This window comes from Ceratotherium simum, chromosome 10, assembly GCF_057802395.1.
Source record: "Ceratotherium simum simum isolate JZ-2026a chromosome 10, ASM5780239v1, whole genome shotgun sequence".
Lineage (NCBI taxonomy): Eukaryota > Metazoa > Chordata > Mammalia > Perissodactyla > Rhinocerotidae > Ceratotherium > Ceratotherium simum.
The window spans coordinates 34,744,719-34,816,807 of record NC_141909.1 but is presented as its reverse complement, the minus strand read 5'-3'; positions in this window follow the sequence as shown (position 1 = coordinate 34,816,807).

The window sequence follows — 72,089 nt, the reverse complement described above, 5'->3', positions numbered from 1 at the left end:
TCTGAAACTCTAAATTATATTAATAGGACTAGGCAGTCAAGGATGAATTTCTCATCTTGTATAGATAGACTCAAACTTAACATCATTCTTCACTTTGATAACCAGAGAAATATATATTGTAAAATATATATATATTTTAAATTGAAATGTAATCAATATAAGAACTAAAACATTGGATAAATACCTTCTAAACAAAACCCTAGAAAAGGTAAAAATAAAACACAGTTCAAATATTATAAAATAAAAACATTCAAGAAGCAACAAGGAAGCATAAAAAGTATTTACAAACAAGATTTAAAATGATTATATTCATTTGCTATATCAGCAAATATAAATGATTTAAAGACTCCGTTAGGTGTCCAAGATACTCAGTTAACTAAAGTAGAAAATAATGGTGGTTAGGGCCAGCCCCAGTGGCCTAGTGGTTAAGTTCAGCACGCTCCACTTTGGCAGCCTGGGTTCGGTTCCTGGGTGTGGACCTACACCACTCGTCTATCAGTGGCCATGATGTGGCGGCAACCCATGTACAAAGACAGAAGAAGATTGGCACAGACATTAGCTCAGGGCGAATCTTCCTCAGCAAAAATAATAATAATAATAATAATAATAACGATGGTAAAAGGTTTATCAACAAATATGACAAAAAAGGAAACAGGGATAATATTTTGTATGACAAAATCATTAATAAGATTAAATTTATATTGCTGAATAACAATGGAGAAAAGTATATGGAAAGAAATTTTACAAATAAGAGGAGAAATTGACAGAAATCAACATCAATAACTTAATCTCTCAGCCTCCCCAGAACCTCCTTCCTGTCCCCTCCTCCCAAATAATGGCATACAGAACCTGAACAATGTAATTAATGAGGATGAATTGATAATTATATAGTAAATAAAATAAACTATACTTATTCTCAGGGGTTCATGGAATATTTCTAAAACTTGGGTTATATATTCATTCATATGCATACACAAAAAGCCCTAACAAATAAATCACATTCTCTGACCGTAAGATAAGAAACCAGAAATAAATGGTAAAATTTAAAATAAAACTAAACCCTTTAAAAAAATTTAAAAATCAAGACATACTTCTCAAATCACTATTCACTCAAATTATTATAATTAGTTAAATATAATAAAAGTTAAAAATAATGAATATTAACCTACTCGGAAAAAAAAGGATGGTGCCAAATTCCTACTCTGAAGCAAATCCATAGTCCTACAGCACAAGAATAGAATAGAAGGGAATCAAGTAATTAAATATTCAACTTAAGGTGGGAAAGAAAGAACTACGAACAAAAGCTAAAGGAACAAATAAAATCAAAATACTCTAAAGAAGATTATTATTCTAACACTGAAAATAATAGAGCTGTGAAAATAATTCCAGGCAAACATGTCTAGTTACTAAAAATAATTATGAGTCTAAAACTAAGGCAGTGGGATTGACAAGCAATTTTATTCACTGTTCTTTATTCTACTACTATTTTATAAGATTCTGTTGTGTGAACTCTGAGGGTATATTCACCTAGTAAGAAAATGGGTGTTGGAGCAATTGAATGAAAACCACTAACTTGAGACAGGGCAAATGAAGAAACATGTAAAGCAGTAAATGTGGGACGGCCAATGCAAATTATGGATAAAAGAATAGTTTAGGCCTTACTGACGTTAAAAAAAGTCTTTGCAGGTGACAAACCCTGCACATAAAAAAAAAAAAAAAAGGTAGCCACCTTTCTGGGATAGATACAGTGGTTTGTGGGGTAGATACCGATATTTCTGGTGGTTAATCTAGTCAGCATCTACAGTAGGATACTTGATCCAGGAATTTATTGCATTGCTGAAAGGTGTACTTTTTTCCTCCCCAGTTTTATTAAGGTATAATTGACAAATAAAATTGTAATATTTAAAGTGTATGTCATGACGATTTGATACATGTATACATTGAAAAATATTTACTACAATCAAGTTAACACATCCATCACCACACATTGTCAGTCACCTTTTTGTTGTTGTGAGAACACAAGATTTACTGTCTTGGCAAATTTCAAGCATATCATAAAGTATTGTTGACTATAATCCTTACACTAGATAATAGACTAGAAACTTTCAAATATGCAATACAGTATTTTTAACTATGGCCACCATGCTGTACAGTAAATCTTCAGAACTAATTTATCTTATAATTTGTATTTATACAATTTATCTTATCTAATTTATCTTAACATTTGTATCCTTTAACCAGCATTTCTCCATTTCTCCCAACCACCAGCCTTTGACAACCACCATTCTACTCTCTGTTTCTATAAGTTCAACATTTTTTTTAGATTCCACATATAAGTGATACTATACGGTACTAGTTTTTCTCTGTTTGGCATATTTTACATAGCATAATGCCCTCCAGCTTCATCCATGTTGTCACCAACAGCAGGATTTCTTTCTTTTTTATGGCTGAATAATATTCCTGTGTGTGTGTGTGTGTGTGCGCGCACGCGCGCATGTGTGTACCACATTTTCTTTATCCATTCATTCATCAATGGACATTTAGGTTGTTTCCTTACCTTGGTTATTGTGAATAATGCTGCAACAAACACGAGAGTGTGGATATCTCTTTGAGATACTGATTTCGTTTCCTTCAGCTATATACCCAGAAGTGGAATTGCTGGATCATATGGTAGTTCTATTTTTAATTTTTTGAGAAACCTCCATCCTGTTTTCCATACTGGCTGCCCCAATTTACATTCTCACCAACAGTGCACAAAGGTTCTCTGTTCTCCATATCATTACCAACGTTTATTAACTCTTGTCTTTTTGATAATAGCCATTCTGACAGGTGTGAGGTGATATCTCATTGTGGTTTTGATTTGCATTTCCCTGATGATTATGATGTTGAGCACCTTGAAAAGGTGTCCTTTAAATATTGAAAATATGCTTTATTGGAATTCTAAAATCAAAAAGACTGAGAGAACTTGAGGGCAAGGGCAATTATCCTTTTTTATATTTATATTCTTAGTGATTAGCACTCTGAATTTGTGCTAATAATTAATTACTGAATGAAGACCTCTTCAGTATACATTTATTCATTTATTTCTCAAATAATAAATGAAAAATATGGAGAAAAGCCAAGTTACATTATAGAACTATGAAGAACTTTGACTGGGAAGGGACATGAACGATTTTCTGAGGTGATGAAAATTTTCCGTATCTTGATCTGGCTGGTGGTTACTGGGTGCACACATAGGTGAAAATTGCTTAAGCTGCACATTAGTTTTTACACTCTACTGTGTATAAATTATACTTCAAAAACCAACACTAAAATCAAACAAATGAGCAAAGCTGAGCATCTGAGAAAAAGTTTATTCTTTGGGATGTTTCACCAAATTTTCCTCCTTGTTTCTTTTCTCTAGTAAGCAACAACACTTAGATTTGATTCAGTTTTGCTGTAGAACGTATACAGTACTCATGTGAAATTTGTTAGTACAAATTTGTTAGTACTGTTGCCTATTTCCAAATAGCACACAATTGTTAGCACTGGCCGTTTTGATAATAAGTGAAGGGTAAATATTCAAAACCAAGCTCACTTTTTCAACTTTACAAATTTTTCCCTGCATAAGGAACAATCAAACTATGTGTTGAAAATAGAAAGTTCATTTAATCAATTTTCTAGATACTTGTTTTAGTTATATTTCTGTAATTCCCTTAATACTACTTATCTTCTTGAGTCATATTTGTGAGCAAAGTATAAAGAGCACAGATTAAGGCTATTCAAGGGATTTGAACAGGGTGATCATTTTTCCCCTAGAGATGGCTACTTTAGTCTCTCAAGTGTGGGTACAACAAAACTTAAATCCATTTCCTGAAAATGATGTAATAGATCCACAGTTTATTTACAGATGGCTCAGATTTTTTACCTATTTCTAGCATCTAAGGTCTAGTGATTATTTGGTAGCATTAGTCTAATCTCATAAGCATTTTTCCCGTGGTCAAGTTGGGTTTCAAAGATCGTATTTATCAAGTCTTGGACATTGACAAGCGTTTTGGCTGTGGGACGTGTGTAACTGTCTGTGCCCTTGACTCAGCCCTTTGGTATGATGTTTTCATTTGAACACAGGGGCCCGATTGAGTTGTCTCAGCACAGAATGTCCATTGAGGTTGTTTTTTAACTATGGATCTGATCCTTCTGAAAGGTAAATTTTCTAATTTTTGAATGGGTTTGTTAGGTAGAGCAGGACAGAATTGTTACAAAATAATTTCTTAAAGATTAAATAACAATCTTTGAACATTTAGTCAAGTCTTTCCATATTTGGAACTCATTTATTCAGTAAGTATAAAAAGAAAATCTACAAGTTTATTACCTCAAATTGTGAACAAAAAATTTGCCAGGACAGTTAAACACGTAGGAATTTAATTGTGGCATTATTGTGCTACTTTGCAATTGTAAAAGCATTTTTCCTGAGAAATTTAATGCATTTCATGCACTAGGTGGTCCCCCTTTAACACTTCACTAACTCATTTATTCTACACTGCTCAAAACTCATCTATACTTTACTTCTTGCCATATGAGTCCATTTGAATAACCTCACTTGATAGTTTTCTAATTAATTAATTCTCCAAATAGATGAATATTAATTAATTCATCAATTTTGCTTTACAGATTCAATAGCGGGCCCAGGTTGTCTCTCAAAGTGTTCAAATGGTATCTATCAAGGATGTTAGAGAAGATATTTCTACATTGAGAAAGCTGTTGGAATAGACCTCCAAAATGCCTTCAAACTCTAAGATTTTAGACCTGGGTCCTGGTTAGGGCTAAAATAACCAACCAATAATGACAGGGCTCTTGCCCGAGTATCTTCCAGGCATTTCACTTCCTTTATCTGTAATCCTCAAAACAATGTGGTAAGATTGGTATTATTATCCTTGTTCTACAAATGAGGTCATGGAAACCCAGAGAGGTGCATCTAACTTGTGAATTGTTTATCTGAAATGCAAAACTAGGTCAGCCTGATTCCAGAGTTTATAGTCTTTTTATTGTACTTGCCCTGGGTGTTAGAAGGATTCTGGGAAACCACAATGGCGTGGAAGGACATATTGTTCCATTATTTTGTTATTCTCTTTTATGACATGGTTTATCACATGGTTACAGCAAAAAGCAAGAACAGCCTGTGTTTAAGGACTTCTCTTCTCACCCAGAGGGTGCTCCCATGTATCCTCTCATGGCCTGCGATGGGATATCCTAGTTTCTAGTGTCATTGGCTTTCTGAGCAGCAACAAAGTTCAGGAAACTTTCGATGTACGGTGAAATGTCTGCATATGAGTGGGTTCTGAGGTGTACAAACTGACTATGGTACCTTCGGAGAAGAATCCAGGCAGTACCATTCTGTACCTTCTCTCACGGGCTTGACCCACATCTTCTTAGTCAATGTATGTCCAAATGTCTGATCGGCCTGCATGTGTCTTAGTTGGGACTGCCTTGTCTTCTGCCTCACAAATGGGAGCAATTGGGCTCAAGAGATGACTGATTACGATAACCTAACCTTTAGGTGGAAGTGATACTGGGCTTGAGGGCACCACAGTTCCAAGGTTCTAATTCTCTCTCTTCTTGTGGCAAATCAGATAACACAGAACTTATACAAATAAACCCCAACAATGAACCAACAAGCAAACAAACAAAAAACCCCATAGACCACAGAAAAAATCTATGATATCTTTGCAGTGAAAAAGTATTAATCTTTGAACAGTACGGAAAGAACACATAGCCTTTGAGTCAGTTAGACCAGTATATATCTGAATCCATCCTCTCCATTAATTATTTTATAATCCCGGGCAAGTCATTTAACCTCTCTGAACCTTCATTCTTTGTCTAAGTGCAAATAATAATCATGACCTCATTAGGTTGTTCTGAGGAAAAATGAGATCTATATGTAAAGCACGTAACACAAGGTGTGTCAGTGAACCCTTGGTACGTGCTGGTTTCTCCTTCTCTCTCTCGTGGGTCTGCTGGCTTTTCTAGGAAATGTCGTTTTACAGGGTGAAAGTACCCCTTCTTCCCATTCAGTTAGGGGCATCAAATAGCCTTTGGTTTTTAAGAATCTTGAATCGTTTATTTTGTATGAGCTTTTAAAAATAGCTTAGTTAGCAATTCAAGAAACACAATTACAAAAGGATAATCTAGACTCCACAATGACTGCAGTGGAAAAAAGAATGGAATGAAAAAACAAAAGAGAAAGAGACAAGGAGAACGCTGTATACATTATTTACAAATAGGAACACTGTCTCCGCACAAGCTCCAGGCACTTCATTACTTTGTAAACTGTATATTCTTCTCCAGTATGGGGCAGTTTAAGTTAATGATGTGATCCATTCACTCTGCCATGTTTTATTTACGTTTTTTTCTACAGTGAAATGAATAGTCAAAAACAATGCCCTGCTTATTCTGTGAACAAGAAGAGGAAAGGGAAGTGTGTGTGTGTGAATTCTCTCCATGATTTTAGGAGTCAGGGTGATTTTACCCAATCCAAGCACAGGTTTATTTTTAAAACCTCCTAACGATGTTTAGAAACAAAGCGTAATGCTAAGGATAGCAAATGGCAAAACTCTGTGGCCCTCTCTGTGGAAGGCCGACCCTGTTCCTCTCCTCCTTCAGTCTGATTACCTCTGGGGAATGTGCTGTTCCTTGGAACGCATCAGCCCTGCAGAAAATAAGAGAGGTTGAAAAGTTTAGGACGTGGAAAATATGTGGAATTTGCTCTTGAATAATGATCTGTATTTTTCTTTTGCAATAAATATGACCAATGACCCAAATACGAGGATGGCAATTACTTAATGAATCAAGCTTCAGAAATGTAAAAACACTTCATAATAAAAATGAAAGCAATAATAGTAGGAAGCCAAGTTAAGTAAACAAGTATAACAGCTCCTAGTATCTGTAGATGTACATTTACAAATTCCAAAGCTGTGACTGTAAAAGCGCTTATTCTAATGATACCAATGTTCTTGGTTTCCATTGCTCACTGAATTGGTTCTTCCAAATTGGTGAACAGATAATGTTCTATGCTGACTTTCCTCACCTGTCTGGGAGTCAGTTAGCTGGGACAATGTGTCACTCGAGGAGGACTGCGATTTTGCAGCCCCATGGCTCTGACAATCATTTACCTGTATGCAGGGCACTTTTGCCCTAACAGTCTTGGGTCTTTCAAAGTAAATCATTTCCAAATCTGTTACAGCCCATGTAGAAATCTCTTTTTTGCTCAGTTATATATTTAAAATCTGCTGTCCATGTGAAGCTGTCTTTGACCACCGACCAGTCCCTTGATTTGTGAAGTGGGATGTGTTTCCAAACTTTAGAGAGGAGGAGAAGAAATTGCGTTTATAAAAGTGTTGGGGAGGGAGAGGCGGCAAAGCTGTGTATGCACAAATTCTGGCCAGCGTAGCGTTGGTGCCACCAACGTAAACATTTTTGCCTTTTAAAGGAAGAGTTGGCAGCTATTTACCTTAAGGTATATGGTGCCACCAAGTTGGTGACTTTGGGAAAGTCACAGCCTTTCTTATAAAACAAGAGATTGAATTAGATGATGTTCAAGAGCCCTTCCAGCCCTAAGACACTGTGCAAAGCTAAAAAAAAAAAAAAAGAAAAAAATATTTTCAAGGTCAAGAACATCTTTTAGAAAGCAGAGACCTATTTAGATATTAAAAAAAGCTTCAGCCGCATTACCTTCTTTCTTGGTCTCTGAGTAAATCGAAGTAGGTAGGAGATTAACCTGAATTATTTGATGACTGAATCTACAGTTGTCATTTTCTCCCTGCCAACATTTCTCAAATGTTAGCATGCCTAAGAATCACCTGAGAAGCTGTTAAAAATGACAGTTGCAAAGGTCACACCTCCAGAGAGTGGTTCAGTAGGTTGAGCGTGGGACCCAGGAATCTGCATTTTGAAGACATTCCAGGAGATTCTGATGCTGGAATCACTAAAAGATAGGGTATTCTCAAGGGAGACGAGAAATGTTTCTGGGGATTATCGGGGGGTTATCCAGCCAGTGGGAAGGGAGGAAAGTCTTTTAATAGCCTGTCTCTGCTTAGGGAAGCTCTGGTACTAATGTTAGAGGTGGGGAAATATATAATATTCCTCGTGTGGGTTGAGGTTGAATCACTCCCAAAAGCTACTGATCTGTTCAAAGCAACAAATAAATAAACCTACTGAAAAGACTATTTGAGAAGAAAACAGTTCTAGTATCCAATCAGTTGGTAGAAAGTAAAGGAATAAATTGAAGGAGCATGAGAATAGGAAAGAATTCTTATCAAATTTCCACAATGTGCCGGATTTTTTTTGCTTCATAAGCATTGTCTCCTTTAATCCTTACAACAGTCTAAAAGCAAGGAATTAGTCCTATTTTGCAAATAAAGAACCTGAGGCTGATGGACCCAGTGATTCTCAGCCTGACTGCACGTTATATCACCTTGGATGGCAGGAGGAGGGGAGAACTTTGAAAAATTACCTATGCCTGGCAGGCACCCCCAGAGAATCTGATGTCACTGGCTGGGCATTGATACCTTTATAAGTGCCCTGGAAATGCTACTGTGCAGCCAGGGGTCAGCACCACTGATTTTAGCCGAAGTTCATAGGATTAAAATGATTCCCAAATGAGCACTCACAATGCACCTCCTTCGACCTGTTCTGGGAACAACCCTCCGTTCTAGCCCCAACCTCCCAGGTAAGATTGTTGCATGAAGATACGACTGTTAAAAAATGTGCTCAGGTCATAGAAACAAAAATTTAGAGGGAAATTTTGCATAATACAACCTATGTTATTTAGTTATTACTATGATCCTGAGAGGTCAGTATTATTGTTATGATCCTTCTTATAGATGAGGAAACTGGGGTCTGGGTTGTTTGTAACTTTCTTGGACCTGCAGGGACAAAAGTTAGAATTAAACTCAGGATATCAGAGTATATTTGGAGTATATAAAATTCTTTGGAGTATACCCCTTTTCTTACCTCAGAAGTTATCTTGACTGATCTTCATCTTCTAAGTAACTTCAGTGTTACTATCCCAGGTGTTGAGAATTATCTATTTTCAAAGACTTTCTGAAAAAAAACCCCAAATCTTCAATATATTTATCAAGCCCATTGCAAGGTCATTTTACTTCCTGAAAGTCTTAGCTTTCATGATTATTACATAGAAGCAACGGCGTCAAACTATTTTGAGATGCCGTGGTGATAAATAAATACATATCAAATACTTTTGGAAAAAAGATTCAGTTCTACAAAAGGAAGAAAAACAAGTCTTTCCTTCCAGATAGATCACTAATATTAATATTGTAGCAATATATTAATATTAATATTAAAATAAGTAATTAATACCATTTTCTCAACACTTTTAAAAATTAATGAAATAATAACATCAGCATTCATTTATGCAGCATTATACAGTTTTTTTCATAAGTTTCTAGTGTCTTCTTAACACATTTAATTCTATCATAATTGTGTCAGTTTAGGGAAGGGGTAAGTAAAGTTTTCAGGTGAGATGAGGGCATTCCAAGTAGAAGGAACAACATATTCAAGGAATGAAGCTGGTACAGTGTGACTAGAATGTCAAGTGTCTATGGTTGAGAGGTGGAACATGAAGCTAGAAAAGTAAGCAAGGAAGGTCAGAAAGGGAGTCATATGCCAAAGAAAGAATTTTGAGCTTTTTCCTCTAGATCTCCACTGTCCCATATGGTAGCCAGTAGCCACATGTAGCTATTGAGCGCTGGAAATGTGGTTAGTCCAAATTAAAATGTGCTGTAAGTGTAAAACACAGCTTGATTTTCAGACTTACTCTGAAAAAACATCAGGGCTGTCCCGGTGGCGTAGAAGTTAAGTGCGTGTGCTCTGCTTCGGTGGCCCAGGGTTTGCAGGTTCGGATCCCAGGCGCACACCGACACACCGCTTGTCAAGCCATGCTGTGGCAGCGTCCCAGATAAAGTAGAGGAAGATGGGCACAGAGCTTAGCCCAGGGCCAATCTTCCTCAGCAAAAAGAGGAGGATTGGCATTAGATGTTAGCTCAGGGCTGATTTTCCTCACACACACAAAAAAGTAACATATCAAGTTGATAATTTTTGTATTGATTATATGTTGAAAAATAATATTTTGGATTAAATGACATCATTGAAATTAATTTCACCTGTTTCTTTTTGCTTTTTTAAAAATATAGCTACTTGAAAATTTAAAATTACATATGTGGCTTGTACTATATTTCTATTGGCCAGGGCTGCTCTAGATCAGTGTCAGCAAACTACAGCCTGTAGGCCAGTGCCCGGTTTTGTAAGGTCAATGAGCTAAGAAAGAGTCTTACATTTTCAAAAAATTGCTTTAGAAGAAGGAGGAAGAGGAGGAGGAGGAGGAAGAAAAGAGACAAAAACCGCATGTGGCTTAAAAGCCTCAAATATTTACTATTTGGCTCTTTACAAAAAATCTTTGCTGCCCTCTGCTCTAGATTCTTGCCACTCTAACTGTGTTCCATGAAACAGGAGCACTGGCGTCACCCAGGAGCTTGTTAGAAATGCAGAACCTCAGGCTCTACCCCAGACTTACCTAATCAGAATCTGCATTTCAATGAGATCCCAAGGTGATTCACATGCATGTTAAAACGTAAAGGCACAAGGGGAAGAAGATAGAGAATCATTGGAAGATACTAAAGGAAGAGATTGATGGGTTTATTCTCCTACCTAAAAACTGTTTCTTTTACGCTTAGAATAAGTCAAATTATCCAAGTACTTTGCAATATTTTTGTTAAGAGGATGGATGAATATTTGGTTTTTAAAATATTAATCTTGGGGGCTGGCCTGGTGGTGAGGTGGTTAAGTTCATGCACTCTGCTTCGGCAGCCTGGGGTTTGCACGTTCTGATCCCGGGCGTGGACGTACACGCCGCTCATCAAGCCATGCTGTGGTGACGTCCCACATATAAAATGGAGGAAGGTGGGCACAGATGTTAGCTCAGGGCCAATCTTCCTCACAAAAATAAATAAATAAATAAATAAAATATTAATTTTGAAAAACATCTTCTGAATTACCACTGTGTCTGAGATGAATTCAACTCTATATTAAAGAAATCAAGGTCATGGGTTTTGATCTGATTCAGTGATTTTCAAAAAAATTTTTTGACTATGAACCACAGTAAGAAATATTTTTTACTTTGATATCTAGTACACATATAGATATATTTAACTGAAATCAAAGTTTGATCAAACAGTACAGTATTTACCTTTACTAGAGACTTGCTGCCATAGAGTCTCTTCTATTCTATTCTATTCTATTCTATTCTATTCTATTCTATTCTATTCTATTCTACTCTATTCTATTTATTCCAATCTATTCCAATCTATAATATTCTATTCCATTAATTCAGTGCTATTTCTAGCCATGATGGAGTACTTGGTACTGAACTAGCCTTCCCGCTATCAACAACTATAAGATTGAGTGAAACATATGAGACAACTCTTTTTAGGCAGTCAACTCTCAGGGAAGAAAATTTATGAGATGTACCTCACAATTATACCCTTCTTCTCGGTGATAATTTTCTTGTCTTGTGGCAGAGAGTTGGAGTCTGAGCTAAGTGTGACGATTCCATTGAATCAGCTGAGGGGATGGGGATCAGAGTTTGGAATAGCTAAAATGGTTGGAATCTATGAGTCAGGGCAACAGAAATGAGAGAGAAAGGGGGCCCCAGGAGTCCATGTTGGGGTCACCCATGAGTTTGCGCTGAGGGCTAGGCTATTCATCATGTGAAGGGTGAGACCACCTGAAACTCACTAAACAGCAGCTACTAGAAGATTGAGAGCAGAATAGACTAGTTAAGCATGCTGAGGGAAGGGTATACAGAGAGATATTGGAGTTCCAGCCCTGCCAGGAGGCGAGATCATATTACCACCCCTGGAACCCAGAAAAGACAGTACCTAGATGAAGACCAACTCTAGACTTGCCCTAACATTCCCCTCAAATCTCCAGGGGAGACAAAGTTTGTAAGACACTGGTCTAGTTAGCTTTTGTCACGAATTGCATCCCAGTTCTCTCTGGTCAATTTGACAAGCACAACTTTGACAGCAGAGTAGAGGTGAAACTGACTAAATCAACTATTATATCTGAGGTTGAAATAGGACATCAAAGTGTATATTCTATTCCTACTGCAGCATTTTCATCTGTGAAAGATATTATTTTAGTTGACTCCCAGTCATTCATTCACTTATTACTTTGTTCCTTAAATAATTTCTGAGGAGCTAGTATGTGTCTGATATTGAGCTGGCACTAGGGATGCAAAGATTTTAAAAGATCATTCCAACTCTCTTGATGCATACAGTTAGCGGGAGGGATAATGTTCATCTATGAAACTATTCCAGTTGATAAGTACTTTGACATTTTGTAATTCCTTATATTTCCAAAAAACATTTTCAGAGTCATATTCTTTTCTTAGCGTTATAAATAGAATAATGTGATTTTTCCCTCGCATAATTTTAACAGTTTTATTGAAACAATAATTTATCAAATAGCAGAAAATCTGTTCTACTGCTCAAAATTTATTGATTTATTATTTTGGTAATATCCTAAGATAAGTATGCAAGTTAGTTTCCAAAGTATCCTCATTAAATTTTTATTCAGCATTACTATATATTAATTTACATTTTAGATTCAACTGGAGCATAATCTAACATTTTATCAGAACACAGAAATTAAGACTTTTGTTATTGTTGTTTTTTGATGTTGAAGATCTTTTATTAAGTTTTTTTTATAGTGATTCAATGTAAGAAGGATTCATCTTGTATTCCTACACAAGGGTGATAATTTTCTTAACTAAGAAAGTAACTCAAGGGCCGGCCAGGTGGCACAAGCAGTTAAGTGCGCTCGCTCTGCTGCGGCGGCCTGGGGTTCGCCGGTTCGGATCCCGGGCGCGCACCGACACACTGCTTGGCAAGCCATGCTGTGGTGGCGTCCCATATAAAGTGGAGGAAGATGGGCACTGATGTTAGCCCAGGGCCAGTCTTCCTCAAGCAAAAAGAGGAGGATTGGCAGATGTTAGCTCAGGGCTGATCTCCCTCACCAAAAAAAAAAAAAAAAAAAGGTATTTTCTTTAAAAAAAAAAGAAAGTAACTCAAAATAAAAGAGCCTCATTGAGGTGTTGTTCCTGTGACATATAGCTGCAGGCTGTATGGTAGGAAAGCCCAAGTTTATTATTATTAAAGCTCTGCTGTATACAAAGTGTATTGGGAGTTGTGGTCTACGTAAAAATAACAGATACAAGCTCTGCTCTCTCTGATCTCTTATTTTAAGGTGTATACAAAATAGATAAACATTTAGGCTATAAGAAGTATTGGAAACAAACTCTTTAGCAATAGCATCACTTTAGTTCACTTTATATCTTTCAGACAGAACTAGTTTAATCTTACAGTCATTTGTCTTACAATGATTTGTCTTAATATGCCTGAACTGTGGGCCAAGTCTACAAGCCAACTTTTGTAAGGAGGCAGAGTATAAAACTAAAAAAAAAAAAAACGTACATGGTCTGCTGAAAAATCTCAAATAAAGGCCTCTTCTATGGCCTCCTTGAATTCTTTCACGTTATTAATTTTTTTCTCTCCACCATGTTCTTAATTTTGGTTGGAAGGATAACTTAGAATAAAATGCTAAGGAGAAAGATTACGATTGTTTTTAAAACTCAGCGTGGTTGGTTTCTGCCTACTTCTGTCTTAGTGTACAGTGGGATCGCTTGCCACAAATGGTCATGGTTATGGAAATAATATGATGTCCTCAGGTCCCACTACTTTGGTATGAAAAACTCAAACGGAATATAAATCACCTAAATGATGAATCCCAATCCTTTTTACAGCTTTCACACTTATGAAAAGGCTGTGGATTTGTAGTATGTAAGAGAGAAGATGATTTTATTTTGTTGGAATAATTCAAACATCTGCTCCTTACTTTGAATAGATTCTGATTTATGTGCCTGTACAAACTTGATATCTATAAAACCGACTAGCAATGTAATATTTTGAAATTTTATTCTCTTTGCTTTAGGGAGCTCCAGAGCCTAGGAAGTGACTAATGGTATTGCACGAGATAGATTAACTTAATTCTTTCATCATCAATTTTGTTTGTGACTACATGGTAACAACCATAAAAATAGAGACTAAGTGTTCATTGCTTGGAGCAGTTCTACTTTCCTGTTGTACGGCAGCAAGATGTAGCTATGTTCCATAACTTAAAGAATGCCTATATCCTCCAGGAGCATCATGATGATTCAGCAATTTAACCTTATGCAATGAAAGCAAAAAGAAAAGTAGAATATACAGATTCTGACTTAGTATGGTGTGGATGGAGGGACTCCAAGCAAATTGAAGCTTTAAACTCAACGGAGGGGCCAGCCCGGTGGCGCAAGCAGTTGAGTGTGCGCACTCCGCTGCGGCGGCCTGGGGTTCGCCGGTTCGGATCCCGGGCGCGCACCGAAGCACTGCTTGTCAAGCCATGCTGTGGCGGCGTCCCATGTAAAGTGGAGGAAGATGGGCATGGATGTTAGCCCAGGGCTGGTCTTCCTAGGCAAAAAGTGGAGGATTGGCAGATGTTAGCTCAGGGCCGATCTTCCTCACACACAAAAAAATAAAAAACTCAACAGAGCACCTTAATAAAGAGCTATAGAATATAGGAAGAATGTATTTTGGCATGATCAGTACTGTTTTATCTTGACAGTTTAAATCTTAAAAGAGAAATTCTTCATTCTTTCTTCTTTCCTGATATACTTATACTCTTTCCCCTTATACTCTTTCCCCTAGGAAAAGGATATTGTTTAATTTTTCCCCATGTTGATGACTCCAATAATCTGTGCTGAAGCTTTGCAGTATGTCATTCCCACTTTAGATCTATTTCCCCTATTATTTTTCAAATCTAATGTTTTGTAATATCTCAAGAAACAGTGTTTGCAAGTCATTGTTTTTTTTTCACTAAAAAAGTACTGTTTCTCCCAACTGTCTCTCTAACCACTGTTTCTCCTGTTTATCACTCTTTCTCCCCTTCTTTGCTTTCTCATTCTGAGGAGCCTCATATGAACCTTCTTTAGTTAGGGTATAATTTGTGTGATTTCGTAAACCAATTACTGTGGGACCAGATGACAGAAGAACCTCCTGAAAGAGCACAGTTAATGCAGGAAGTGAGGTTAATGATTCAGTAGGCGAAATGCTTACTTCTGACTCACCATACCACTTAATAAAATGGTATATTCACAATGGAGATTTAGTAAATGTTTGTTGACTGATTACTATACCACTGACAAATCCTGAGTATAAGGAAAACGTCATGTAGAAATCATCAATTTCACTTCTAAAGATTAGGAAATAGAAGCGCCAAGAAATCAAGTGACATGTCTGATGTAATATGTGAAGGAGTTTGTGGTAGAAACATTTCTGTCATTGACTCCATTTTATGTCCCTGCATGTTTTCCCTTAGCCTCTGTCTTTCTCATCTTTTAAAAATTTACATTATGTCACTATATGTACTTATCTTTGAAAGCCTTCTTAGATGGTTTTTGGAACAAGGCAGGAAAAAAAATAAGTACTAAGCAGGTACCAAGACTTTAGATTCAGAAATGTGCCTTTGCCATCTGACCAAATTGAGTATAACACACATTGGAAGCTAAGTTTCATGTAGTTGATCAGAAACCACGTGGTGATTGGTAACAACCAGTCCTGTCTGTTAAGGACACAGTACCAAATCTGCTATTGTGCTGTGCTTTTCAATTATATGGCAGCCTCAGAGAAGCAGTCCATTCTTGAGAACATACTCTCTGAATTGCCTTGCATGGTTGAGCAGTGGATGTTAAATTTTCAAGAAGTCCAGGACATCATGAGAATGTACCTACATACACACCCACAATATTTTACATACAATTTCAGCAAATTTATAAACCCCTAAGTCTATTTGAGGACCTTCCATGCACCATAACCTGCAGAATAAGAATCTCTGGTTTGGACAACCAGTCTGTGTATCTCCTTTTGTGTTTTCATTTGACAATTTTTTGAGGGGGACGGAGGGACCAAGTTGTCTAATCTGTAAATCTGTTTTATGAGATCTTAGTGGTAAAATTATTTCCTTTCAAAGTAGAGAGTAAATTTTAAAATATTTGTGACTGCTACTGCACAGACTTAATTTTCCTATGAGAACATAGAGATTCTGTGTCACATTGGATGTGATTCCTAAAGTTAGACTCTACTATCAAAGAGTCATCATGATAATTGGAATTCTTTCAATTCCAGAAATAAGAATTAGAGCAATCTTTAAGGGGAGAAATGACCTATATCAGGAGCCGGCAAACTAAGGCAGGAGGGCCAACTGCGTCCTGCTGCCCATTTGTGTAAATAAAATTTTATTGGAGCAGAGCTGCGCCCACTCGTTATTGCCTTTGGCTGCTTTTGTGCTACAGGAGCAGAGCTGGATAGTTGCGACAGAGACCGTAAAGGTGACAAAGCCTAAAATATTTATTATCTGGCCCTTTACAGAAAAAGTTTACCTACTCCTATCCTATATCATGCTAACTGACAATTTCTCAACCTCAGTACTATTGACATTTGGGGCTGGATGCTCTTTCTTGTGGGGGGCTGTCTTGTGCGTTATAGGATGTTGAGCAGCATCCCCGTCCTCCTCTACCTGCTAGAGCCAGGAGACCTCTCGCCGGTCCCACAGTGGTGACAATCAAAAAGGCCTCCAGATATTCCCAAGCGTCCTGGTTGAGAACCAGTATTCCAACCAGATGGATTCCATCTTCGTGGCTAGAAGAAGAGGAGCCTATACCTACTCCAAGACTTAAGAATCTCCCCCATTAGGAAGTTTCCACTAGAGCATTCTTTTTTTCAAAGAGGAGAATCTCTTCTGCCGTTTAATCAGTTCATCTCTCTTCCTTCAGTTTTTAAAACAGGCAGAATACTACTGATCTCCATCTCTTTACAAAAAATACCTTCAAAAACCTTTCGCTTGTTAAGTCACCCCTTCTCTCATTATTTTTGTTAAGTAGCAGTTGTGTAAATGCAAGATATTATCCCTATTACTAGTTTCCTTATTAGTTTCTCCTCTGATGTAGCTTGAGGCCACTGTGCAGAACTATCTCCATTAAGAAATTTAGTGGATGAGAAAAAGTTATAGCAAGTATCCCAGTTAGAGCATCATCTTTTAGAATGCGAACCTGCTTCCCTTTTAAACTCTTCGGTTAGCTGATTGTATTTCTCTTTAAGTATTGCCTTAACAATAGAATTATATTGCAAGTATTTTTCTTTTCATGTCTTCATTCTTTTTAATGGCGAAGCCTTATATATATATGAAATCCTGAATGTTTCTTCTATCTTCTTTTAAAACAAAAGAGTGGCTTAAAAGAGAAAACTAACTTTAAGAATTTTCTCTTAAAAGCTAACATCTAAAAATAAATGAAAATACTTATTTTTAGATAGGTAGACAGGATTATAATTTTAGTCATCTAAATAATGTTGTTGAACCTGAAGGTATGTGTACCTTCTAATTGAAGTAGATATTATCTTTTAATATTTATCTTGAGCAGATATGGGTGAATTGGTTTTGTGAAAAACTCTTGTAGAAATCAGGCAAGAAATATTTATTTCCTCCACAGAGTCTAATCTAAGGTAGATGACATTTACACAGGAAAAATGAAGCTATTTCATCACTTCAGAATGAACCACCATGATACATCACTGCAAATATATTTTAAAAAACCCACACACAGATTGTAGAGAAAATGTAATTTAGTGGTCAGGACTAAATTAATTATTTAGAGGAGTGAGAAGTAAGTTAAAAATAAATTCATTAACTCCTATACTATAATGATCCACAGTTATCCTTTCTGACTTTTACCTGATGAGGTAAACATGACCTAATGTTCTGGAGGTTTGTTCTATACCTGTGACGACTGTGACATTGCCATGGAAACGAGCAAAATATTGTTTCTTTGGCACAGCCCATGTTGTCATTATCGTTATGCAACCTTAATTTTCATATAGTTTAAAGAGAACCATCAGAGTTTAGTCAAGTTACCGTAAAACAATCCAACAGATCATTTATCTTTGTATTAAATTTTTTTGTCAGAGGAGATATGTTCCTTTCTTATTTGGAGATAAGAAATAATTTTTAAAGTGTCAGGAAAACAAACATTAACATAACTTTTTCTCCAACACCGATACCAAAGCGATCAAAATTCCTTATGACATGCAGGTTGGAAATATGTAATGTTTTCTTTATTTTGTCTTCAGTGATACAAGGTGGTCTTTTTTTTTCTTTTGTTCAAATTTCCGGAGCCGGAAACTGTTACACTTTCATACTTGGGTTGATAGTCACTCTGACCTTTTTACACAAAGAGTGAAAAAAAAAATCAATCCAAACCCACAAACCAGTGTTTTTATTTTGAAGAAAAACAAACTCTTTTTTTCCATGAAAGGGACAAAAAAAGAAAAAGAAAGAAAGAAACCATGGCAAACAAATGTTTTATGATTCACAACTGCATGGTATTCACAGTTGTGGTGGTGATTATCCAATTATATGTGGTTTCTCCTGCACCATCTTGTCTGTGTATTTTACGGGTGTCATTTTGTTTATTTTTGCTTTGATTATTTTAGAATTAGTACAACATATAGTATGTCTGAGTGCATCAGTTAATTTCAGGCCCAATCTTGTAAATCTCCACACCCATTTTGCATAAAAGCTTCCACAGATCCGATGAAATCATGTGTTGATGACTTGCATGAATATGGTTGTTTGAAGAAAGTTCTAACATTATTCTTCCCCTATTTTCTCCCAGTTGCTTCACTTTATTTACTCATTCATGTAATCAGAAAATATTTGGATCCTCATAATGTGCCAGAGGTGGTGCTTTCAGATGACCCCATTTCCTTCTTGGGTCGATTCTGTGGTGTCAGTGTATTTATTCCCATTTTACAGATTGGGAAACCAAGGCTCTAGGGATATGGATTTATCCAAGATTACATAGCTATTAAGTACGGCTCTACGATCTGGTAATTTTCTGCAAAATACATTTGTATATCAGTTTAGGTGGTTGTATTTGTACATTTATATGATGAAAATCAAATAATTTACCAAGTGAATTATCGCATTCCCTAACTGGATTACTGTGAAGGAAAAACCACAAGGTGAAATAATTTGTTCTGACTCAGAGTGAGGGTATAAATGTCTTAATTCTTAGGCTGTCTATTCAAGGCAATGCAACAATTGCCTGGAAAGTGAAATATTTGATCAATCAAAAAAAATTTTTTTTCTATGTGACATTGTTGTGGCTTTGACTGTCTTCTGAGGAGATGCTTTGGTCTTCCACAGGCCCTGGCCTTAGGCTACCCTGTCTCTAGCGTGGAAGTTCTCCAGCTTCCTGCTCGAGTCCTTTTTCCGTGCAGCAGATGGAGGTTAACTATGCATGTGGCATCTTACTTAATTCTGAATAAACGGCATTGCATTTCTTTAAAATTTTAATAGCCATTTAATTTTTTAAATTGTGGTAAAAGATACATAAAATAAAATTTACCATTTTAACCGTTTTTAAGTGTGTAATTCAGTAGCAGTAAATACATTCACAATGTTGTGCAACCTTCACCACTATCTGGTTCCCAAATTTTTTATCATCTCAAACAGAAACTCTGTACAATAGCTGCTCCTCATTTCCACCCCCACCCCCCCGCCCTCCCAGCATTTGGTATCTTCTATTTTCTGTCTCTGTGAATTTGGCTCTTCTAGGCACCTTATATAAGTGCAATCACAGAATATTTGTCCTTTTGTGTCAGGCTTATTTCACTTAGCATAATGTTTTCAAGATTCACTCATGTTGTAGCAAGTATCAGAATTCCATTCCTTTTTAAGGCTGAATCATATTTTATTGTATGTAGATACATTTTGTTTATTCATTCCTCTATTGATGGACATTTTCATTGTTTCCACCTTTCGGCTACAGTTCATGAATAATGCTGCTATGAACATTGGTGTATAAGTATCTGTTTGAGTCTCTGCTTTTAATTCTTTTGAGTATATACACAGAAGTGGAATTGCTGGATCACATGATAACTCTATTTTTAACTTTTTGAGGAACCACCAAACCGTTTTCCACAGCAGCTGCACCATTTTATATTCTTACTAACAATGGACAAGTGTTCTAATTTTTCCACGTCCTTGCCAACACTTCTTATTTTCTGTTGTTCTTTTTTTAATAATAGCCATCCTCATGGGTGTGTCTTTAAACTTTTAATAAAACATTTTCCATGAATTATAGTTAAAATATACCCATAGATTTCTAAACCCATTTATTTTATTCACTCTCTCAAATTACATCTTTTGTTTCTGAGTACAGTAGTCTCCCCTTATCCGCGAGGGATACGTTCCAAGACCCCTAGTGGATGCCTGAAACCGTAGATAGTACCAAACCCTATATATACTATGTTTTTTCCTATACATATATACCGATGATAAAGTTTAATTTATAAATTAGTAAGAGATTAACAACCATAACTTCTCTTTGGCATATCAGAATTGCCAGTATCACTACTCTTGTGATTCAGGGCGATTACTGAATAAAGTAAAGGTTACTTTAACACAAGCCCTGCAATACCTCCACAGCCGATCTGATAATCCAGATGGCTACTAAGTGACTAATGGGCAGTAGCGTATACGGTGTGGATAGGCTAGACAAAGAGATGATTTACGTCCCAGGAGGGATGGAGCTGGATGGGAGAGATTTCATCATGCTACTCAGAACGGTGTGCAATTTAAAACTTATGAATTGTTTCTGTCTGGAATTTTTCATTTAATATTTTTGGACCACAGTTGCCCACGGGTGACTAAAACCTTGGAAATTGAAACTGTGGCTAAGGGGTGACAACTGTATGTGCTAAAAGTTTATTGTTGGGAGAATTTTCTGGGGGGTACATGTTTTGAAGCACCGAGCGTATCCCATAGGACTCTTTCTAATGAAATATAACCCTGAGCTCCCTGAAATTAATTTATATAGTTTACGACAATCTAATCTTTGTCTGGGTATTAGGCATAAACTATATACATTGTTAGAACACATTCTGGGAAACAAAAACAGCTTTTGCAGTGTAAAATTCTTGGTTGAATCAAAGACACACAAACTTGATTTTTTCAGGTGAATCAAATCTTCCTGTCCTTCTGCTTAAAATACAAACCAGATATGGAAGATCGTAAAAACAATTAGCCACAGCCTTTATAATTATGCAGAAACGTAATGCAAAGAATGTCACCCATCCTCACCCAGGGGCAGGCATGAAATCAGATAAATGCTGGAGGAATTGCTACTTGGCCTCCCTCGCTTCCCCTTCCTTCCATCTAATTTGCAAATGGGGAACAGAAAACAAGACTTCGTAAAATGTCCAAAGAAAACCAAACCTAATAATGATCTATTTCTCATTACACTTGGGTTTTAGGAACTCGTGCTAAGAAAAATGTTCTAGGGCCTAACTACAATGATGTTGTTTTCATCATACTGTATGTTTTGAGAAAATGGAGTTTTTAGCGAAAACTGTTTATGGCCTTTTATCTCATTCATCTAAATTGCATTGAAAAGCACTTATTTAAAAGCATCAAAAAGTTGGAGTGAAAATAAATTCTTGTTTGACTTATCTGCAAGAAGATATTAAAGCTAAAACCTGGAGTTTGCTTGAATTCCTAAGTGGATGGCCACATGTTAGATGCTGGGCCAAGGTTATTTTATATTAGAGACTTTCTAATCTGTTTATGACTCATAATGGTTTTGAAACATCTGAAATACTATTTTTTCCACCTTAGCAAGAAATCTGCAATAGGGACAGAACTTTAAGTTGTAAGACATATTATTTGCTTTCTCCGGTAATTGAAATTTCAGTATTGATTTGTCTGGGCATTGTGTATAAATCTCAAGTTAGTCCTTAGGATTTTATCATAATCTCAGCTAACACAGCCTGGTGTGTGGTAATAGTATATGTGGGAGTGAGAACTTCCTAATTTAGGTCTAGAAGCCTAGAGAGGGAAAACAATGTTTTCCAGGTTGTAAAGATAGGCAGAGGATAGTATTTGAGGAGCTTCTGGGATTGGGGGGTGACTCCTTCAAGACTGACTAGAAGGGCAGGCATTAATAGGAGCTGTTTGTGGGGTCAGGATTGAAGTTGATAGCTTTGGCAAGAATTTTTCCTCATCATTTTTTCCTGACCCATCCCCACCACACACGCTTCCTCTAGTCTGATGTATGTTCTCCCCTCTTTGCTCCTCTGTCATACCTGTGTATTCTCCATCACAGCGCTCAGCCTACTGTCCTCTAGATGAGAGTCTTGGTAGGGCAAATATAACCTCTTGGAGTGGTGATGTCTTTCCTCCAGAGCATTCTATGACACCACTCTTCAGTGGCTAAAGTGATTGATTTTGAAGTGGGTGGAGATGTTAAATACTTCTAAGAATAGATCAGTCATTATGCACTTGAGATATCAAAGATCATGGCTGGCTATAGGCATTTCAGTGTAGTCACTGACCACCAAATACTTGCTGATTTCTTTGGGTTGGGATGGAATATTAAAAAAAGTCCATCTCTAAAGTGATTAAAAAATAGACACATAGAAATTTAGGGAGCCATGTGTGAGAATGAAAACTTTTCAAATTGCAGTTTAGGGATTTGCTTTGGTAAGATAGTCTATTGGTAGATGGAAGGCCTGATTCTTGAGACTCTTTCAAAACTTTCAGGCATTTTGAGTTTTCTCTCTCTATATATAATATATATTTATATTTATAATCAGTCTCCAATCCCTGCCCTCCTGATTTCTTACTTCCAGCAGGGTCAGAACTGGGCTGAATTCCCATGTTTAGTCTTTAGGAGGAGTTCTCTGCCACAGCACCACCTACCCCCGCCCCACCCCACCCCTCCTCAAACACACACAAAGTCTTGGGGCTAGTCCTTCTTCTGGAGAGGTGTGTGCGGTGGTGAGAGGGTGTGGGGGAGAAGGTGCTTCCGCATGAGATGTTTTCTCCAGTATAGGAAGGAAGGAATTCTTCTTGAATTACGGTTACCTCTACAGCTTGTTAGCTTTATCATCTCCATTTCTTCATATATATTTTGCTCTCGCTAAAATTTTATTTTGAATTTCTTTGCAGTTTTGTACTGTATCTGTCAAGGTTGTCAGACGAGAAGCATTTTATTTCCCGTATTTTTGTATCCATGTAAATTTCCTAACTGACCTGGGCAATGGTGACCCAGGAGGCAGCCTCAGCAGAAGGATGCTGACTTGGGAACAGCAGGTGTCAAATAGCCTCCTCCTCAAATTATCACCAGTAAACTAGGTTTACTAAGAATTTTACCTCTTTATAATAAAAAGTCTTTGAAGAAAGAATATCATGAAACATATTACACAGTTGGAATGCATAGTACTTAAAGTATATCCATATGGCCTTTTAATCAAATATGGTCAATGATACCACACATATTTCATCTAGAATATTAGAGATGCAGCTACTCAGGTATAACGCGTTTCTGTGGTACCCACCACGTGACCATCTGCTAGGTCCAGACTGCTTTACAAGATGATTCTGATGATAATGATAATAATGGCAGATATTTATTGAACGCTCATCATATTATACACTATGCTAAAAGAGTTACATGTCTATGCCATTTGGTCCTTCCAATACTTTATGTAGTAGGTTCTGTTGTTATCTTCATTTTCCACATGGGGAAGCAGAGGCCTAGCAAGGTTAAGGAGCTTGGCCCTTGTCAAGCATCAAGCACTGAGCCCTGATTCCAGATCATGTCTTGATATGATACTGTGTTTCAAAATGCACCTATACAGTGGCCTCCATCTCTCTTTATTCCACCTGCCTCCACGCTGTGTTCACTTAATCTACAAACTGAGCTAAATCCGATCTTGTTTATATCAGAAACTCTTCTGACCATGAAGCCCCCATGACTACAAGCTGCAAACTTTCATCTGAAAGGAAGAAGGTTAGATGTTTGCCAAGGTGAATGTGTATAAACTTGTAAAATAAATTCATTAAGTGAAAGACTCTGTTTAAACCCGTTGTCTTTTTTCTTCAATTTTCAATATTTAAAGTTTATTAGAGTTTTGACAAAAGGCTTAATCATGTATTTTTTTTTAATGAATAATGTGTTTTTAACCTAATAAAAAGTTAACCAAACGACTTCACAATACTTTGTTCAGAAGGAAATATAGTTTAAACAGTGACCTATTTTTCCAGCAATGAGTAGTTGTAAACCGAGCTATAATTTTAACTACTTCCATTGGAATAGAATCATATTAATTATAAATTCATTTTGGCTTAAGAGTATAGTTGCCAAACAAGAAAAAAACGAAGAAAAAAATTGACAGAAAAGACTAAAACAAATCTCACTCATTATCTCTCTATCTCCAATTCCATCTGTATCTGTAAGTCTGCAGGTAGAATAATGGCCATCATTGTAACATTGCCACCTCATCTCTCTGATGACTCTTAAGAGAAGGGCAAGTTTTCCTTTGGTTTTCTTGTTGGCAGCTATGACATTGATGAGATAGAGAAAGGTGAATTTGCTCTTGACAATAAAGTTACTAACTGTGGGAAGTTACTAACATTGACCATTGCTGTGATCTGTAGGAATTCCACTCAAATTTGTTTGAAGGGACATCTGATGCTTTGGTCTTTGGTTCTCTGATTATGTAAGTGGTGAACACAAACTGTCATCTTCTCACAGGGCATTTGAAGGAGGAAGTAGTATCTCAAGCACCTCTGCTCCCCAGCTGCATTTGGGATCCTTTAGAATTAAAATGATCATAATATTTTCTCATAAGTTATTTAAAAACTTCCTACTTCATCTTTAATAATGTTCCTCTTCTGTTTCTCATATTGCTTATTTACACCTCTCTTTTTCAAACTCAATCTCTGAGATTGTTAATTTTATTTGTTTTGTTTAAAGAATCAATTTTGGTTTTGTTGATCCTTTCTGTTAACTTTTAAATTATTTAATATTTATTATTTAATTTATTACTTATTGTAATCCTTAATTTTTTATTATTTCCTAAATTTTACCTTCTTTGGGTTTATTTTACTGCTATTTTTATAATTTCTTGTGTTGGATATTTAGCTCTTTAATTTTTAACTCTTCTTTCTAGTATAAGCATTTAAAGTTATAGATTTTTTCTAGTGTTATTTTAGCTGCATCTAATGAGTTTTCATATATACTATTTTATTAATCTTTGAGTTCTAAATGTTTTCTAATTTCCATCGTAGTTTCTTTCTGAACCCATGCCATATTTAAAAACTGTTTTTAAATTCTTTTTTTTTTTTAAAGATTTTATTTATTTTCTTTTTCCCCCAAAAGCCCCAGTAGATAGTTGTATGTCACAGCTGCACATCCTTCTAGTTGCTGCATGTGGGACTCGGCCTCAGGATGGACGGAGAAGTGGTGCCTCGATGCACACCCGGGATCCGAACCCGGGCCACCAGCATTACAGCGCGCGCACTTAACCACCAAGCCACAGGGCCGGCCCTGTTTTTAAATTCTTAAGTGTATGTTTGTTTTTTCTCGTGAGGAAGATCAGCCCTGAGCTAACATTCATGCCAATCCTCCTCTTTTTGCTGAGGAAGACTGGCCCTGGCCTAACATCTGTGCCCATCTTCCTCCACTTTGTATGGGACACTACCACAGCATGGCTTGACAAGCTGTGTGTTGGTGTGCACCTGGGATCTGAACCCTGGGCCGCTGCAGCAGAGCGCATGTACTTAACCGCTACGCCACTGGGCTGGCTCTTAGACATACAAAATTTTGACATTCTAGACTCAGTTTTCTTTTCCAGAGTCATCGTTTACCATTCTAATTCATACCTCCACTCAGCTGCCTGATGATTCCATGATTCCACCTTCTATACCTTGGAAAATCCTACTAATCCATAAATAACCCAATTTTACTTTCCTTGCCAAGTTTTATAAAATCTTCTCATTATATATAAAATTTTCCAATATATAAAATTTTCCCATGTTGCATGTCTTTCCCTTCTCTGCATCCCTATTACAGTTTCTTCAAATTCATATAATAATAATTTCTAACATCTAAACTGGACCAGATTTACTCTCTTGCATGACACAACCAAAAAATGGACAAAATATATGAAGCAACAATTTTCAAGACACTAGACATTGGTCAAGAAAGGATAGTGATTCCTGAGAGACAGGAAACAAATGAGATGAGCCCTCTGATGGTCCCACCTTACTGCTGTGAGAGTGTTTCCAGGCTGTTGAATAGGGAGGGAGAACCAATGTGGAGAAAGTGGGACTTCCAGAGTTGAGGATACAGAAGATACAGCTAAGAGTCAGGGACACCAAGGCGGCCAGAGTTCTCAGAATAGAGGAGTAACCAGGGAGAGGGAGCTGCATAGACAGAGAATTCTGGAGACCTGCAAAGGATCTCCCTTGAGTACACAACTGAGTACTGATCAGGAAATGGCTTGAGGCTGGGGAACGAACCACCTGACAGGGTTAGAGGCAACAGTGAGTGGAGCTTACACAGAGCTGAGAATAGTGCCTGTTCCTACTAGCGAGACTGGGAGACCTCATGATTCATGGAAGATTAGGTGGAGTATGCAGAAAGTCTACCATTGTATTAGGGAATAATTCGCCCTGAACTGAGCACCTCTCCAAGCCCACCTAATAAATCTTAAAAGAAAATCTGAAAGGAGAAAACTGTGTCCCAGAAGAAAGCTTGATAATATTTATAGGAAAACAAAAATATCAAACAAGATAAAATTCACACTATCTACCCACATCAATAACAGAAAGGTCTCTGGAAAACACCCAAATTTTTGGAAACTAAATAACATGCTTGTAAACATGGGTCAAAGGAGAAATCAAAAGGGAAATTAGAAAGTGGTTTGAATGAAAATGCAAACACAACAAATCAAAATTCATAGGATGACATTAAAGCAGTATTTTAGGGGAAATTATAGCACTAAATGCCTATTTTAGAAAAGAAGAAAGGTCTCAAATCAATGATCTCAGCTTCCACATTGTGAAACTAGAAAAATAAGAGCAAACTATACTCAAAGTAAGTGGAAGAAAGGAAATAGTAAAGATCAGAGTGGAAACAAATGATCTAGAAAACAGAAAAACAACAGAGAAAATCAATGAAACCCAAAGCTGATTTTTTGAGATCAAAAAAACTAATAAATCTCTAGTCATGCTGAGAGATGACCTAAATTACCAACATCAAGAATAAGAAAGATAACATCAGTAGAGATTTCACAGATATTAGTGGGAATACAATAAGTTTATGCCAATTAATTTGACAATTTAAATGGAATATATAAATTCCTCAAAAGACACAAACTACAAAAGCTTACTTAAGAAGAAATAGTTAAGATGAATAACTTTATATTAATTTTTAAAAATTGAATTTGTAGTTAAAAACTTCTCTACAAAGAAAACCAGGCCCAGATGGCTTCACTGGTATATTCCACTGAATATTTAAGCAAGAATACCAATCCTACCCAAGCACTTTCAGAAAACTGCAAAGGAGTGAATATTTCCCAACTCATTTTATGAGGCCAGCCTATCCTGATTCCAAACGCCAGACAGACATTATATGAAAATGAAACTACAGACCATGATCTCTCATGAATATAGATGCCAAAATTCTAAACAAAATTTTAACAAATCAAATCTAACGGTATATAAAAAACATAATACTTCATAACCCTGTGAGGTTTATTCCAGGAATGCAAGGTTGGCTTAACATTCAAAAATCAATCAACATAATTCACTGTACTAATAAACTAAAAAAGAAAAGGCATATGATTGCTAAAATATGTGAAGAAAAAACATTTGACAAAATCCAACATCCATTCATGACAAACTCTCAACAAATTAAAAATGAAAAGAGAACTTCCTCAACCTAATAAAAAGCATCTACAAAAACCCTACAGCTAACATATCATGGTGAAAGATTGAATGCTTTCCTTCTAAGACCAGGAACAAGACATAAGGATGTCTGCTCTTATGACTTCTATTCAGCATTGTATTGGAGGTTCTCAGCAGTATAATAAAGTAAAGGAAAAATAATAAAAAACATCCTGATTGGAAAGGAAGAAGTAAAACTGTTTTGATTCAGAGACGACATGATTGCCTGTGTACAAGTTCCACTGGATCCTATGAATAAGCTGCTGGAACTAAGCGAGTTTAGCAAGATTAAAGGATATAAGATTGACATATAAATATCAATTTTATTTCTATGTAATAGCAACAAGCAATCAGAAATTGATACAGAAAGGATACTATTTAAAATGGTGCAATGGACTGAATGTTTGTGTCCCTCTGAAATTCCTATGTAGAAACCCTAATCCCAATGTGATATTTGCACGTGGGGCCTTTGGGAGGTAATCAGACCATAAGGGTGGAACCCACATGAGTGAGAATAATGCCCTTATAAGAAGAGGCCAGAGAACTATCTAGCTTTTTTCCCACCAGGCGAAGACACAGCAGGAAGATGGCTCTCTGTAAACTAGAGGGAGGTCACTCACCAAGAGCTAAATTATGACATAAGGCTGGAGAGTTGATATACCCCTGAAGTAGGACAGTGAGGGTGTATTGTTGGTCTTGCCAGCTGAAAGTAAACTGCTTCTGGTGGTCTTCACTAACAGGTATTGAGAAAAAAGCATTTGTCAGAGTATACTAGGGAATGTGTTAACTTGCTCAAGCAGTGAAACCACATCTGGTACAGTAGTTGTAATTGGAGTCACCACATTTATGATAACTCCTTGTCATTCTCCAAGATCCTTCTGTCTTCTGCACAGGGCAAATAGGTGAGTTGAATGGGGATGGGGTGGAAATCACCACCCCTGCATCTTTCAAGTCCTGGATGGTGTTACTAATCTCTATCGTCTCTCCAGGAATGTGGCATTGCTTTTGGTTTACTATTTTCCTGGGTAGAGGCAGTTCTATTGGCTTCCACTTGGCCTTTGCCACCATAATAACCCTCACTCCACAGGTCAGGGAACCAATGTGGGGATTCTGGCAGCTGCTGAGTATATCTATTCCAAATATGCATTCTGGAACTGGGAAAATAACCACAGGGTGGGTTCAGAGACCCACTGGGCCCACTGTGAGACAGACCTGAACTAAAACTCCCTTGATTTTCTGACCTCCATGAGCTTCTTCTCTGACAGTAGGCCACAGTGATGTTTTGGGTCTTTTGGATTTAGTGTCAGTTCAGAGCCACTGTCCAGTAGCTTCTGAAAGGCATAGTTTACCCTAGTAAAAGGCTGGAGGTCCCTTTGGGGAAAGTTGGGAGAAAAATTAATGGTATATTTTTTGGTAGTGTACCAGGCTCCTTCCTCAAGGGGTTCTGGGTCTGTAAACTGGATCAAGTCTGGGAATTGGCTGAGAGGCACTGACTCTCTGTTTTTATTGTCGAAGCAAAATAACCAACAACCATTCTATAGATAAGAGAAATAAGGTGAGTTTACTTGAGCCAGAGTGAGGATTATAACCCGGGAAGGCCTTAGAAAGTCTTCTAAAGAGCATGGTTTTCACTACAGTCTTATATCTTTTTAGAACAAAGAACATACATTAAACACACCCAGGATACATTTTTATCAAAATTTCAAGGAGGTATTCAATTGCAAATTAGCAGGTCAACATGACCATGATGTCAGGAAAGGGACTAATCCGGGCATTACCAATAGGGCGTTACCGATAGGGCTAGGCGGGGAAGTATGCATTCTTATCTTAGGAGAGTGTATTCTTTACTTTAATGGTCAAGCAGATATACAATGTATATTTGATAGACCATAAGTCAGACTTTTTAGTTCAAGTTGAATCAGTTTTGAACCCGAATAGTTACCCCATATACCTCAATATGTGAGAATCTCTTGTCATTATTATGAATCAGATTAGACTTTTGTTCATTGACTTGGCCTAGACTTTTCCTGCTTGTGCAGATAGAGGAAGAATGTAATAGAGGCTTCCTATCTATTTCACTTCTATGAACACCATGATCAACTAGCCAATGCCATAGATCTACATAAATCAGACTATTCTGATTGCTTCTTTGATTCTGCTGTCCGTTACAGTAACCACACCTACTTTGCCTCAGGTGTTTGAATGCTGCCACTTGGCCCTGGCCACCCTGGGATCCAATCACTCCCACTGAGTTTAGGTTTCCCAGTTCCATGACTGCAGTCCCTACAAGATCTGGCCTACGGAAAAGAGTGATCACAGAGCTCTTCAAGGATGCCAGGGCCCCTTACAAATTTATTTCTCACAGTTGTGGTTAAAGGTATGTTTTCTAGACCTTCCCAGTGTGCGAGAGTAGGCTTTAAATGACAAATCCACCCTAACATTCCATCCTCCCCATGTCTTTGAATCCCTTCCTCTACGTTAAACCAAGGTAGATCTGGCATTTCTGAATCTCGCATGGTGGGCCACCATTTTGTTCCATGTTTCAGCCAACCAACCACATTGTTAGAACTCTTCGTAACTCCCTGAGATATAACATTAAATGTGGAATCTAAGCTTAGTGAGCCAATATCAATAAATTTAACCTGATCCGACTTTATCTTCCTTCTACCATTATCCCACAACCTCAATATCCATTCCCACGTATGTCTGTATAAATTAGATAACTCAAGAAGTTTTTTTGGATTGTAGCATATCTCATGGGTCACACTTTGTAGCTCACCTTTAAGGGCCTTCTGTGACTTGAGTCTAGTTTCAGGGCTAGAAGCAAAGATGAATGGTGGGGGTGGGTTCTGGTGAGAATCAGGATTGTCTTTTATGGCAACTGCCTCAGGGGAGTCCATTACAGTTTCCTCAGGCAATGCAGGGTTAATACCCTCAGCGAGGGGTGGAAAGGCCACTACCAGTGGGGACCAGAAAGGCCCTACCACTGAGGGTGGGGAAGCTGCTTCCCCTGGGTGTGGAGAGGCTGCTTCCACTAGCAAAGGAAACTCATCAGAATTTAGTGGCTCAATGTCCTCAGCTCATCAGGGTCTGCCTACACACCCCCATTCCCACTTACAGGATCTCATTCTTTCCCAATCAATGCCCTCACTTTAACAGTAGACACTGCGTGAGGCTGGGAGTTCAACTTGCATTGTAATTCAGCCAGTCACAGGATTAAGATTCTGTGTTTGACTTTCAGCAATCTCAGCCCTGCGACTATAAGAGACAAAATTTTCTTTAGGGCACACATAGAAGCTTTCAGGTCATTTGCCTGAGCTGGGAATTCGAATCCCTGAGCTCATCCTTTTCTTTTATCACTTTGTCCAGTGACAACCAGCCAATCTCATTATATTTCTTAGTTTTCCAAAAATGTTAGAAAGTATCATATACACAGTCTTGCTTCTTATAGGTAATGGATTAGGAGTATCCAATAGAGATATTTTGCATATCTCAGTCCAGCTCAGTCCATGGATTATTAGTGCTGTCTTTACTATTAGAAATAGAGTAATTAACATCTTTAAAGCTAATCAGTTTAGAGAATCAATTCCAGAAATGCCAGAAACAATTCAGAAAACTCATCCTTAAAATTCTGTTTCTCTAGAATAATTCTTGGCACCAAAATCTATATTAGTCTGTGTTCTCCAGAGAAACAGAACCAAAAGGATGTGTGTGTGTGTGTGTGTGTGTGTGTGTGTGTAGAGAGAGATTTATTATAAGGAATTGGTTCACATAGTCATGGAGGCTGAGATGTTCCAAGATCTGCAGTTGGCAAGCTGGAGACCCAGGAGAGCCGACGGTATAGTTCCAGTCTGAGTCTGAAGGCAGGAGAAGACCAATGTCCCAGTTTGGAGATCTTCAGGTGGAGAAGAATTCTTTCTTATTCATGGGAGGTTAAACTTTTTATTCTATTCAGGCCTTCAACCTATTGGGTGAGCGTCACTCACATTGGGGAGGACAATCTGCTTTACTCAGTCTACTGATTCAAATGTTAATCTCATCCAAAAACACCCTCACAATCACACCCAGAATAATGTTTGACCAAAAATCTGGGCACCTTGTGACCCAGTCAAATTGACACACAAAAATAACCATCACAGATGATAACAGTTAAAGTTCTGTTGGACCAAAAGACGGAAGCTGCTGGCTGAAGTTGGCAGAGTCAGTAGATGAAAAATCCTGGATTCTCAGTATTCTGGAGCAGCCATGCAAGTCCTAGAAGATTCCATGGGGACTCTTACGTGAGGAAACTAAACTGATAGCTTGTTGAAGACATTCTTATTTTGGTTTATGTTAGAGCCTTTTAACTAACATCATAATTGTATTTTGTCTTTTTGGTTCTTCGATATATATGGGATTTGGAGGAATTCAGAGTGAAGGAAAAATATTAAGTTCTTTTGGAAATGTTGTAGATTTTTTTCCTATATGAATGACAGCATTGGGGTTGAAGATGTGGATAAAAAAAGAGATTTGTTGGGGAAAAAAGGCCTGTGTTTTCTTTATGGTATTTAAGACAGTCTAGAAGGATATTTTGCCAAATATATAGTAGAATGTGATATAGGGGCAAAATTCTGTCTATAATTCCTAGACCTTTCCTTCTTAAACTGGTGAAAAGGCAGTGACGGGGGCACCATGTTGTGTTCCTTGAGCCAACCCTGGCTCTGCCTTGGAGATGAAATATTTATCTTGAGTAATCTTACCTAACAGTGGTGAGGTTTACATGTGTGTTTACTTTTTATTAGGCATGTACCGATCTGACTTGTTTCAGTTTTATTGGCACTTAAAACTATGAGAAGATCACTGATTCACGACAGCAGAATTTTAGGTGATTCATTCAATTCATTAATCAAAATGACTACTTCAGCAATGATTTACATTAGAGAATCAGTAACTAACTTATCCTCCCTTATATAAAGGTACCTGAATCACTTGATATCAAGCCACTGAAATATTTGCATTTATTGAAGTATAATTTAGGTAAAATAGAATACACGTATCTTGGGTATTTCAGTGCCACGAGCTTTGCAAATTGTGTAAATCCATGTAACCTCCGTCTATGTTATGGAGAATAGATTGGAAGGAAGTGAGACCGGAGATATGTTAGAGGCCATTGCATAAATCAGGATGGTAGAGCTTGTGAGAAGGGACTTGAATTAAGAGGTACTTTAGAAGTAAGCACATCAGGCTTTGGTGAATGGGTGTCAGTGGTGAGGAAGAAAAATAACTCAAAGATTTCTCCCGGATTTCTTGTTTAAGTAACTGGCCACATGGTAGTACTATTTTCTGAGATTATGAGTACTCAGGAGAAGGCTGTATGTGAATGTGAATGTGTGTGTGTGCGTGTGGGGTGGAAAGAAGCATAGATGGAAATGTTGATTTCAATTTTTGACATATAGATTTCTTCCAGTGCTTGTAGGACATTCAAATGGTGATGTCCATAAGATGAATGTCCAGAGCTCAAGAGAGAAAGAACTCAACTAGAAATATAAATTTGCTCATTATCAGCAAATAAATGGTTTATTGAAAAATGGCAGCGGGTGAAATTGCCTATAAAGAGGTATGTAGCTCTTAGAGATAATTAGTATATTGTTCCCTAAAGTAGGTTCTATGGTGAACTGGCTCTGTTAGGTACTTTGAATAAAATTACTTTATGGTCAAATAAGTTTAGAAAATGTGTCAAACAGTAACCTTTTCTTGAAAATGTACCAGATACACTATTGGATTAAAGACTGGGAAGTCCAGCAGTATCAAAATATATTTCCCTTTTCATAATGCTGTGTTTCCCAAACGCCCTCAATTGTCATACACTGGGAGAAGGAAACCAAATCCCACCCGTCTTCTGCCTTGTGGTTTCACCTTGTGGATGACCCACACCCAACCAACTTGGCCCTGGGTAATTGAAGTTCTGCTTCATTTTCCAATAAGAGTAGGATGCACAAGTTTTTGTGCATAGAGTTACAATACAATCAAGTATTTTTGTTTGTTTCTGTTTGCTGAATGCTTAACAACATATTTAAAGCAAATTCTAGATGTCATGCCCCATATATACACACATTTTACTTTTTTAACTCAGTTTAAAATTTGATCTTGGTATTATTGCTTGACTACTAAGATAACTGTAATTTTGTTTTATTGTAGTATTATAGCAGAAGACACTAAATCATTTAAATATTTTTTTGAATATAGTTAATATCCTTTTTTCTTTCCATCCTACCTAATATATTTATGGCTTCAAAAGGCTGTAGCCGCAGGGTGATTGCTAAATCTTTCTAATGGGACAAAGAACCCAGGCTGTGAAGATATGCAGTGCCTGTTCAGTTAAACAGGATTATTTTACAGTTTAACAAAGGAAAATGCATCCAGGTATGGTATTTTAAAATAAAATTAACTGGAATACTCTAATCCACTCTGTGGGTTCATTGAGTGCCTCTGTGTGACTGACCTTCAAGGTCATCAGGGTCTCTCAGCTATACGCTGGGCCTATATTCCAAAATGCCATATTGGACCACTCTACCCAGATGTCTGCAGGCACCTCCAGCCTGACCTATTTAAAATAGAGCCTGTTGTCTTATTCTCACTGAAAGGTGATATGGAAAGCTCCAATCATTTCTATCAAAGCTGCTTTTCCTCTTGGCTTTCTATCTTGCTTCATGGCGTTCATTGATTTACTCATTCAGCAAATACTTACTGAGTGTATACTAAGAGTCAGTCATTGTTTTACATCCTGGAGTAGAGCAATAAAAGACTTAGACCAGGAGATTTCCTCCAAAGAACTCATGTTCGGATAATAACTTTCTCCATTCAAAAATTCAGTCAAGGGCCGGCCCCGTGGCTTAGTGGTTAAGTGAGCGCGCTCCACTGCTGGCGACCCGGGTTCGGATCCCGGGCTCGCACCGACGCGCTGCTTCTCCGGCCATGCTGAGGCCGCGTCCCACATACAGCAACTAGAAGGATGTGCAGCTATGACATACAACTATCTACTGGGGCTTTGGGGGGAAAAATAAATAAATAAAATCTTAAAAAAAAAAAAACAAAAAAAAAACACAAAAATTCAGTCAATATCATGTCACCTTGACACTTTTCTCTTTTTTCAAATCCAGTGATCACCAATTCAGTTGGTCTGAAATGCTTTTGCACCACTGGACTCCACCACACCCTCCTATGATAGACTATTTTGAGTCAGATCATCATCTCTAACCTGGGTTGTTGTAATGTCCCTTATCTGGTTTCTCTGCCTTTATTCTCTCCTTCTTTTCATCCCCCTCCTGCCTTCAACCTTCTGCTAGAGTTATCTTCCCAAAACACAGATGTGATCAAGTACTTCTGCTTTAAAATCTTTAATGACCGTCTACAGGAGACATCTAATCTTTGAAGGGGTTAGAACTCCTAATCTGATTTTACGTACTTTCTTAATCTCATCTCCCACTTTCAACACACCTTACAGAACTTGTCCCAGATACAATAAGGGTTTGTTATTCTCTGTCTCTTTGCTATCCTCCCATTCTCCATGTCCTTGCTTAGAATCCCAATTATCACCTTTGTTGCCTTCATTCTCATTAAGTACACTCATTAAATTCAGACATCTACAGATAGAAGGAATAACTTTTCCCACCATTAATATTCCTCAATTACAGCACTAATCACGTTATGAAAACTAAGTGCATATGTGTACCTGTATCCCACTATAGATGTGAGCTTCTCAAGCAGGAGTTGGCAAACCTTATCTGTAGAGAGCTTTGCAGGCCAAATGGTCTCTGTATCATGTACTCAACTCAGCCATCTTAGTGTGAAAGCATCCACAGATAAAACATAAAGGAATGAGTGAGGGTGTATTCCCATAAAACTTTATTTATTGACAGAAATTTGAATTTAATATAATTTTCACATGTCACAAAATATTTTTCTTCTTTTGATTTTTTTCCCCAATCATTAAAAAATGTAAAAGCTAGGTCCTGAGAGGGAAACTCAAAGTGATACAAGCCCACCTTAACAAACAAGAAAAAGCCCAAATAAGCAACCTTAAATTACACCTAACAGAATTGGAAAAAGAAGAACAAACAAAGCCCAAAGTCAGCAGAAGGAGAGAAATAATAAAAATCAGAGCAGAAATAAATGAAAATGAGACCAAAAAAACAGTAGAAAGGATTTAATGAAACAAAGAGTTGGTTCTTTGAGAAGATAAATAAAATTGACAAACCCTTAGTCAGACTTACTAAGAAAAAAAGAGAAAAGGCTCAAGTAAATAAAATTAGAAATGAAAGAGGAGAAATTACAACAGATACCACAGAAATACAGAGGATTATAAGAGAATACTATGAGAAATTATATGCCAACAAATTGGACAATCTAGAAGAAATGGATAAATTCTTAGACTCATACAACATCCCAAAACTGAACCAAGAAGAAATGGAGAATCTGAATAGACCAATCACAAGTAAAGAGATTGAAATAGTAATCAAAAACCTCCCCAAAAATAAAAGTCCAGGACCAGATGGCTTCTCCGGTGAATTTTACCACACATTCAAAGAAGATTTAATACCCATCCTTCTCAAACTATTCCAAAAAACAGAGGAAGATGGAACACTTCCTAAATCATTCTATGAGGTCAACATCACCCTGATACCAAAGCCAGACAAAGACAATACAAAGAAGGAAAATTACAGGCCAATATCGCTGATGAACATAGATGCAAAAATCCTCAACAAAATATTGGCAAATCGAATACAGCAATACATTAAAAAGATCATACACCATGATCAAGTGGGATTTATACCAGGGACGCAGGGATGGTTCAACATCCCCAAATCAATCAACGTGATACACCATATCAACAAAACAAAGAATAAAAACCACATGGTCATCTCAACAGATGCAGAAAAGGCATTTGACAAGATACAACATCCATTTATGATAAAAACTCTCAACAAAATAGGAATAGGAGGAAAGTACCTCAACATAATAAAGGCTATTTATGACAAACCCACAGCCAACATCATACTCAATAGGGAAAGACTGAGAGCCATTCCTCTGAGAACAGGAATGAGGCAGGGCTGCCCACTCTCACCACTCCTATTCAACACAGTACTGGAGGTTTTGGCCAGAGCAATTAGGCAAGAAAAAGGAATAAAAGGAATCCAAATAGGCAACGAAGAAGTGAAACTCTCACTATTTGCAGATGACATGATTTTATATATAGAAAACCCTAAAGAATCCGTTGGAAAACTATTAGAAATAATCCACAACTACAGCAAAGTTGCAGGGTACAAAATCAATCTACATAAATCAGTTGCATTTCTGTATGCTAATAATGAACTAACAGAAAGAGAGCTCAAAATATAATATCATTTACAATTACATCAAAAAGAATAAAATATCTAGGAATAAATCTTACCAAGGAGGTGAAAGACCTATACAATGAAAACTACAAGACATTATTGAAAGAAATCGATGATGACATAAAGAAATGGAAAGACATCCCATGCACATGGATTGGAAGAATAAACATAGTTACAATGTCTATATTACCTAAAGCAATCTACAGAGTCAATGCAATCCCAATGACAATCCCAATGACATTCTTCAAGGAAATAGAAAAAAGAATACTAAAATTCATATGGGGCAACAAAAGACCCGAATAGCTAAAGCAATCCTAAGAAAAAAGAACAAAGCTGGAGGCATCACAATCCCTGACTTTAAAACATACTACAAAGCAATAGTAATCAAAACAGCATGGTACTGGTACAAAAACAGACACACAGATCAATGGAACAGAACTGAAAGCCCAGAAATAAAACCACAAACATATGGACAGCTAATTTTTGACAAAGGAGCTAAGAACATACAATGGAGAAAGGAAAGTGTCTTCAATAAATGCTGTTGGGAAAACTGGACAGCCACATGCAAAAGGGTGAAAGTGGACCATCTGCTATTGCCATTCACAAAAATTAACTCCAAATGGATCAAAGACCTGAAGGTGAGACCTGAAACTATAAAACTCATAGAAGAAAATATAGGCAACACACGATTTGACATTGGTCATAAAGGAATCTTTGCAGATGACATGCCTACCAATACTAGGGAAACTAAAGAAAAAATAAACAAGTAGGACTTTATCAGATTAAAGAGCTTCTACAAGACAAAAAAAACCAGAATCAAGATGAACAGACAACCCACCAGCTGGGAGAGAATACTTGCAAAACATATACCTGACAAGGGGTTGATCTCCATAATATATAAAGAACTCACACAACTGAACAACAAAAAAAAAACAACCCGATCAAAAAATGGGCAGAGGAAATGAACAGACACTTCTCCAAAGAAGATATACAGATGGCCAATAGACACATGAAAAGATGTTCAACATCACTAATCATCAGGGAAATGCAAATCAAAACAACACTAAGATATCACCTCACGCCCGTTAGAAGGGCTATAATCACCAAGACAAAAAACAACAACAAATGTTGGAGAGGATGTGAAGAAACAGGAACCCTCATACACAGCTGGTGGGAATGCAAACTGGTGCCGCCTCTATGGAAAATGGTATGGAGATTCCTCAAAGAATTAAAAATAGAGATGCCCTATGATCCAGCCATCCCACTACTGGGAATCTATCCAATGAACCTGAAACCAACAATCCAAAGAGGCTTATGCACCCCTATGTTCATTGCAGCATTATTCACCATAGCCAAGAAGTGGAAGCAACCTAAGTGTCCCTTGACTGACGATTGGATCAAGAAAATGTGGTATATATATATACAATGGAATACTACTCAGCCATAAAAAAAGACAAAGTCGTCCCATTTGCAACAACATGGATGGGCCTGGAGGGTATTAAGTGAAGTGAAGTAAGCTAGAAAGAGAAAGACAAACACTGTATGATGTCACTCATATGTGGAGTATAACCAACACATGGACAGAGAAAACTGTATTGTGGTTACCAGGGGCAATGGGGGTGGGGAGTGGGCACAAGGGGTGAAGGGAGACATATATATGGTGATGGACAAACAAAAATGTACAACCCAAAATTTCACAATGTTATAAACTATTAAAACATCAATAAAAAAAAAAATGTGAAAGCTATTCATAGACCATACAAACAGACTTGGCCCAGGGGCCCTAGTTTGCTAACCCTGTTCTAAATGGTAGGGCTATTTTGTACTTATTTTCATACACTGCTGGCAACTAACAAAATACTTGACATTGAATGAATGTTTGTTAAAATGAATTATATGGACACTAATGCTTTTCATTTTATGTTACGTTTCATCACAAACTGCCGTGGTGTGATAGAGTAAAATTTTCTAAATTAATTGAAGATTAACTAGGAAACCATTTTTAAATTTCGACCTTTGTTAAAAAAGATCTTTCTGAAGTATGCTATACCAATTTTCTGCCCTAGTAAGTACAGTTTAGTGAATGCATCTAATGATTATCTTGCAGTACCCCAGGTCATGATTAAAGATAAGAATTCTCATTATGCAGCCAACTAAATGTAGATATGGAAGGTATAGCTGATTGAACCCTGAATGCATATAGACTGGGATTTACTCTAGAAATTTCCTTTTTGATGCAAATGTTAAATCTCTGACATACACTTGTTTTCTAGTGACCTTTTTTCTCTCTCAAGTGGGGCATAAGAACCAAAACCAAATTAATTACTAAAATGTTCTTATTAGTTGGATGCTCATTCTATTGCTGCCTATAAAGGGAACTTTGAATATTGGTATTGTTGATTTCTTCTGTCTTTCTTCTTTACCCCCCTCACACAAGGGACTTAAAAGTGCAATGCTGGTTAAAGAGAAAACATTGAAAACAAGCAAGTTTGTAACATTGACCTAATGAAAAAAGTCATAGGTATCTATAGCATGAATACCTGGTTTTAATGATCCAGTTGAAGTTTTCCTTTAAAGGAGAGTGTCAAAATGGAGACTCAGAATAGTATAATACTAGTATAATAATAGTATAATTAGAATATAATAAGTCTAGGAGTCCTTCCAGGTGGCAAAAGCACAGAGCTCATGGTTTTTTCACCTGAAGTTCACCTGAGCACTTCTCTCTCCTACTCATAGTAGAATCTCTACCTTATTTTCCAGCATGGTGCAATGGAAAAAGCACTCATTTGGATCAGAAATACTGGATCCCTATCCTTGTTCTATAAATTCTTAAATATAGGCTAATATTAATACTCACTCCATAAAATTACAATGAGATTTAATACTATTACAATGGATAGTGCTTCATATACAGAGTGCTCAGTAGGCATGTGCTCCCTCTACCTGCCCGGTTAACCATATAATATAGAACAATAAATATAATACTGAGTTATATTTCTCATCCTTTTTTTGCCTATTAAGAAAAGACCGCAAGAAACGGTCTTGTTCAGCCATGGCATTCTAGTAGAAGTGGTATCATCTTTATTTTTACAAATACAATCACTGAGGTAAAAAAGGATTAATTAACTTGTCCAAGGTCAATCATGTTCTTCTATTCTATTCTTCTATTCTTAGTAGTCAAGTGCCATTCTTGAGAACATTGTCATCGTGAGAGATTGTTTTGGCCCATGAACCCCGAGAAGATAAACGCAGTGAGAGAAAGTTCTTGACAAGGGCCTGCCTGAGCTCTGTTGTAGCCCAACCCCACTCAAGACAGAGTGTGAAGATCGACACCAAGATGGTCACCCAGGTAGTAAGCTTCTACTGCCAGGACCCTCTGGCAAAATCTATCTTTTATCCTGTCATTGTGTTTGGAATTTCATCAGAATTCAATCTTTAGGGTTAAACAGGCCCTTAATTTTTTTTATCTTCTTTTCTCTCTGCATTCAAGAATCATTTGTTGAGCATTAATGATGTACTAATATAGTATTAGGAACTAGAATAAAAGAAAACAAAACTGTCTCAGCTATCAATATGTTCATAGTCTATTGAAGGAGACAGAAAAATAATGACAATAATAGCTAATATTTTCCATGTACCAGACACTGCAAAATACTTTAAAGGTATTGTCTCACCTAATTCTCATATCAAACATAATTTAGAAGCTATTTTAAACTCTTTTCCATATGAAAACTGAATCTCAGAGGGTAGACCATATTTTAAGGAAATTGGTCTAGATTAAGGCCACAGGAGTAAAGAGGGAGAGGAGAGGATAAAGAATCAGTCAAGAGGGTTTCCTGATACTTTCCTAGTTGCTATTTCTTAAAATCTTTTGCAAGTTTCTCCTTTTCTTACCAACTTTCTGATGTTGGAATGTCCCAGGGCTTGGTCTTTATTCTTCGTTTTCCATCTTTACTTTCTTCTTTGGTGAACTAATTTAAACTTATAGCTATAAAAACCATCCATAGGCTGACAATTCCTAAATTTATTTCTCTAGCCTAACCTCTTTCTCAAACTCCAAATTTATTTATCCAACTGCCTACTTGAAACCTCCACCTGGATATCCAGTAGACACCTCAAACTTAACATTTTCAAAGCTGGACACCATCTTCCCCTAAACCTGCTCCATCTATCCCAGTTCATGACACTATCCTTCTAGTTGTTCAGAACAACAATCTTGGAGCCATGCTTGGCTCCTCTCATTCTCTTATTCCCCATATTTCAATCTGTCAAGAAATCTCATTGAAGATTTACACCACCAGTTAATAAGACACATTGACATCATGTATATTCTGATATGATGCTTGGAGATCGACACATGTCATTTCTGTAATATTCTTGCCCAAAATGCAATCCAATCATGAGAAAATATCACACAAACCTAAGTTGGGGGCATTCTACAAAATAACTGATCATTACTCCTCAAAAGTGCCAAGGTCATGAAACAAGGAAATTCTGAAGAACTGTGTGTCACACATTGGAGGAAGCTAAGGAGACAGAACAACTAAATGCAATGTGGGCTTCTGGAACAGGCGCTGGAACAGAAAAAGGATGTTGGGAGAAAACTGGAAACGTCGAATGAAGTTTGTAATTCCATTAATGGTATTGTATCGTTGTTCATTTCCTGGGTTTAAACATTTCACAACAGTTATGTAAGCTGGTAACATTTGGGGAAGCTGAGTGAAGGATACGTGGGGACTCTCTCTATATTTTTTGCAACATTTCTGTAAGTTTAAAATTATTTGAAACCAAAAAGAAAAAGAAGAACAAGACCAAAAGGAAAAAGAAATCTTGTTGGACCTTCCATCAAAATTTATGTAGAATCTGGTCACTTCTTATAACCTCTATTGAAATTACTTTGATTCAAGATATTATTTTTTACTTGGATTATTGTAATAACCTCCTAATTGGTCTTTTTGCTTCTAATTTTGTTCCTTCAAAGTCAGTTTTCAATGCAGTAGCCAGAATAATTCTTTGATAAGTAAAAGATAAAATCCTACAATTCTCCCCCATTAGATTTAGGGTAAAGGCCAAAGTTCTTACGTTGGTGCAAAAGACCTTTCACCATCTGGTCCTCGGTTCCCCCTCTGGTCTCCACTTGCACCACTCTCCCCACTCTTTCACTTGCTCCAGCCACATTGGCATCCTTGCTCTTCCCTGAACATATCAGGATCATTCCCATTATAGAGCTTGTGCACTGGCTGTTCCCTTTGCCAGGAACACTCTTCCCCCAGAAAACGTTAGAGCTAATGCCCTCATGCTTGAATATCATGTCTCAAGGAGTCTTACTTGCCCTCTTTGTTTAAAATTTCACCCTCTCCCCCATTGCCCACTGCTCATCCTCGCTGGCAGTCCTAATTCTCTTAGCTCTGTGCTACTTAAAAAACTTTCTTTCCATTGTGCTTCTCATCTTCTAAGAAACTGTTTAAGTTACTTACTCATCATCATCATTATCACCATTATTATTAATAATCTGGTCTCCTAAAACTTGAATGTAAACTCCACGAGGGCAGGGATCTTTTCCTATTTTGCTTGCCGATATATCCCAAGAGCCTAGAAAAATTCCTAGCACAGAGCAGGCCCTCCATAAATTCTTGTTGGTGAATTGAATTAAAGGTAGAATAGAAAGAAATTGAAGATTACTTTAGTGATGAAGGAAAGGTTAGGGTGTGGCGCAACTCTATGGTTAGTGATTTGGATAATGGAAGGAAGACTGCTCCACTAGTCAATACAGAAGGATAAGTTTATAAGGGAAGATATCTATTGGATATTCCTGTGAAAATGTCCAATAAACAGTTTAATATGTAGCTCTGCAACTCAGAGTAAAGATCTGGGGTGGAGAGAGAAGTTTGGAAGTTTCCTCTTATAATTGCAGGCATGAGAAGAATGAGAAAAGGAAGGTCTCTTGTAGTTTAAAATATACTTGTTTATCATATCCATATGATATGGATACGATATCAGGAGATATCAGGAGAAAGCCTGAATTGCATGGAGCTCTGGAAGGCTGGGTGTGGATGGAGATGGAGAAGAACTTACAAATGAAGATGACTGGGTGCCAGAGACATATGTTACCTACTTCATGGTTTGGCATAGGGCTAAACCATTTAGGGTTGAGGGAGGAGGATTAGAGAATGCAGACAGACAGTTCTTTGTCATTTAAAGTGAAGCAGAACCAAAGGATGATGGAGCAGAGCTCCTAGTGCTCTATGCAAAATGAATCAAATCAGCCTTAACATATATGCAATTTTTCTATTGTAACTGGGCTGGAGTTGGGGCAGGTTGAGGGACAGTGATGGGGTGTGGAGGGAAGATCATGGCCTAGCTCTAAATTTTCTAAAATCAAATAATTGAAGGAACACTCAGTGGTGTTTCTCTTAGTCTTTTAGACTATCACCTTGTCCTTTCTTTGGAGCATAGCTTTGTCATTAAAGCTTTCACTTGGCAAGAATCCGATTCATCAAGGAAGACAGAACTCTGTTTGCATGCTTCAAGGCAGAGTTAAAGTCTACTTTGGCAAGCCTTACAAGGAAAGAGAGAAAAGAAAATAACAGCCATAAATCATCTGGAGGCCAGAATATAGGATTAAAGATACTCGATCCATTTCAGAAAGGACTTCTGCTAGCGTGTGTTTACCTAATGACTCTATTCTCCTTTCGGCCTTTAGATCCTCCCACTTTGAGCTGGGGAAGTGACATCTTACATTAGAGGTTGCTGTGGGGAAAGAGGAGACTCCATGAAGACTGGTGTAAGGCTTACTCGGTGACGCTTCTGAGGGTCCTTGTTCTTAGGCAACGTCCACTTTGAGAATTTCATGTTTGTGTCTGTGTGATAGTACATCTTCAGAAATAACAAACACTTGTAACTCAACCCCTGTTGGTCTATGGTACACAGGAGAATGGCATGATTCCCATCTTGTAACTAATCTGCTCCCCTTCACATGACTATTTTAAGTTGTACATTCACAAAGTCTTAGTGAGAATCAGACTTTAAGGGAACATATGCTCCACGAAATTGGGCAATTTTTAAAAACCTAGGCTTTCAGATTTGTGTTCTGTACACCTGAACTTTAATGAACTTTTCTTCCTTTTTAGATAGGTTCAGAACAGCTCTACACCTCATCATGAGTCACCTAGGTAATTATTACCTGTTGATTTTGTAATAAAATGCTCCTGATCAAATTTATCATGTCACTCTTAACATTATGAAGAAAAAACAATTTATATGTGCCAAAGAGAAAAATATTTGATGTAATTTGTTTTTAAATTTAATGACACTCTGCGTCAAGAAATACTGTAAGGAAACTTCAGACAGTACGATGAGCTTCACTACTCACATATGGAAAGCCGTCCTACCTTAATTCTGGTTATCAGCAGCCACTTGGAATGGAAGTATTTTGGAAAAGAAATCAGCACTTTGGAGCCTCCTGTAACCCTTCATGTTATAGCTTGAATTTAGTTAAAGGCAGTCCTCAAAGGATCGCTAGTCAGTGCGTTGTTTTCAATTAGAACATATTTACCCAGAGAGAAGAAAGAAGAAACTAGCATTCATGTAGCTAGGGTTTCCTGCTTTAGTGTGTTTCCAGTGTAATGATGCATGCACCCAAGAACTTAGTATCCCGTGAATAAATATTTGTTGAATGAATAAATAAGTAATTAGCCAATGACAGAGTGTTCTCTTTGATTCCAGGGACAAGGGGAGCCTTTCAGGCGCATTCACCTATTGTTCCCAGGAGTTGAGGTAATATTAATAGAGGAAGTACTCATGGACTTCTATTGGTGGCTTCTCTGCCTCAGAACTAGCACTAGAAAAATGCCCTCACATTTTCCTGCATGCTGTGGAGAACTAATCATCACCTACCTGGGAATAGAAGGTCAAGGGTTGTAACTGTGTAATCTTTCTGGGATACTCAATTTCCTGCACTGGTCCCTTGGCCACACCCAGAGATGCTCAACAACTTCACAGTGGGAGAGTCTCCATTTCCTCCTCTTCCTCTCCGATACTTCCACTAATCAACTAGATGTTTGATCTCAGAGTTGTGCTTTAGAGCATTTGGCTTAGTTTTGACATAAATGTAGCAATAACTATTTCATATCCATTTTTTTCACAGCTTTATATGATCAGAACAGCCTAGGTCAGAACCATTAAGTAGCCAAATAGTCTTCACATCACATGAATGGAACTCTTGGATTTTAGTCACCTTCTTTATTTGTATAAACCACAAAAAACAAAAGCTAATCCTGTTGCATAGCCATGGTTCAATTCATCCATGATAGGCCCTGAGAAGTTAGCCTTGGTTTCAGATATGTCTAATTAAGCCATGGTGATTTGGAGTGGGGGAAAATAAGATGTGGTTGATGGCGTTTACTGTGGATCCGTTGAGTAAGCAGTAGACTCATGTTTCTAAGGTGCATTCGGTTACTTCAGGTCAAAGAGATTTGCATGAGAAATTTTTGCACCTGGAAATATAAATTGCACGCTTAATAATTGGATGTGCGGTAAAGAAAGTTTTATTAAGGCATCGGGGATGGTTGGACTTCTAGGCCGTAAGTGAGGAGCCAGCACAAGAGCTAGTTGAAAGGGATTACAATCTGAGTTTAGAGCAGGTGGGCACTCAGAGAGCAATACTTTTTATGGTGGAACCAGGAGTTAGAGCTGGGAAATGCTTCTGAGCTAAATGGGCAGCAGCAGAAATCTAGTGCTTTCCTCTTTTATACGAAATACTCAAGTTTTGTGGGGAAGATTAAGCCTGAGAAATCTAAGAGTTTGAATAGTTACTCTGGAAATCTGGCAAGATGAAAGGTGAGTGATTAAGGTGGTTTCGGTGTAAACCGTAGTGAGTGATCAGCACTCCTTTTGGCACAGCTCAGTTTGACAGAATCGTTCCACCCTCCCCAGGAGAGAAGCTTGGGGCTGAAAAATTAAGGGCATTATAGGTCAAAGGTTAACTGTGTTAATGTATTTATTTGGGAAAGTATACTAAAGCCCTGATTAACCTTGGCTTTTGAAGACTGGGATGTCAGGCCCTCACTTTTATGATCACAATTTCATCTAAAAATGTTTTTAAGCAGTCCAGTATCAAAACAGAATCTATGTACCTCAGGTAGAAACATGTTGAACTGCACGGTACCTGTAATGCTATGTACACTGCCAGCTTCAGTGGTTAGATACCTATCATGTGAGCTATTCTTTTGTTCCTATAAATTTAGTTACTATTTCAGGAGAGAAGGTAATTTATCAAAAAAAAAAAAAAAATGGGATGGAGGGAATGTTCTCTCTTATTAAAAAAAAATCTTTAGAAATTAAGCTTTCAGCTCCCTAATCTTTTAGGGGAATACTTACTACCTGAAAAAAATGCTAGGTGTCTTTTAGTCTTAGGAGATTTAGCAACAAACCATTATTGTTTGCAGACTGATTCTTCTGTGAGAAGGCAAGCTGCCTTAATGACAGCTTATGCAATAACAATCCATGATATAGTACTTACTTGGATGTAGCAACAACTGTGCTCTAAGCCAAGAAGAAGGAGGAAAAAAAGTCAGTATCTTGTGCGTGAGAAGCTTGTAGATACCCTGAGGTGACTTCATATAATTCTAAAATAGCAGGTAGCTTCTTGCATAGCTAATCAAGGCATCAGCGCCCGGAGCAAGTGGAGGTGGCTGACAGCGTGCTTTGGTTTCAGATGCATTCAGCTCTTTTTGAGTGATATGAGCTCAATTCATATTCTAGTTTCTATACTAAAAGTTTATGTGTTCTAATTTGGCAAATATCCCCCCACATGGCCTGACAGCTCTGTGCTTTGATAAAGCTGCTGATCTTAACGTCTTATTTGTATTTGTTCAGCATAGGTGGTGAGAAAGTTAGTACAGCTGAATAAAGAGAAGAGCTGGTTTTTTGTTTTAAGCATTTGAGTTACACCCCCACCCTCCACTTCCATTCACTGCTTAGCAAAGGACAGAGGTGGCTCACCTGGAAAACTTGAAAGACACACTCTGGGTAAGTGGAAAGAGCTTACAGAGAAAGGGGTCATCCTGACTTTGTAAAGTAGGTAGGTCATTTCTGGAAAGAGAGTCCCTACATCAGAGTGAAGGTCACAGAGTGACATGCTTAAATAATTTTAATTGCCAATGTCTTGAGGTTTTCCAAAGAAGGTCTCACATCAGCGAGTGGCTTTGGTTTGTCCTTATGTCCATCTAAGATCTGAGCCAACTTTTTCGTTCTATGCATCCCTCTGGTTTGGGACATAGAGGAAATAGTTTCTTGTAGGAACCGTTGGCCACTTGCTAGGCAATCACTGGCAGGAAGCAGATCTGCCTTACAAAACGGAGGGCTCTGAATCACACTTGTTGCTCCTGTACTCAGGAAGCTACGAGTGGAAACTCCACATGCAAAGAGCCCATAATTTTACTTTAATAGATATTTAGCAGCTTAAATGAAATAACAAGGAATACATTCACCCAGGCGCCATCCAGGAGGATTTGGTGGGTATTTTACATTCCACTCTTTGAAAGGAAAAACATAATTTTTTATACTTTCCCAAGATATATGAATATTTTGGTATGCAAAGCGATAATACATAGCATAACTTTAAAGTTGAACCAAGTTCTGTTTGTCCAAAGGGATTTACTGCTATCAGTATAATTCAGGCCTGTCAATCAAGTTGAAATTTTCTTCCAAATCAGTTCATTAGAGCTCACCCAGGCAGCCACTTGCTTTTTTGGCCTTGTTTGTTCACATGCTGCTTTATTTTCTTATGTATGGTATCAACAAATATGAATGCCGTAACTTGCCAATCTGAGCCTGTTTCCCTTAATCCCTGGACCCCAGCTCTCAGGGATGGTTTGTGGTCCCAATAGTTTTCCTATCTAGCCACTCAAAACTCCATGGGCCTAAGCAGTCTCATACTCCTCCAAGTCACGGTCCTGAGTCTTTGTTTGATCCCTCTCTGGCGCATCCCTTCAATGCCCTCCCTCCATGGCGCTTGCCCTCAGGCAGTTCCTCAGTGTCTCTAGGCTGGACTACTGCCGCATCGATAGGACTATAATGGAATGGTCACTGTGGTAGAGCACTCAGGCTCTGCAGTTAGAGCAGACTGGGGTCAAATCCTGCCTTTGCACTTAGTGTATGACTTCTGTCATTACCCAGCTGTAATATGAGAATAATAATAGGATTTTCCTCTTAATCAGGAGCATGCAAACAAAATACTTAGCCTGGTGCTTGGAAAGATACTGTTCAATAAATGTTAGTTATTATGAGTGTCCACTGGTCTTCCTGCCTCTCTACCTCACCTTCCCGCAATCAGCAGATTTGTCTTCCTTCCACCTGGAATCAATCTAGTTGCTCCACTTCTCAGAAATCCCAGGTCACTGCTAGTCTCTACAGGTCAGGTTTGCATGCACTCAAAGCCATTCCCGCCATACCTACTTCACGCCCCAGTCTCCTTCTCTGCGTTTCTCAACCCAGCCCCACCAGACATCTGCAGCTGTCTGTTCCACTCTTGCGCCTCTGTGCCTTTGCCGATGCTCGGCTGGAATATCCCCTTTCTTTCTCTGCCACGTGTTAAAATTCTACTCATCCCTCGAGGCCCTCTTCAAGGGCTACCTCCCCCAGGAAACCTTTTTATCTAAATAGGTTTCGAAGTCTTCCTCGCCAATCTAGGTAGATTTGATGACTCTTCTGGCCACCGTCTCAGAGCACTTTCTTGTACCTCCAGTTAGACTTGCCCAATTGTGTTTTGTAATAGCATTAGTTGCTCACATTTGTCTCCTTCAGGGGAGGCTAAACTACTTCAGGGCAGGAACTGTAGCTTTTAAAAATCTCCATATCTATGTTGTGCTTTGCTCATAATATATGATAGATAAATGTTCTAGAATTGAATTAAAATTAGATATTACATGGATAGCCTCTAAATATCCATAAGCGGGCTGGCTAAATTTGATACAAAACTTAGTAGGTAAGTGTGGCTCTGGTGACATAAGAGTAAAGTGAAAGGCACAGGACTTTCCAATCTCTTTGACAGTCGGCAGCAGGGGGAGTCCTCATTTGTCCCAGACTCTTAATGCGACAGCAGATGGGACGTGAGCTGGTGGGCAGGAGTCATCTTTCGCTTGGGCTCACAATGGAGAGGTTAGGGGATGGGGCTTCCTCCTCTTCTCAGAGGGTAGAGAGAGGGAGAGCTACTTTGGCTTGGTGCATAGTCCCAAAATGTGGTTCTTTGCCACTTTGTGGTGAGATCTGGCCAGGCAGAGTTGAGATTCATCCCTGGATTACATGAGGCTGACATTTCACAGAAAGCCGGGTTCCAGTATGGAGAAGGACTCTGTCATTAGATTAAAAAGTTCACTAGCTTTGCAGATGGGAATGGTGCTCAGAGTGTCTGTGTCGAGGATGCTTCTCATCCATGGAAACCTCTTCTCCACTTCTTCCCTGATAACAGAGTGGCAGCTGGGACATCGCTGCCTAGCTCAGGACTGCAGTTCCCAGCTCCCCCTGCAGCTGGGTTTTAGGCAAAGAAATGTGCTCAAAATTTATGTATACAACTTCTCGCTCATTTCCTGAGGGAAAATCTCTGGCACTGGTTCTCCACTTTTTCCTTTCTTCCTGCTGGCTGGGTGGAAGCCGTTAAACTGAACTTGGAAGCCATTTATTGACGATGGTAGAGCTACATCAGCCCAGCTCACTGAAGCCTGTGTCAGGGAGAGCCTCCTGCTGGAACTAGGACAGTGTCCGCCATCACATTGCATTTGTTAGAGCAGCTGTCAGCTCCCTAGTACAGGGTCTTGTCTTTTTCTGTCTACACAAAGCTATCAACAAACATTTATTGAACACTGACTATAAGTTAGGCCCTCACTATGTGAGGGAGTAAAAACAAGAATGAATGATTCTTAGTCCCCACCTTTAACGAGTCTATAGTCAAGTTGGACAGATAAAACACGTAATAATAAAATTAACTGTACAGATATGCTATCACTCAGGCCACAATGTACACTAGAGGTTACGGGAGGAAAGAGAAGTTCCTTTAGGTTGTAGTGAGCTAGAAAGTCTCATGAAGGAGATGAGACTTGAGAAATTTCTTGAGGATAGATCAGACTTGGAAAGATAGAGAGGTACAAGAAAGACATTCCAGGTGGGCAGGTGCAGTATGTGTCTCAAGATTGAGGGAGGTGACAGTGAACCCATTAGTTTGGACAGTTGAAGGAATTTGTTTGCATCAGAGAGTACAGGTAGTTATCTTTGGAAAAGTTGTTAGGGTGTGATTGGGGAAAGTCTTGAATATCAGACTGCCTTGGGCATTGGTTTCTCCCTGGCAGCCAATGGGGAACTGTCTAAGGCAGCATCATTACATGCAGGTGGGAATCTTCCAGTTTGCATGTAGTAACCCAAGCAACCTTTTGTTTGTTCACAGATCTGTTGTCCTGACACTTTGGAAGCTGTGAGAAATCTAGTTCAGTCTCCAAAGTACAGTTTTTCTACAAATAGCTGGTTTGTGTACCAAGGGCCTAAGGCCATTCCACAAAACACACTGTAGAGGAACAAATATATGGATGGTTGTGCCGCTGGTTCAGCTCTTTCCTTTTAACCCCACATTTAAAACAAACTTCCTCTCATCTTCCTAGTCTCCCATTTTCTACACCAGCGACTTCTCACTGCACCTGTCTTTGTGTAATTACTTCTTTAAAAAAAATGCAGGTAAACTTTGCATGTTTAATCTCATTCTTCTTACCTCATTAACTGGCATTTTATTGATTTCCCTGTCCAAGAAGTCATGTTCAGACTCAGCTCCTCCGCAGTTAACCTTGTTTGTTTTTATTTATCAACCACCTAGCAACACAGTCTTTAAGGGAGCCCTCCTTAACAATTGGTATCCTACATGATTGCTACAGTATGGTGTAGGTTTTTCCAGCTACACATAAACTTCTCGTCTTTTCGAACCCGTGGCAATTATCTCAAAACTTGAGAAAGTCAGGCTCATGGAAAATTTACTTCTAGATGTTTTTCCTTGTCTTATCTCCAAAGAGTTAGACTTCTGTGGTCTTGAAAGGTGCAAAAGTTTAGATGAAGGAGAGTTTGATTGCAGCTGGCAAAATTTGAGTCATAGCTTTCAACTTGGGCGGGCTAACATTAACTTCAACATGTTTCCTAAACATGTGAAGGTGGAAGGCCAGGATGCCGGAACAGTATTCTGTGACCCTTTGTCCAAGAGTGACCTTTCTTAAATTATTGAATCAGATGTGGGAGAAGATGGTGTAAAAATAAGAAGTCTTCTCAGATGTTTGAATTGTACAAGATGTTATTCTTGCCAATATGATGGAAAATGTTATATAATTCATTTTAACATTGCAGAAAATCAGGAATGGAGACTCCTTTGGGGCTGTAGAAAAAAATTTTCGTCTTGTAAATTTTTCCATCTTAGTAACTTCTTAAGTTACGAAATATCCTATGGCTTTAATCAACAAAATTGTGGTCCACTGTCTAGTAATTTACCCTCATTTTTATCATATTCTGGCAAGCTGTGTTTAAACAGGTCGTAATATTGCATTCTTTAACTACTATCTCTGTGTTTCCCCTCCTTACAACAGTAGGACCATCGGTTAGGGAAGTGAGCCCATATTGGTGCTAGCATCACTAGGATGCTTGCTGGAATATGGACTTTGAGTGAATGGCGTGACCATTTGTTTATCTCCATCCACGTATGGCTTTGCTTGTGTTTTCTTACCCCTCTCTGGTAGTTACTGTTTCTTCCTTTAGTTTCTATCTTTTGTTCATCTACATTACTTAGTTTCTATATACCATGGTTTTTGTTTTTAAATTTTATGGTTGAGGATGGAGAAAGAATGGAGAATGACTGTTAGGTATGGGATTTCTTTTGGGGGTGATGAAAATGTTTTAAAATTGATTATGGTGATCCTTACATGACTGTGAATACACACAAAAAATCATTGAATTGTGTACTTTAAATATGTGAATTTCTTAAGCAGCACTTGGTGAGCCAGATTCTGCTCAGGCCCTGGGATCTGTGGTAAATAAAATCAATCAGTTCCCTGTCCTCAAGAGATTGACATTCTAGTGATGGAAATAAATACTAAATAATTTAGAAATTATTTCATTGGGCCAGCCCTGTGGTGTAGTGTTTAAGTTCGCATGCTCTGCTTTGGCGGCCTGGGGTTCGTGGGTTTGAATCTCAGGTGCGGACTGATGCACCGCATATCAAGCCATGCTGTGGCACCATCCTACATACAAAATGGAGGAAGATTGGCACAGCTGTTAGCTCAGAGCCAATCTTCCTCAGCAAAAAAAGGAAGATTGGCAATAAATGTTGGCTCAGGGCCAATCTTCCTCACCAAAAAATAAAATAAAATAAAAAATAAAAATTATTTCAGATACTAATAAATACTTGAAAGAATATTTAAAGAGGAAAATATTGTAAAGGGCTTTTTTTTTTTTTAAGGTGGAATCTTCAGAAGGAGTTTCTCTGGGAAGGTGGCATTTCAGGTGAACCTGAATGATGGGGGAGAAGCCCAGACATGTGAAGATTTGAGGCAAGAGCCCTCCAGGCAAAGGGAACATGTGGGTCAATTTCCCGTGGGGCTGGAGCACACCAGGGCTTGCCTCATGCAGGTTTTGTAGGGCAAAGGAAAGCCCTCAATTTTTGTTGTAATTGCAACAAAATTACAATTTGTCATTGGAAGAGCTTAAGTAGGGGCGTCCTATAGTTTGATTTCCACTTTCAAAAGATTTCAGAGACCAGTCAGAAGGCTGTTGCAGTGTTCCAGGTGGGAGATGTTGTTTGTTTATATTATGGTGAGAGCAGTAGAGATGTAAGAAGTGGTGGTTAGGGAGGTATAGCCCAGTATGTGTGTCTTATATTTCCTAGCATAGTGTAGCATACATGACAGACACTTTGTTGAGTGAATGAATGTTTGGAGAGCACCATTTGAAAAGAGATAACTAAGCAACAACCAAAGGCCAATAATACATTGACCTTTGGTGCCATGAAGTAGTGAGCTTTGAATATACCAGTAGTTGCTGAGTTCATGAAGGATGCTACTATGGATTTAGTCCAAACTTGTAATATCAGGAGAGATAATACAAGGGTAATTCCTTTGTATTTACTGTTCATCACAATGCAATGCTGAAAGAAAGGATTTCATATGAGGTTAAAAATATTGTGCAACGAGGAAGCAGGAGTGGTTTTACTTTTAAGGTAATCTCTTTTCCATAATTTGATATCTTCCTATCATTGCCTCCACTTGTCCTGGTGATATTTATTGAGTTATAAACACCTTTTTAAAAAACCAAAACCTAGAATTTAGAGGGTCAATATCATTGTAATAATGTTCATTAGGGAACGGAAATGGGAACCATGAGATGTGGAACCTCTTCTCTGCATGATCCATCTCATTATTCAAGATATAAGGAAGCCATAGGAGTTGCTGAGAATCAGTTTCCATATTTAGATTTCTGGTTTGCTAGAAAGTAACTACACCACAATAGGTCTATGCTTCTTTTCTGGGAAGCAGCTGGCATGAAAGGGAAAGAACATGTCCTTTGACTATCAGTGTGTATCCAGGTTCTGCTGGTTACTAACTTGGGCAAAATACTTTGCTTCAGGGTTTGGTGTGCTAAGCTGCAATATGGTGGCATTAATCCACTGCTTTCAAAAATAACTACTTTTGAGTATTATTCATATAAGAGATCACTTATATAAAATAACCCAAAGCATGGTCTCTTTATTACCTTTCCCTTTTCTGAGGAATGAGTTGTCAGTGTAATTTTATTGCTTATCAATATTGCAATTGTCGTGAGAATGTAGAGGGGTAATAGCTCTGTGGTAAAGACTCACCATGGTGCTAAATTGGGTACAAAGTCTTGGCTTCCCTTTAGAACGTGCAAGGATAGCTAAAGTGGCCAAGGATTAAGTGAGTTGATGGGTTTCTGTGATTATGCCAGAATCCCAACCAATGATATACGACCTGGAAGAAGTAAAATAAAAGCTGGCTATGTTATAAGTACATTTGGATGAAGGCTACTGAGAATAGAAAAGGATTGACCCTCCATTGAGATGCAAGTGTTTGACTTGGTTACACTTTGTCTCCTCTCCAAACTGGCACTTTATTTTCAGCCCTCAAATAAAAAGCAACCATTTGGTTTTGTAATGTAAAAACTATTATTGCCCTTAGGACAAGGATTACTGAACTTTCTGTACCTAGTGTTTATGCCTTTAATAAGCACAGTGTTTCCAAGAGAATTGAATGCCTTTTTGTACTATGATGTTTTTCTATCACTACATCTGAGTTTTGTACCTTAATGTCTGAGAAACTTGTTTTTATAAATTCACAGAAACCTGACAAACAGTAGGAATTTGTTCTCTGTCCAGTAGAGATGGGCAAATCCCTAAAGAGCTTGCTAATTTCATGCTAACAACTTTGCTGTGAGCCAGGCGGTTTTCTTTTCTAAAGAAAAGATTTATAGAGGGGAATCAGGTTCATGGGAAATATCAGACTCAGATAATGGCAGCTTTAGCAAGAGGCACCACATATTGGAGGTTCATCCACCTACATATGAAAACTCTTACATGCTCTAGCATTTGATTGAGCTTTACAGTTTGCAGATAGTATTGCATTTTGATTCCAACTCTGACATCATAAAGGACAATGCCGTAAAAAGACCTGGTACTCTCCTAAAGCCAAAGCATGAGGAGGAAGAGTTTAAGTCTGGAGAGATGAGGCTGGAGAGGAAAGCAAGAGTCAGATGGCAAAGTGGTTGGTGTGCCAACTTCGAGGGTTTAAACTTTATTCTAAGGAAACTTTAGGAAGATAAGGAGAAACCGTGGGAGGTTTGTAAGCCAGCAAATGAGATTCAGACATATATTTTAGAAAAGTCTCTCTTGGAGCTCTGTAGAGGTTTGATTTGAAGGGTGAAGCCTGGAGACAGAGAGACCAGGTGGATAGCTGTGGAGAAATTCAAGTGAAGAAAGAGGAAGCCTTGAAGTAAGGCCATGGTAGTGGGGATAGAGAGATAGGAACAGGTTTGGGTGAATGAATGAGAAAACAGTAGTAACTAAATAATGGCAAATGGAAGATATGATTAATTCACTCTTTTGGTTAGACAATTTCTTAACCAATCAATAGATTAGACTGTGTTGAAAGAAACATTTTTGGAGTTGGTATTAGCAAGATGGTGGAGAAGGAGACACCAGCCTTCATCCCCCACAAAACAACAACAATTAGGCAGCTATCCACAAATGAAAACAGCCCTGGGAGGGCACAAGAGTCCAACCAAAAACCTACAGCAACACGGTAGAGCAAAAAATGGAGAATAACTGCACAGAAATGATCACTGGGAGATCAGCTTAGCTGAGATATCTAGAGATGGCTAGGAACAGAGGAGGAGGGGTAATCAGTATAGCCACACAGCAGGTGCCATTATGATCCTCATGGCCTGCTCTGCAGAGGACCCAGGCAGCCTTTGCCACTGAGGACCTCAACAGCCCCCATAACAGCCAGATTCCCTACAGTTTTCACAGAGGAGAACCCAGTAGTGTTCATTGGCACGAACTCCAGTGGCTTGCTTCTCAAAAGACACTGGCAGCTTTTGCCACTGAGGTAGCCAACAACCACTGCTGTCACAGATCTCCCAGAGAGGGAGGTGCTGCTGTATGCCCTCCAGAAGGAGCTGCTGTTTTGCCACCCTAGGACCAAGGCTGCCCCTCAAAACTCTGTGCACCCTCTGGACCCCAGAGCCAAAGCTGCTCCACACGCACCCCCATTTCAGACTCTGGCTCTGTGCTGCTCTTCATGCGCAGGCACCCCAGACCAGGGCTTCATGGCTGCTCTGCATTCGCCCACGTCTCAGGCACTAGAAGCACTACTGCTGCGGGCTAGCCAGTGCCCCAGACTGTGGAGTTGCTGTCACTCCAGGAACATACGTGCTCCAAACCCCAGCTCTGTGGCTGCTCCATGGATACCCACGCATCAGACACCAGTGTCACCACCACTGCTAGGGTGTCTGTGAGCCGAACGCAGAACCAAGAGGGATCCCCTTGGCCATGATATCTACTGTGGGAGAAAAAGAGATCAGATGGTCCCTAGCAGCCTCCATAACCAAAGACCCCAACAGCCCTCGCTACTGCTGTGGACATCTACAGTCTTGGCTGTTGAGGACCCCTGCAGTTATCACCAACACTAACATCAGCTGACAGATCTGCACAGAGACTACACCACTGGGCCTTCCCCAGATCAGGAACTGTCCCAACCCACTCAGTCAGCACCCTCTCACCTACTCACAGGTGAAGGTATTTATCCACAAAAACTAATCATGAAAGTAAAGAAGAGGTAACTGCTCCAACAAATGTGCAGACATCAACACAAGGCAACACGAAACATGAAAAATCAAGGAAACAAGACATCACCAAAGGAACATAATAACTTTTCAGTAACTGACCTCAAACAAGCGGAACCTACGAATTGCCGGACAAAGAATTAGAAACAATTGTTTGAAGGAAGCTCAACGAACTACAAAAGAACACAGATATTTGAAACCAACAGCATAGGCAACAAAAGCAAAAGTAAACAAGTGGGACTACATCAAAGTAAGAAGCTTCTGCACAGCAAAGGAAACAGTCAACAGAATGAAGAGGGAACCCATGAAATAGGAGAAAATATTTGAGAACCATATATCAGATAAGGCGTTAATATTCAAAATATATAAGGAACTCATACAACCCAATAGCAAAAAATAAAATAATCTAATTTAAAAATGGGCAGAGGACCTGATAGACACTTTTCCAAAGAAGACATACAAAATGGCCAACAGGTACATAAAAAGATGTTCAACATCAATAATCATCAGGTAAATGCAAATCAAAACCACAATGAGATATCACCTCATACCTATTAGAATGGCTATCATAAAAAAGACAAAAGATAAGTGTTGGCAAGGGTGTGGAGAAAAGGGAACCCTAGTGCACAGTTAGTGGGAATGTAAATTGGTTCATCCATTATGGAAAACAGTATAGGGGTTCCTCAAAAAATTAAAAATAAGACTACCATATGATCCAGCAATCCCACTTCTGGGTATATATCCAAAGGAAATGAAATCACTATCTCAAAGAGATAACTGTACCTCCATGTTCATTGCAACATTATTCACAATAGCTAAGACATGGAAATAACCTAAGTGTCCATTGATGAATGAATGGATAAAGAAAATGTGGTATACAATGGAATATTCTTCAGCCATAAAAAGAAAGAAATCCTGCTATTTGGAAATTCATGACATCATGGAGGGCACTATGCTAAATGAAATAAACCAGACATAGAAAGACAAATATTACATGGTGTCACGTATATATGGAAATCTAAAAAGAAAAAAAATTGAACTCATAGAGACAGAGAGTAGAATGGTGGTTGCCAAGGCTGAGGTGTGGGGGAAAAGGAAAGATGTTGGTAAAGGGTACAATCTTTCAGTTACAAGATGAATAACTTCTGAGAGTCTAATGTATAGCATGGTGACTGTAGTTAATAATACTGTATTGTATACTTGAAATTTGCTGAGAAAGTAGATCTTCAGCATTCTCACTACAAAAAAAAAGGTAACTACATGAGGCGATGGATGTGTTAACTAACTTGATTGTGGTAATCATTTCACAATGTATGTGTATAGTCATACATCACTTAACGAAGGAGATACATTCTGAGAAATGCGTAGTTAGGAGATTTTGTCATTGTATGAACATTATAGAATGTACTTACACAAACCTAGATGGTATAGGCTACTATACACCTAGGCTATATGGTACTAATCTTTTGGGACCACTGTTGTATATGCAGTCCGTCGTTGACCAAAAAGTTGTTATGCGGCACATGACTATATATCAAATTATGATGTTCTACATGTTAAAAAAATATAATTGTATTTGTCAATTATACCAATAAAGCTTAAAAGAAAAGAAACATTTTCATGTAATATTTATCAGGGCTGTTCAGTTTGGTTGTGAAGACTCTGTAGCCCCTGGACAGAGCTGCTTTATCATTCACCTTCAAAACACTGCTTTATCATCATTCAGAATAGCTTTTTAGGAGATTCTCCCACTGAAATACTGAATTTTATTAAAACCAACCAAAGGAAAATTAAAAGAGATAAAATATTGTATATTTATTTTACTTCTGTTATTTGATTCTCTGCATCTCTATTGTGATTTCTTTTAGCCCCATAAGTTTTTAATACTTGTAATAGGTATTACACCTCATTGGTTACTTTCATATTAGGAAATAAAGAAGGAGATTTAAATTGAAAGATACAATAGCAGTAGTACATTTTTCAAATTATAAAATTTATAGGATATTAAAACAGATCTGGTATGCTTGGTGTGGAATTACATATCATTTGCATGTTTTCCACCTTGGGTTCTCTTTAGGAAGTATTTACACCCTCTTGAGTCGCTAGATTACAAATACAGGAGTGATATCATCTGTGAAGAACATAGATTGCTCGGGGGAATGAGATGTTGGTCAAAGGGTATGAAGGTTCTGTTATGGGGGATGATGAATAAGTTCTGGAGATCTAACGTACAGCATGGTAGTGATAGTTAATACTGTACTGTGTATGCAAAATTTGCCAATAGAGTTGATCATAGATATTCTCACCACACACACACAAAAACATAATCATGTGACATGATGGTTATGCTAATTAGCTTAATTGTGGTAATCATTTCACAATTATTTGTACATAAAAACATCACATTGTACACTTTAAATATACTGTATACAATTTTTATTTGTCTAGCATACCTCCATAAAGCTGGAAAAAAAAAATAAAGAAAGAAATACAAACATCATCAAAAGCTAGATTACTTACCATAAATGCCTGTTGAGATGCATAAATGCCAATGAATAACCACAAAAATAACAATAAATTTTAAATGAAAAAAAAGAACATGTATTACTATACATACAGTAGGCATTAAGCAAAATCATATTGACACCCACGCATTAAGCATGTGCTGAGAGCAAATTAAGTTGGGGTGGTAAAAGTTGAGAGGTGAGTCCAAAAACATATAGGAAAAATTCTTTTCCTTACAATGTAGTTGATGAGACAATACACATCAATGTACATTATTTGATTGACTAGGGTGGAATAGCAATACAAGACAACATTACGAGACACACCAACAAGCAACATATGGTTGAAGACCAAATGAATAATGGTGACAGTAAATGTCCAGGAGGGAAAGAAAGTTATGTGGGCTCAAGTGATCTATGATGGAACCAGTAGAGTTTATATAGATGGAGAGGAAGAAGCAGAGATCATCAAGTGGTCTATGATGGAACCCAGAGGAGTTTATATAGATGGAGAGGAAGAAGAAGAGAATACAAAAATAGGGACATGCCAGTTATGTTTTTGTGGAAAGGGAAAAATGGAGAATTGCAGTCTGAAAAGTAGGTTGGTGTCCAAGGGTTAAGACAATATATCCTAGGTGTTAAGAGCTGCTTCTGAGTCTTGTGTTTGAATCCTAGAAGAGTTACCTACTCACTATTTTTCTTTGGGCAAGAAAGCATCTGTCTAATCCTCAATTTCTTCATCTCTAAAATGTGGCTAATAATAATTATTCCTTAGAGGGGTGTGTGTGTGTGAGTGTGTGTGTATTAATTGACATAATGCATAAATAAGGTCCTTAGTAAAGTGCTGTTTAGTAAATGACAAATTAAGGAATGTAAACTATGCATGTCCATAGGTAACTAGGGATGGTTTTTGATGTGGACAGTGACATAACAAGAAACCGCCATAAGAAAGAATGATAAGATAATAATGTAAAAGATGGACCGGGGAGGGGGATGGAGTTATAGGCAAGGACAGTGCTTAGGAAGCTATTGCATTAAATCTAGCATGAGTAATTAAATGTCCAAATTATAATGGTGATAATAGGGATAAAATAAAAAACAACAGGGGTTAAATTTAAGAGATTTTGTGTAGAAGAAAAATAGGACATCACGACTGATTGAATACAAGTAAAGGAGTAAAGGTAAGAGGAAATCTACACAGGTAATGCTGAAATTTTGAGATCTTCTGACTTGAAATGGCGAGCCTATTAATAGAGAAGTGTGAAGGGGCAGCCAGTTTTCAGAGGGGTAGAGTCAGGGTTAGTTTTAGATATATTGTTTTGCAGTTAGGATGGAAAATGAAATTGCTGAGGTATAGTTAGGGAGGCTCAGAAGACTGAGGCTCCACCTGGGAGAACCTCATACTTAGAGGAGTGAGAAAGGATAGAGGTAAGGAGGGCAGGTAAAGTAGCCAGGTAAAGCACTGGCAGGAAGAGAAGGAGAAACCAAGGGATGTGGTAAAAATATACTCTGGAGAAGGGAGTTTCCAGCCTGGGGGACAGGGTCTAATCTGTAAACACTACAAAGGCAACTAAGGAATGTGCCAAGGCCACTGAATTTATCAATAAGGAGGTCACTGTTAACCTTGGAATAGGCTGTTTCAGAAATGTGGGGGGTTGCAGAGAGAGGAGAGTGAGAAGCGATGGAGGCAGGAGAGCTAGAAGGCAGCAGGCAAGAAGTTTGACAATCAAAAGAAACAAATTGTAGGCAGCAGGAAAGCAGATGGGTTTTCAAGATGGCTTTTGGAAGGCAGAGGAGACAGAACAATTCAATGGGGAAATCTAAACATGCTGGGGAGGCAGGGATTAACAAAACAAGTAAGTTCCTGGAGGAGGAAGTTGATAGCATGGAAAGAAGGCAAGGAGCTGGGACATCTCTACCTATTAGATAAGAAGGAAAGAAAAAACGAAAGATATAAAAACAGGTTTTTGAACTGGGACTTGCATTGGCCTTGGAAAAAATGAAATTTGAAATTGTCTACAAATTGGGAACTGAAAAAACAGGAACCAATAAAAGAAAGATGAGGGAAATTCTTCTGGGAAAGAATCGTGGTACTTTGGCCATCCTTTGGATAGTAAAAGAACGATAAATATCATGTCCAGCATTGAGGGGTGAGCAAAGGCATGGTCAACTAGAGAACTATAGTAACCCATTATAATTCATGAAGACATAAGCGCCTTATCATAGAATATTTAAATAAATTAACAAGGGTAAATTGGTACTAGGAAACAAGACTGCTTTCAGTGATAGACTGTCCTACACTGTGAAGGCAGGACAACTGGCATTTCCTGATCAGGTGGAACTGTGAGAAATTAAGAAGAAACAAAACACAGTAGGATACAACAGCTTAGAGTATTTTGACGTCAGTCCACAACCAATGGGATTGCCCAGAGAAAACTTTGAAACAAACAGTGGAAGTGATCCAGAGAATAATAAACTGTGATTTTCAAGCCACCCAATTAGAAAGTGACATGACAGCACATAAACAGGCAATATGTCCACATTTTATCACCAAACATCCTAAGTTGACAACCCATTCAACTGAACAAAATGTTGCAGTGTAGCACAGGCGATTGTGAAGGGAAACTGCTCTCAGGCCAAAATAAATACTATTACGTGTGACATTTCTGAATGGCAAGGCTTCAAAAGAATAGCAGATGAAATAACCCTTACTAATAATGAATGAGAAGAGAGAAATACCCTGGGATGATGAAGAAAGATAAATAAAAGTGAAGGCAGAATTTAGATCAATAGTGGTTTAAGAGTGTGGACTGCATTTCAAGAAATATGTCATCTAATCAGTCTTTGTGCCTGAATGTCCAAATCCGTAACTGGCAGTGGAGAATATTTCCTCTGCCTTAAATGGCAGTGGGGCTCTATGCAAGAGTTTCCCCATTTACAAAGAGATAGAGTTGAAATGATGATGATTAAGGTCACTGCTAGGTTTGAAGTTCTGTAATATTTGATGTTTAGGCACATATTTTCATGCAAGAATTCAAACACTATTGGATATTAGGAAGAACATTGCCTTAGGAATCAGAAGAATCAGAAACCTTGGATTCTAGTCTCAACTCTGTGGGACTATGTGGCTTACGACAAGTCATTTGACTTCTCTGTGTCTTAAGTTCTTATATAAAATAACAAAGAAGGGCTAAGTGTTGACTAAAGTCTTTATTACGTTTAAAAAATCTATGTTTCTACAAGGATGGGGCACCACATTACTGATTGCCTAATGAATCAGGCTGTTTTTTTGCCAAATACTATTAGGTACAGAAACAACTATGTTGTAGGTAACAGAGCCCTTCTAGAAAATAAAGACTTCCTATGGAGAGGAGATCTGAAGCCTAGCGCAAAGGCACATAGATGATATTAAAGCCATAGGACTGAATAACTTGACTGAGGGAGTTAGTATAGATAGAGGAGATGTCCGAAGATTGAGGCCAACCTCTTGACCTCCAAGATGGTGAGGACCTAACAAAGGAGACTGAAGAAGCCTGTGAGGTTGTAGGAGAACCAAGAGAAAATGGAGTCCAGGATGCAAAGGAAAGAAAACATGTTATGGAGGAGGCGATGAACGTTGTCAAATGCTATTGATTAAAGGAAGATGGGGGTTGAGAATTGCCCATTGGATTTGGCAGTGGGAGGTCATTAGTGACATTGGTAAGAGCAGTTTCATGGAGTGGTGGGCATGAAAGCCCGACTGGAGTAAGTTCAAGAGAGAATCGGAGCAGAAGTTTTTGTGTTTTGCTCAACGAGGATGAGAATGATACAGTAGAGTAGGAAAAACTGATGATGCAGGAGCCAATTGGCAACAAAGAAACAAATAACGAAGCAAAGTAATTTCAGATTGCAATAAGCGCTGTGAAGAAATCAAATAGGATGTGGGATCCAGAGAAACATTGGGATCTTACTTTAGATAAAGCGGCTCAAGAAGGCCTTTCTGAGATGTTTGAGTTGAGATATGAAGATTTTTTCAACGAGGTGGGGGTGGGGGAGAGAGAGAGATTAGCAGAGAAAATAGAAAGTTCAGCTTACCCGGTTCAGCCTGAAACATTTAGGGGTATAGGGAAGGAGGCCCGTAAGGCTGAAGCAAAGTGAGCAACAGAGATAAATTGAAACTGAAGAGTAGGCAGGTCCCAGATCTTGTCATTGTTTGTAGATCGTGACAAGTTTAGATTTTATTATAAGTGCAAAGGAAAGTCCCTGGAGCATTTTAAATAGGAGAATGTTTTAATATGATCATTAATAACATTGTTAACAATTTTATCATCTTGCATTTTTTAAGTGCTTTTTGGTTTCTAAGTGCTGAATCTCATAGATGGAGGGTCACAGAGTTCAAATCCTTTGCTAAAGGTCTCAGCACAGACCCAGGCACTGAGCTCAGTGCAGAGCGTGGACTCAAACCCAGTTCTACCATTTGCAAAGCCAGTGATTTTTCTCCCCCCACTCCATAGTATGCTATTCTCACCCTTGTCCATACTTTCCACACTCGAATCTGTCCCTATCATTACTGTTCCTCAACAGAAACTCTCTACTGCTGTCCCTTTGCTCTTTTCTTTGATCCTGGAGCACATCAGGATTAGCCCCAAGCATTTCTCATTTTATGCCTCCTTGACACCTACCAAGAAGGTCAAATGACCTTCTTCTTGCCCTCAGCTTCTCCATTCCTCTTCATCCTGAACTCCTATTGTTATTGTCTGTTGCCCTTCATTTTATATGATTATAATGACTTCTTTGAGGCCAAGGGCCTTGTCTTATATACTTTCAATTAATCTTACTATGCACAGAACAGGCAATAATATACTCCTTGGATAAATTAAGCAATGTGTTTCAAAGGCCAAAGTTGTTTTCCTTTGGAGCTATAGAATTTCTCCCTTATGTATTCTGACAAGGGTCAATGAAACAACTACAGTGGACATCATTTCAGAATTTCTGGTGAAAGTAGGTCTGGAACTAATGGAAGACACTGTTTGTGTTAGAAGCAATGCTCTATAAGACGCTGGGAACATTTACTTTTACCAAAAAGATAAGCTTTTCAAATTTGATCCATTCCTTGTTTGAGAAACCAGAAACTTGCCTTCTAACTACAATTAAAGAGACTTGTTTTTAATGACAAACTTACTTTTATTGGTAAACAAAAAATTCAATATTTCAAGCAGAATAGATTAAGAATTATGGCAGATATGTAAGACTGGGTTATTAGAGACCAATATATTTGATTAAAATCAATCAGATTTGTGATTGAAGTATATGAATTGTATTTTAAAAGCCTGTGACATAGTTTTCAGGTTAATTTGCCAGACATTTGATCATTAGTTTTGGGCATAATTCAATGAGGAAAAGAACCCTCTTAAACCTTGGAAACAGAAAAAGGACTTCAAAATTAAAGACCATATTTTAATCAACATGTAGTTAAGGAAGACTTGCTTATTAATTTTTTAGATTTCTGTTCGGAGTTATCTGCATATGATTTGTTTTGAAATATAAAAAGCATTTACTGTAAAATAAAATGTAAAGATAAATATCAACTTCCAGTCTTCACATAGGCATAGAGCTGATCTTTGTGAAACTGAGGTCTAAGTGTTTCAGGGACAACATAGGATTTACTGTAAGGCTGAAGTCAGAGTCAGTGACTGAAAATGTTCCATTGACTTAAGTGGCCCTAACGCATTGAAGTGCCCCAAATAAGAGAGATGAGAAGTCCAGGTAGCCACTACCTCCACTATGGAAATGGGCCAGGGTAAATGAAACTTCCCCAATATTTTATGTATTTCCAACCAGCTACAGCCACATAGAAACAATATTATTATGACGGCTTTATTCACTGCAGAAAAGTTTAAGTTGTAGAAGATTTAGTGCAAGATATGACCATCTGTACCAAATCATTCAGTTTATGTGCAGAGACTATTGAAAATTTTATTTTAGCGTGGGCCATAAAATAAATGAGGCACAAGATTCATCTGTAGTATAATTTTTATCATCTTTTGTAGGAATAAAATTGTTCCTTTTGAGTTTAAAGACCTGACATCAAAAAGCAAAAGGAAAAACCTCACCCTAAAACTGAAATTGCTTTACTTGTTAAGATGGAAGAAGAACACACAGCTACAACCTTTATTATACACAGATTACAAAACTAAGGAACTACTTTTACAGTAAGTCAAATTGTTAGACCATATTTTTACACCACTAAATCCTAGCAATATAAAAAATAATCTGTCAGGAAATCTACAAGTGATTCAACAGCAAGTTGGGACTTGGAAACAAAAAGAATTGCATAGTACCCACCTGTATCAGCTTAGCTATAATTATGTAGATAAAATTATGTGTAATTTTTTCATTCAGTAACCACTTATTCCATTCAATTCAATAGGTAATAATGGAGAACCTGCCACATACAAAGCACTGTGTTAGGCACCCCTAGAGAGGCACAGATATATAAGATATGGTCCCTGTTCTCAAGGAGTGTACAGTCTGGTGGGAGAGATGGATGAGTACACACCTAAGTCTAATAGAAGTCTGGCTGTGACAAGTGCTATATAAAATGATAGTGTAAAAGAAAGTGCTATTAATTTTGCCTGGAGGATTCAGGAAGGCTTCACAGAGGTGAATGGTGAGTAGAACTTCTATAAGCAGAGAGTGAATAAAGGGCTTCCCAAGTAGAGGAACAATATGATGGAGAGTATTTAAGTTTGGCTGGAAGATAGCATCTTGGTAGCGAATGGTTAGAGATGAATCTATGTGAGGGATGGGTTGGAGACAAAGATACTGGAGCTGAGGAGACCAGTTTGAAGGCCAGTGAAGCCTTGATGGAGACCGGAACTAGAGTATTGACAATGGGAATGAAAATGAGCCAGGGGCTCTGTAGGACTTGTGATTCTGCCCTGATCATGTTCTTTTTTGTGTGCCTGAAATTACATCCTGGGGATTTTCTGCTCATCCTTCAAAAATCAGCACCAATAAACACCTCTGGGTGAAGGCTTCCTCCACCATCTCAGACGGCTTATGTGCCTCCATCCTTGGTGCCTCCACACCATTTGGATCAAAACATGCTTGGAGTTCTTATAGGCTGCAGTCCCCATGAGCAGCAGATTGAGAGAAGGGCTTTGTTTTGCATCCATTGTTGACAGGGTAGTTTTAGGTGGAGGTGGGCAGCAGGCAGTTGGAATCCCCATCTGTGGCTCAGGAAGAACATAAGGGTTTAAGGTAAAAAATTGGGACAAACTTGCATAGAAATGGCCATAGAATGAGATAAAATTTAGGGGAAAAAATGACTCAGTTTAGCGCAGTTTGAGTTTCAGAAGTCTATAAGATGTTCACATTTTATTTTTTAAATTCAGTACTAGATGTGGACTTAATGTCTTTGATGAACTTACAATCTAGATATGTATGACCAAAAACAAAGTATGACATTTGGTTGTAGGCTCAAGGTTTTTACTGGGGAAATTTAAAACTCGATTAATAGAAGGTAGTATTAATACAAAATAAACGTTTTCTTAAAAATTCTAGGTGTCAGTATTTTAATAAAACAATTGAATGCCTAATTGGGGCATATATTGCTTAGGAAGCTATAGGTTATAGTTATTAGCAGAAGGATGCTGCTTATATGAAAATCAACAATTAGCTTTCAAATTTAAGTCAATTTGTAACTGAATAAATCCTCTTATAAGAATAAACTCAAGTGTGTATTGAAAATAGTCATTGGTCCTCCACCCAATGCAAAATCACTAAGTCAGCTCAGGAAAAGGGTAGATCTGTAAAATGATGCGCTGGAAGACATAATTGGTGAGTCTATGGGAAAAAATTGTGAAACCTCAGAACTTACTTAAAGTTAAAATTTCAAGAAAAATATAGAATTTATTTTGTGCCGACTATATCGGAGCAGCTGTTCAGAAAGAAATTTTTCTAAAGGGAAAAAGAAATTATGTCTTTGCTTTGTCATTTCCTGTCCCAAGTGTTGATAGGTCTGGAGTTAGGATGTCTTTTTCCATGTTGGATTTTACATAAGAGGAGAGAGGAGGAAAGTTTTGGGGGTAAAGGGATACATAAAGCAGATCCTACAAGTGAGGAGTGGAGGATGAGAGAGGGCAAAAAAAGTGACTTGGAAATGAAAAGCTCTTGACAAAGTTCGAGAAGGTGGGAATAGGATCAGGAACAGAGGAAGGAGGGACACTGAGGGAGGAAGGCACTAATGGAATGAGCATAGAGGCAGAAGGCTATTTAAGGAAGTAAATAGTTGAGTGCAAACTGATGCTAGGCATACAAAAGCAAGGAGAAAGCAGGCAATGACATTGTAAGTAGATATTGCTGTTAGACAGTGCCAACCCATATTTATGGAACGCACTAATCTCTTGGGATGATGATGAAATGGCAAAAAAAGGCACAGAGATAAACAGAGAATTTGACTATGAGACTGGTAGAGGTCTCCACACAGTTTCAAAAATGATGGGACAGAACGAAGATTGGAGGGATTCAAAGGAAGAGAAGAAATTGGGATGAGCAAGAGAAGAAAGGGATTAATTGAAAATAGAATGATGGAGTTGACTGGTGGGTGTGTGTTTGATCTTCTTTCATTTTAGCATGGAGGAGATCAGAGACTGACTGAGGGACATTAGGCAGCCTCAGAGGAACCAAGAAGAGCCTTAAAACAGAAGACCAGAAAAACTGCCTTAAGAGCACAGAACTTAAAACATAGGACAAATTTAGTAAAAATAGGCCAGCATAGCAGGCCTCAGCAATGCCTCTCAAAATTTTTCCACTGTGCACACATGATTGAGAATGTTCCTATGTTCTACATTGTCATGGGAGTATATAATTTCTGGCAAATTAACTGTAATTTCACCTAATTCTCACCCACTCAAGAAAGCCTATCAAGACACAAATGAGAAAGAGTGACACTGAATCCCCTCTCATTTATACAAATCACTCGCATGCATGAGCCAGAAAACAAGAGAAAGGGAAGGTCCAGAGCTATGGATTAAGGGGATAATGTGCTATTAGGGAAGTGGACAGGGGCCTTTTGTGTCTCGCTATTTCAGGCTAAGATAAAGGAAAGAGCTTTGTGGAACCGTGGACTCATGAGAACATCTGATGAAAAAGTTGTTCAGGTAAATGAGTCTTGAGAATTACAAAATGCATTAGAGAGAAAAACCTTGGGTGGTGGGTGAAGACTGGGGAGAACTGAGAAGATAGAGAGGATATGAGCAAAAATGGTGGGCAGACAGAGAATCTAGGAAGGAGTCCTTAGAGCAGAGATGGGACAGCTGTTCTGGTCTGTCCGTGTTTCACTGTTGGGTAGAGAGCAGACATCACCTCAAGAGATAGGGGCCAGGCTGGGAGATGGGGCCAAGTTGCAGGGCGGTCCATAAAAGCAGTCTTTTTGTTCTTTTGGTCACAATAGGCTGGTGGGTCAGATATACCAGTTTTTTTACCCTCTGTCCCCTTTCTTCAGCTTATGAAAGGTTCATGGGCAATGTGTGTTTTTAAGTCTTTAAGCACCACTCAATTGGAGGGGATTTTCCACAAGGACTTACAAAAATGCAGATTACACTGTAAAAATGCTTTTCAGTCAATAAAAGTCCTGTTTTACTGAGCAAATTTCTTTATGATGTTTAACTTTGGTTCAGGTCCTGATTCAGAGAAGTGAAATCTGGAATGAGAAGGAAAAACAATGCGGAAAGAAGAAAACCCCAAGATAGCCATTTAAAACCCCACAATCAGACCTTGTTTATGTGATAGAGACTCAGAGCTTTCTCTTAAAAAATGCATGTGATTAAGAAAATACTTTGAGAACCTAATAATAGGTCCCTGAAACCTGAGATCCACCTCTCATCTTTCTAACGCTTGGGAACGTAGTTAATAAGAACGTATGTTTTTAATACACGGATTCTTAGCAACAAAGTCGTTCTTTAATTAGTACAAAACTTGAATAATGCATTGCCTATTATTGTGCACGGCACATAACATTCAGTAACTTGTACTGGCAGATTCGTTTACATATGTCACCACTGTACCTGTAATTTAGTTTAATGCCAGGTCAATGTGCCAAGTGTGTGTGTCTGTGTGTTTTTAAAACTTTCCCCTACAGGTTTTTCATGGGCTTCACAGTAGTAACTAAAACAGTGTCTATATTAGGAAATCATTATCAGTCAAAGGGACTGTCTCTTGCAGTTATCCATAATATTCTTCACTCACACTAGGGCATTAAGTGGCTCACTTTTTACAGAATTAATTAATATTCTCTTAAAAAATGGGAAATACTGGCTGAAGGTGTAGTCAACTGTCCATAATTTTGCCAAGAGAGGTGCTGTCTTTTAAGTGAATTAAATCGAAAATAAAAGCACAGGACTTGAAAGAAACTTAGGAGACCCAGCCGAGTGGTTAATTCATAGGAAAGACCAGATACAGAGGATCTGACGAACCTTTTTTGGTTTTAATTTTTCTCACATCATAATATACAGTTTTCTGATCCAGGGAATCATTTCTTGGAGGAGAAATCAAGTTTTCCCCACGTGACTAACTTGCCTGAAAGGAGGATGTCAGAAAAAGAATGCATGCCAGACCCTCTCCACATCAATCTAATCACAGCCGTCTTGTCTCCACAGGTGTTGCAGCTAGAAGCTTCAGATGAAAAAGAACTCCAAAAAAAAAAAAATGAGGCAACCTCAACTGGCAACTATTTAAACTACTCTCCTTTCTCCTGATGAACTGTCAGTAGGAAGTGTGTAGTTTATGCCCTCACTCCACACTGGATTTAAATGGGTAGATAGCAGCAGGATTTTAAAAGTTTTTCGTCATGACTTAAGTCCCTAAGATTTAGAGTATTTTGTTTGTCTAAACGTCCAACCAGCACAAACCTTAGCCATCAATATTAAAATGCAGAATTCCTTCCTTTGGTATTCACAAGCATAACATATATAATCCTTTATCTCTGGCAAAGCTATTAGCTTTTTGGCCTTTGGCTGGTCGATGTATACAGTATCTATAGTTATTGCACGCAAGTGTTCTCAACTGACTTGCAAACCCTTTGATCAAACCAGCTAAACTTGATTTTCCAGATTATTCAAGAGACAAGGCACACATCTATCAGCTTTACAAGTCCTGGCAAGCACTCCAGACCCCATGCTCCCCCACTCCCTTCATCAGAACCAAAGGTAAACAGGCAGCCAGTTCTCATTTAAATACGTAGCATCAGAATCTTGCCTCAACTTTCACAGTTGTAGCAGCAGAAGAAAAACAACAGTCGAAGGAAGAAAAAGTTTCCTTGGCACGGACGCCAAACTAAATAATGACACCCAAAGCAAAAACATGCTTCACTGAAACTAAACTTTAGTCAATTCAGCCTACTTAAAACAAAGCTTTTTTTGTGATTTCAAAAGTGAACATTGTACTTTGCTCTGGCAGCCATTTCTAGGTTTTTGAATGATCCGATTATGCATAAATCCCCAGCCTACAGGCTTTTCAGCACCTCAATCCCGAGAGTGATTTGAAAACATGACTGAAAATTTCTATATACAGTGCCTGCCCTTTTCTTCCTCTTAACCTTTTAAAACATACACTTCGAGTGACAACATTTGACATACATTGTCACTGTGTATTTTCTTTCTCTTTTATTACTTTGGAAATATTTATAGATCAAAGTCTCCACTTCCTGTGCCCTAGAAGCTCACAGTCTTCATCACCCCATCGTCCATTTCTTGCTTCGTTGATGCCGCTATCCCATTGACTTCATTGAGGCAGAATTATTTGAAGATGCCATATGTGTCCACCTTTCCAATTTGTGCAATTTGTAGTAGGGAGGCAACAAACAAAAATCAGAGGTTTTTTTTTTTTTTTTAATAATTGAAGCAGCAATGTCAAAGTCTTTATTTGAACAGTGACATATATGCTTGGTTGATGAGTAGCTGACTGGACTAGCAGAGTATACATGGTACACATCTGGGAACACACGGTGGCTTGGAAGGGGTTAAAAAAGCAGAGGAACACTTTCTCAGCCCCATGTTTCCTTGGAGGAGTTCAGAGCTAGTAATGCTGGCACAGTCCTCAGAGAAAGTGCCTTTTTAGAGGCAACAGTTCTTGATACATCCTGTACTAGGTCCCAGAGCAATTCTCAATTGACTTTTTTCCTTCTGAAATCGGAGAGATGTCCCTAACATTTTGGCTAAATTCCTAAATGTGCCATCTCATTCTGTACTCAGGAGTTTCTGCTGATGTTAACAGGACGCTCTCCTTACCTCTCTCTGCAGCAGCGTCTGGTAGTTCTCTGTTAACTCCTGTTTGGCCCTGCCAAACAGTTGATTGGGGGTTGCCTTTCACACTGGGACCATGCAGGTGTGAGTGACAAGGATGATGAAGCTAGAAATGACACTTTCTACCAGGGCAGACACTGCTAGGGGACTGCAGAAATTTTGAAGCAAGTTTTCCACAAGTTGCCCCAATGCCCCAGTGTAGCCACGAGTTACTCTTAAACCCAACTCTGGGATGGGGTAAGTCTGCAAACCATCATGGAACTTCCCTGAAAAGTTATTGTTGCTAAGACCAACCTTTAAGAATAGATAACTATATATATAGAGAGAAAATTCTTGTGGATCTGAGCAGCTGTTGACACTTGTTGCTTACTCTATCTTTTGTGTGGATGTGTAAAACTGCACTCTCCTGGTTTTTTCTCTTATCCCTCCGACAACTTATTCTCAGTCTCGTTTGCTCTTTCTTCTAGTTCTAGATATGCTGGCTAGCTAACATTATTCATTAGTAGAGTTTCAATTGCCTACTATGTAGTGAGGATTCTCAAATCTAAATCTTGAAGCAACACTGCTCATTAGGGTTTCAGAGTCAATATCCAACTAATTACCAGACAGCTGCTTTT